This window comes from Pistacia vera, unplaced genomic scaffold (assembly GCF_008641045.1).
Source record: "Pistacia vera cultivar Batoury unplaced genomic scaffold, PisVer_v2 Contig435, whole genome shotgun sequence".
Taxonomy (NCBI): Eukaryota; Viridiplantae; Streptophyta; class Magnoliopsida; order Sapindales; family Anacardiaceae; genus Pistacia; species Pistacia vera.
Genome location: NW_022196263.1, coordinates 1 through 68,377, shown reverse-complemented (window position 1 = coordinate 68,377; position 68,377 = coordinate 1). Strand labels below are relative to the sequence as shown.

Sequence of the window (68,377 nt, the reverse complement as noted above, 5' to 3'; positions counted from 1 at the left end):
AAAAGAGAACAAAGGATAAGTGTGCAGTACCAAGAGAGATAACTTACAGCAAATAGGGTAAGAATGTAAGCTCCTGCTGTAACCCCCATACACATCACTGCACCAAGTCTAGAAGAAGAAAAAAAGAGATACATCAGTTGGCTTCCAATTAATTATTTCCAAAAGAAAATGATCATCATACAGAAAAATAAACTTATAGCCTTTTAAATATGTAGGTGTCTCGATTTACATCATTTTGGCTTTACTAGACATTTAAGACAATAATGAAATCATAAAAAATCTGGAGCAAATGAGAGGTTATTAAAGAAAATTTCCTTTCAGCAAACAACTAATAAGGAATGAACAAAAATTATGTCATAATATAATTACCCAAAATAGTTGAGAACTTCAGCAATCTGGTCAGCCAATTCATCAACCGAAAGTACACGCTCATCAGGGCTAATTGCAACTGCTCCCAACTGCAATAGCTCTTGAAGAAAATGCCTAGTAAGAGACAACAAAACTATAGCATTTCAACATACAAATAATAAACAATTGAGCACATATGGGAAACAAGCAGATCCACGATATGCAGTCAAGCTATCAAATTACAGACCTCATGCCCAGGAGGACTTATATGATATATGCAAAAGTTGTGGAGGAGCAAGGAACATGCTTCTGGACAAAAGAATAATCCTTGAAAACAGGACATATCTGCTTAAGACATATGTGAGGACATAAGTTAAAGATCAGCAGTGTGAACTGAAAGGAAAAGTAAGAGAAATAATATAACAGAGCAACAATGTAATAAAGAAAGATACAAACTATACATATGATCCAATCACTCAAATGATAATGTCAATATAGATCTCAATTTTGAAAAGGCAAGAAGAAAGAAATAATTAAATAAAAAGACATTAAGCAAAGACAGAAAACAAACTAACCCCAATTTAATCAGTATACTATTGGAAATCCAGATATTTCTTTGTTTAAAACATATGATGTCTCACAAATATTCAACACTTTGGTTTACTTCTCTACACATACCAAAAAACAACTTTACCAAAACTCATATGACTTAAAACAGTTTCTATACAAAAAAGCTTCATGTCTAAGTAATGCAGTGTCAAGTATACTTACAGTTTAGAGCTAAATCAGGATAAGTAACGAGAGCTGGCTTGTCCTGGTCTCCATACACGGTAACAGAAACTAAACCATGGGAAGTTTTAACAAGGTTCTCCTGCAAATAGTATTTAGAATGCGTTGTATTCAAAATCTATAACACTTGGGAAATCAAATTGAGATTTATCAGAAACTGTATAACCAAGTGGCAACAAGGCCTATTTTATGAAAACAATATACAACAATCAACACTGTGAATAAGGCATATTGCATTGCAGACCATGTACTTCAGCCAACCTAATGAATATTGAAGACTGATTCTCATTCATTTATGATATATAAGAACATTTCAAACATAGCCAAGCTAAGTATATACTGCAAGACTGCAACAAAGGCAAATTTGCATGTGCACTAGAACCTTATCAAGACTCAAGAGTATATTGGATTTGGCATTATGTTCCTTAACCCCAAGGACAAGAAATTGGCAACACAATTAATATTTACTCTGACATAAAATATCACATTCCAAAATAAGAATACTAATGGCATACAAAAAGAATCATTACATATTGTCGTTAACCAAATACCCAGATATTCCAAGAATCTAGTAATCTGCATTTCATTTGTTCGAATGCCTGTATTTTAATCCATTCACGAAAAAGCTGAACACAAAAATCCAAAAAAGAAAAAAGGAAGGGTAACACCAACAAGTAACATAATAAAGGTGCAGCTTAATCATTTAAAAGCAAAAAAGCATACCAAACGTTATAATTTTTTTAATTTTCCCACATTTTCTCAGCAACCAAACAAGTTTGAAGAAATCAAAGAGCAAATACAGAAAATGTAGGTACCTTTCCAGTAGGAGAAGGAGTCTCCATATCAATAGATACAGAATCGCTAGACGAATCTGCCATTTTTTTCTCTCTATCTCTCCCTCTGAATTTGAAGACTGACTTAGAGGAGGAGTTTGCAGGGATGTACAATATATATATATATATATCCTTAATCTCCCTCCCTTCTCTCCCCTTCAGATTAAAAAAATTCAAAAATTCGTTTCTCTCGCTCTATCTATTAAACTTGTCCAACTCGTGGTTAACTCTCACCGAGTCACCGACGCTTCTTTGCCACTGATATCTCTCACGTGCGATCCGTCTCACAATCCCTAACCTCAGACTCTGGTTCATTTAACTCTGGTCAGATAGGCCGACAGTTTTCTAAATTACTATTGTGCCCCTATTTTCCAATTCCCATCGTTTTTAGTTTGGCTATATTTAAACACAGTTTAGAAAAAAACCCAGTTCTCATTTTCCCATTGTTAGTTAGTAACTACGCTGGTCAACCAAATTCCATAACTTGTTAACGGCTGTTATTGTTACCGTTTCGCTGAGACTAATTCCGTAATTCTCCAACAGAAAATTAAATAATTTAGAAATCGTTCAATGATTTTATTATGATTAATAGTATAATTATTAAATAAGCCTTCCAAAGTTGTATTTATTATTTGAATTTTGGAAGTATTGTCTGATCTATTATTTTAAAAAATGGAGGGATGAGTGAATTTAAGTTTTTATTAATTAAACTAAGTGCAAAGACGGTGAAGCCCTTCAAAATGTGAAGATATAAGATGCGACGTCGCATTTTAGCCACAGGATTATGTAGTTGAAAGATGGTGTGGTTAGATTAAAAAGGGTGTCCAGAGTTTGGTTGATGACATGTGAGTGACGTCAGTCTGAAATATAAGTTGGTAAGTGTCATTACCATTCACCAGACAGCAACCCGGATGTCTCAGTCGCCGCCGCTTTCAAGTCCTTGTTGTAAAACGTGTCTTCGTTTACTAATATGAGTTTCCAGTTATACCCCAGCTACAAAATGGTCATTCTCCATTATTTCACTGATTTTGATTTGAAAATAAATTTTAAAAGTGGTGATATAAATATATACGTAGTTAAAACAGTTTCTTTTAAATTTTTAATTCTTCATCAAAAATTATTATCCATTAAATATTAAATTACTTAAACTTGTGTTTCAAATATTCTAATACAAGATGATGTTTAAATTAAGCAAGATGAGATAAAAACAAAATAAAAGAGACGGTATTAACAATTTAACATTGAAAATTTGAGACCACGTTCTGCTTATGATTATGATTTAAACTCCAAATCTTTGACTAAGAATTAGTTTTGATACAACATTAGTTATAATGTCTCTCATGATTAACCCACCAGCCAATTTGACAATAAAGAATCAATCATTAATATATACTGTACTTAATTTACCATTTCCTATTTTAACAAACATGCCAACTTATACTTACTTTCTTTGTTTCATTAATTAAATCAGTAAAATCTTATTTTATAATGTTTATTTGGAAGAAAAAAAATTAAAATTATGGAGCATTTATTAAGTGATAGACGCAAAATGTGCGGTGGACCATATCAGTGTTTTCTAATCCATTGAAATTGTGAAAAGTAAGCTCTAAGATTTTCTGGAGGAAACTAAAATAAGTAATATATAATTTTAAATATTATTCTATTCTATATACTGGTGGCCGGTGGGGTGGCAACGTTGACTGTCTGTCTGCACGTAGCACCGACACAACCCTCTTCAACTCTTATCAGAAAACGTCGCCGTTTTTGTGAGTTTCTGCTATAGGACAAAAGACAAATAGTGCATAAAATTAGAAAACAAAATATGAAGTAAAGAGCAAGAAGAAGAGGCAATATGAGCACTGAGTAGCTGACATGGCATGTCCACATAAGCAAAAAAGTTAGATAAACATTTCGTGAAATTAAAGTTGTCGTGGCCTGCACGTCAAAGTAATTGGCTTCACGAGAGCCTGGCTACGTGACATTTGGCACTTAATTTAAAGCTTGCTTTTGTTGGGGAGAAATATTTGGTTGGTCGTAAAATAAATATAAGATATTGCAATGCATGAACTTTCCTTTTACATAAATGGAGTAGTGATTTTAGAACATGGTGGAGCTCCCAATCATTCAATTTCATTGGAATTTACACCATATATTACACGTGACAACTTCAGTGTTCACACAACAACAAAGTCCAACATTATCAAAACCCATTTTAAGTAATATTTTTTTTTTTTTTTTGTTGTAACTATAATTACTAAACTTATTTGTTATCCCTGTCGGTCAACTGTATTATCTCAGCCATTGATTTTTCAATTCTAGTGGGTGATTAAATTATATTATTCCATTAAAGCCATTAAACAGCCTTTTCAAGAAAACCCCTTCAAACCATAGTATTATCTAAGCCCAAAACATTTTTGAAAACCATTTTCTAATTTTTTAAAACGTGGTATTTAAATTGAAATGATTAAAAAAGAAAAGAAACATACACATAAATAAAATATATTTTTGTGATGGGCCGCTTGACTGAGACGGCCCAACCCGGTTTCCTCAAGCAAATATTCAGCACCTCAGAAAGGGGTTTATTAAGTAATTTTATTAATTTCAGTTTGGGATGGAGGATGATCATTTTCTCCAATTTTCATTCTTCTTTGCAAGCCTAAATACATATACAATATTAAACCATCACTGGTGGGTTGATAGTAAAAAGAAAAAAAGGGTTTATAAGCTCTTAAATTCAAGTCGATTAATAAAGGTGATCATTGCGCTCTTAGTCTTACTAGTCGGCAGTTTCAGACCAAAGAGATTAATTAGTTACGCGAAATGATCTAGGACACCCCTCAGATTAAAATAAAAAAACTTTACAATATTAAAAGATACATAGCTTATACTTAGTGATGATCTGATCCCTTTCATTTTATAAAATTAAAATTTTTACATATAACCATTGAACGTGTAATAGCTATAGCTTTAGATTTATTGTCAAACTTTATATGATGCTATTGATTTGATGTATATATTCAAATTACGGCCCAATTCAGGGCAGTTTATTAAAACAACATTTCAAGTTAAATTTAATTAAAGGCTATCAAGTTTTAAAGTTTTACTAGATAGCCATATATTGATTAAGGGTAATTAAACTTGATTAGTGCTTAATTAGGATTAATGAAGTATTAGCAATCTTTTAAAATAATACTATATTCCCAAAAACCCGAATTCTTGCAAACAAACCAAACACCTTCTTTTTCCTCCCGCCATTACGCATTCCACCTTGGTTGGTTTCTTTAGCTTCGTCTACATTCTTCCTCTTTGTTTGCATCTTCTTCTTCATCTACATCTTTTCTTCTCCTTCCTCTACATCTTCTTCTTCCTCATTCTATATATTCTTGTTCCTCCGCCATTAACACTTTCTTCTTCTTCCGCCATTAACAATTTCTTCTTCCTCCACCATTAAATCTTCTCCACCAAAGATCCCCCTCTCTCCTCCTGACATTTCGTGTAAATATGTGTATCTCCTCTTACATTTTTTATTTAGATTACAAAGATTTAATAATGGATGGGGTTTGGGTTATGATTTTGATTTAGTTGTTTAGGTTGTTAGGTTGTGTTTGATGTAATGCAAGCTGAAATGGTGAAATTTGTTGAAAATTTGATGGGTATGTGTTTTGGGTATGATGGCAGATTGTAGGTGGAGATGGTTGAAATGTGTTTGGATCTTATGGATCGCTTAAGCGATCTGGTATATGACAGAAGATCGCTTAGGATCTGGTATAAGTCTGGATATGGTACCAGATCGCTTAAGCGACTAGTATAAGTCTGGTATATGGCAGTACGCTTAAGCGATCAGACTTATTGTACTAGATCACTTAAGCGATATACTGGATTGCTTAAGCGATGTAGTAAGCAATATACTTCGGTGAGAATTATATTCCATAATGTTTATTTATATTTAGTCTTTTTTATTAATTACTTTTTCATTTCAATAGAATGTGAAAAGAACATTTCGGTCTTTGTCAATCAGCACCATAACATAAAACTGAAAATCTATTGTTATTCTATTATTTTTTGTAGTTCTTGGCAAGAAAGTAATATAAAAAAATATAATATTGATATAAAATTGAATTTTGCAACCATCTGCTCTGCACTCTGTAGACCAAGGCTAATAGACGAGATCGCTTAAGCGATTAAGGGTAATTTACTTCATATTATTTTCCAGTTTATGGACATATGTTTAATAGACGTAAAAGAACTAATTTAATTAAAATATAATAACGGTCATGGTCCACTGAATGAATCGTACACCTGAATGTTTAATATAGACGTAAACATTCTATATCATAATGTTTAATATAGCCGTAAAGAAAACTAATTTATTAAAATATATAACGGTCATGGTTCACTGAACAAACCGTACACCTGATATGTTTAATATAGATGTAAATATTCTACACCATATATGTTTAATATAGCCATAAAAGAACTAATTTAATTAAAATATAATAACGGTCATGGTCCACTGAATGAATCGTACACCTGATATGTTTAATATAGATGTAAACATTCTATATTATATATGTTTAATATAATAGTAAAGAACTAATTTAATTAAAATATAATAACGTCATGGTCTACTGAACCAACCGACACCTGATATGTTTAATATAGACTAAAACTTCTATACCATATATGTTTAATATAGCCGTAAAAGAACTAATTAATTAAATATAATAACGGTCATGGTCTACTGAACGAATCGTATATCTGATATGTTTAATATAGACATAAACATTATACACTATATATGTTTAATATAGCCGTAAAATAACTAATTTAATTAAAATATAATATTGGTTAGGTTCACTGAATGAATCATACACTTGATATGTTTAATATAGACATAAACATTCTACACCATATTGTTAATATAGTCGTAAAAGAATAATTTAATTAAAATATAACGGTCATAGTCCATTGAACGAATCGTACATCTGATATGTTTAATTAGACGTAAACATTCTACACATATGTATTTAATATAACCGTAAAAGAACTAATTTAATTAAAATATAATAACAGTCATGGTCCACTGAACGAATCGTACACCTGATATGTTTAATATAGATGTAAACATTCTAAACCATATATGTTAATATAGCCGTAAAAGAACTAATTTAATTAAAATAAATAACGGTCATGGTCCACTGAACGAATCGTACACCTGATATGTTTAATATAGACGTAAATTTTACACCATATATGTTTAATATAGCCATAAAAGAACTAATTTAATTAAAATATAATAACGGTCGGTCTGGTCCACTGAAAGAATCATACACCTGATATGTTTAATATAGATGTAATATTATATACATAAATGTTTAATATAACAGTAAAAGAACTAATTAATTAAATATATAATAGTCATGGTCCACTGAATGAATCGTACACCTTATATGTCTAAGATAGCGTTAATCGCTTAATCAATCTAGTGAAATACAATAAAAATAATCCAAATACACTGAATCGCTTAAGAGATTTCATTTCTCGCTTACGCGATCCTGTGTATTTAGACTTAGTCGCTTAAGAGATCTAGTTATATTTATATTATCGCTTAAGCGATTCTATGTTTTTACACTTGGTCGCTTAAGCGATCACGAACAAGACAGAATCAATAAGTGCCCTGATACACAATTGCTTAAGCGATTTATTCTATCGCTTAAGCGATCCTTTGCTTTTAACCTTGGTCGCTTAAGCGATTACAAATCGCTTAAGCGATCATGTCCGAGGCAGAAGTTTATTCTGCCTAGATGCACAATCGCTCAAGCGATTAAGTATATCGCTTAAGCGATTCTTCGCTTTTACTATTGGTCGCTTAAACGATTATGAACAAGACAATAAATAAGTGTCCAGACGCAGGATTGCTTAAGTATCGCTTAAGCGATTCTTCGTTTTTATTGTCGGTCGCTTAAGCGATCATGAACAAGACAATAAATAAGTGCCCAAACGCATGATCGCTTAAGCGATCCTTTGCTTTTAACGTTGGTTGCTTTAAGCGATCGTATCCGAGGCAGAATCAACTTCTGCCCAGATGCATGATCGCTTATACCAGATCGCTTAAGCTATCTTCTGTCATATACCAGATCGCTTAAGCGATCATTTGCTTTTAATCTTAGTCGTTTAAGCGATTTTAGATCGCTTAAGCGATCCTTTGCTTTAATCTTGGCCGCTTAAGCGATCATGTCCGACGCTTGGAATTTGCGTCGGCATCCTCCTCTTCAATTTCAATTTCAACTCTTGCCCTCCCTTGTTTCGCCAATAGAATGTCTTCCGTCGACGCCGTCTCCTCTCTTAGTGGAGCAACTTTAGTCATCGGAAGTTACTCCACTACAACTTCTTCTTCTTCATTTTTGGTAGACCCAATCGTGCCTATAATTTGGGGAGTATATGAGTTTTTTTCTGTTTCTTTAAGGACTCAGCCATTATAACTTAATCGGGAATAGCAAGGAATGAAAAAAATGCAAAGAGCAAAGAAATTGAAAAATTACAGAAAATTGAAAGAAAAAACGAGAGAGAGAAAGAACCTGAGAGAAATGTGTTATGCCTTTCAAATTTTAAATCAACTTCTCTTTATTATACTCTAACCCACAAATGTTTAAATCTTTTCACCCTAATCCTTTTTGCTGCTTTAATTACACTTAAGTATGTCACGTCATATTTTTTAACCAAAAAAAAAATCAAAAAGATTTTCATGGCCATTTTGTTAAATGGGAACTTGGGATGGCCGGACAGCTAAATTTCCTCCCCATTTCAAGCTCAACTACTCCTCAGGACAGATGAAAACTGAAGAAAGAAATTCTCTACTTGCTCATAGGTAGGATGATTTAGGAAACAGATGAATAGATGCTTAAGAGAGACTTTATAAGCTATAACATAAACATTTCATACATCCGAGATGACAATCATCTAGGTACAGGTACTCATACTATACGTGTCTGATAACCGGAAGAAGATGGGCTAGTCGTCCTTTTCGTTAGATCTATTTGAGCTACAAAGTAAACATGTTCCACACACAACTTGATTTCTTAAGTCTTTATCTCCTGATTGTACCAGAGAGGAGGATAGCATAACCCGTAACCTGTAAGGCTGCACTGATGAAAATTCCTTCCCGGTTCTTTACCAGTAGATAGTAGAGATCCACCACAGTATAACTAGTCCTTATTAATAGAAGGAGGTATGTCTGAATTCTGATGTCTCCAGAAAAATGGTTTGCCTGTCCAGAGTCAACAAATTGTGTCAGCTTTAATGCTTCATGTCTTCCATATCTTCGTCCGAGATTGGATTATCAACTTCACTTCCGCTACTCACCCCATCTTCGTTTCCCAAAGGAGAAAACTTCTCACTCACAGAATTATCATGAAAATTATACTTGACAAACTTAACTGGTATTTCACCTTCAATGTTTCTCCCTTCTTTGCGTTTCCTTGTACTATCAGTTGTTGATTTCATCATGCAAGGATCAGCCAAGAACTCAGTATCCACAAAATCTACCATCTCCAGGTCACTGTCATCTTTATCTTGCCATCTCCTCTCATTATCAGTGTTCAAGAAGAGACTTCCAAACAAACTCTTGTCATTGGGCATAATTACTGGGCGATCATACTCTACAGTTGACTTGAAAATTACGGTTTTGGCATAAATCTTGGTGATGTCAAAATCAAATACTCCTATCCCTTGCTCCTCAACAACTAGCAGCCACTCTGGAAACAGCAAAAAAATAAATAAATAAATAAATTATTTGATACTATTCTTGAAGAACAGCAAAGAATAACAATTAGGTGACTTGTCCAATTTTTTATGTTATCTAACTACATTCAAATAGCAGCAACAGCTTGACAAGTAAGCATATGGATGCTTCTTAAGTAATTTACACGCTCCTCATCAATGATAATCTGATTAACACCACTTATGTTTACATGGTGTGATGACAATCAAAAGCCAAGAAGACATTGTAAAGTCGTTCTGAAACCCTGCCAAATACAGTAAATGACCTCACAGTAAAGATAACAGAGTAACTCACTGATAAGATTGACAGGAGTGGAAAGATTTGGTTTGCTGGTTTTTTCCCCCATGCCAATTTGATTAGTAACCCACTTGATCAATTGAGAGAGCAGGTAAGACTCGGAGAAAGCGTTTATATAAGAAATGACTTTGGCCTGGTCACCATTTTCCCTGTCGCCAATTAGATATTTATCAGATGAGATGGTCTAAGATGCAACGGTCGCATAGCAGCCACAATCTTCAGATTCTCATACCTCACAGACCGTAATGCATTGTCAACAACAAACAACCATCTCATAGCAAGAATTTTAAGGTTTCTGCAAGGTAACTGAATCCCTCTTTGAGAAATGAGGAATGAATACTCTGCAGTTACAACAACATCGTACAGAACATGATGCAAAAGAACTTCATCTTCTGAAACCTGGGCCAACAAAAGATACTAGAGTGGGCGAAATGATAATTTTTTAATATCAAATGCGTATTGTATGGCTTAATTGGTGGCAAGCAATAGATTGTCCACTAAATAATACTTTGCAACTGACAGCTAAAAGGACCAGGAGGGGGTTGACAGCAATCAAATTCTTCAGACTGCTCAGCAGATAAAAAACTAATAGACTATTGATGAGAAAAAAACTACTTCACTATGTAATAATGCAACAGAAAATATACTGGGTGAGGCTTATTTCAACTACTTAGGGAGACTAAATGAATCCTGATTCCTTATGAACAATATAAAGTGGAAACAAGGCTGAATAGAACCACTTTGAGACAAGTGATCTGAGAAGTAAAATAACAACATGTCAGATATATATATATATATATGACTTGACTTTACTCTCGCTACCAAACAGGGATTTTTTCTCTATGCAAAGCCACCTGACCATCAAACAACAAGAGAGTTTAGCTCTTTTGAAGAGGTTAAGGGCTTGAAACTGACTACTGCCTTCCCGAGAGTACTTCGCCTACCCCGAAAGAACAGCAACAGGACTTTTCTATCTCTGATCCACCACTTAAGATCCCTGACTAGACTACTGCTTGCGTAGCCCAATGCTCTATCTACTGCCTTTCACTTTAAGGTTTTTACAAAAATACAGGAAATCCTGTTCGCTCTATGTGTTCCATGAAATACATTTTTGCCAGAGGGTCAGAGCAACAGACCGAGGTTGACTTGATCCCTGCCCATTCTCTTCACACAGGTGTAGAGACTGATCAAGTCACTGTCCCACAGACAGCATCTGGCCTGATCGGTTCTAGGGATCAAACTCACGCTATATATATATACCCAAACTTATGATGCATACAGTATCACCCCATTAATGTCACCTAATGTATACAGTATGCATTTTGAACCATAACCATCATATACCCAAACTTATGATGCATTACAAAGTGTACACCAGCAAGTGTGCAATTACATCTTACATAAGGCTTATATCGTCTAAGAAGGCAAACTGTTTTTTATTTTATTTATAATTCTAGTATTAGTTTCTAATATCCATTGTACTCTCTACCACTTCTGTTCTCGGAGGACTGAAAGATTTAACTCAGCCTAATTATTTTATATAACAAGTAAACTTTGAAGAAAGTAAATTAAAGCAAGAGGGTGCATACTAACCAGCAGGGAGGTGACAGGCAGAACTGGCTCCAGCAGCATCCCGAGAAGGATATCTGACACACACCCAGAATAATTTATTAACGAAAAACATCAGTAAAATCAAATGAACAAATAACAACAACAAAGGCATTAATCTAACTAGCATTATTTGAAAGAAACTATAACTTCAGAAAATACCGGTCATCCCAAATATGTGCTTTTAGAGGTTACTTCAAAATTAATTTGTGATAAAGTCCGTAATAAATACAAGGTTTAAGTAGTAAAGTTTACTTCAAACTTCAATGACTAAGAATAAATTTTAGAATTTCCAATTAACCCGAAACAAATAAATAGGAAGTTAAGAAAAAAAAAATAGCTCAAAAATCTGCTCACCAAAAAAGCAGAAACTTCGAAACCCAGTTATCATTTGTAGGGCACAATCACGCAAGTCTTTCTCCCATTCATCCCTCGAGGTTGTCACTCCAAACTTCAAGCATAACCTTAACAAAAAGGCTTCACACATCACAATCCCAGCCAAGTACCCAACCCTACAGCCCACACCAACACCATCACGAACTTTATTGCCCACAATTGGTAAAAAGACCTTCAAGTCCCCAAACTCACAATTCTCTCCAACTCGATCAACAACCCACACATGTACCAAATCCAGAAAACAAGAATTCAAGTTCAAACACTCCATTCTATCATCTTGCTCGGACTCGGTGCCACAACAAATACTAATGTAACTAGCTATTCCTTCTAACAAACTCTCAACATCTCTCTTCGAATCTTTTTTATCAGTCACTGAGTGGTACAACTCGTAAATAACTGGACCTAGAATCGCAACTCTTTTAACTACATTACATGAACTGGAACAAGAAACTAGCAACTGAAACAAGTCTTTGGCAGCTAAAACGTGTTTTGAAGAGGGCATAGCTGTAAATTTGGTGGTGTAGAAAGTTAGTGCAGAGTAAAACCAAACATATTCGAGTGAGGGATCGGGTAAATTTTGAAGTAAACGAGAGAAAATCATGGTAAAATTAGAAAAATCGGTGACGCCTTTGCGGTATTCGTATAAAAATCGATCGACTGATTCTTTTAACATGGATTGAAAATGATCAGATGATTTTGAAGTGGTGTTATAGTTCATTTCGAGAGCTTACGATGAAATGTAAAATCAGGAGAAATTGTGGGGTTTTGAATTTTGATTGCAGAGTTTAAATGGTTATGGGAGTGAAACCCTAGTTATATGCTGAAGGTCTTGGAGATGGAAAAGGGGAGGGAAGGTTGGGGCAATTTGGTAACGGAACAATATTTTGAATTTGGAACCGGATTTTGAATTAATAAACATAATTGTAAAAAGGTAACGGTTAAAACTTGACCTACACTGTGATTTTTTTTTTCCTGTTGGACGGTGGTTGTGGTCTCAAGACTAAGAGACTTTAGAATACATGTTTTTTTTTATTTTATTTGACCATGTTGTTAAGCCAGTTTGCACGCATCTTAGCTCAGTATACAAATATTTATCACTAATTTTCTTTCACAAATGTAATATGTCAGATCGTAATTGGTCAGTTCACAATGGGTAACGTCTATTCAACAATGAGTCTCACCTAATCAAATGTAAGATAGCTGTCACTTCACGTTTGTGAGTGAAGTTAGTGAAAAGTCTTTGTTAGCTTATTTTTATTCATCAACTAATCCCCCGGAGCCTTAGACCCTGAAGTTGACAGCCAAATAAATTCTCTCAGTGATCACCCTTATGAGCAATCTTAGTGGGTTGAACTCTTGAATAATAAACCCAAAAGTTTCGGTTGAATGTTGAGCCACTCAGTGATGGTTTTTTAAAATACATGTTCATATCTTCTTCTTGCTTCTTTTTCTTTTTAATAAAATATAATTATTGATATTTCTTGAATTGTGGGGATTAATGAATAAACTTTCAACTTTGACATTTTGGACTTTCTTGGGGTTTATTGAAGCATTTTATTAGTTGGATCACTGTTAAGAAATTAACAATATGCTCACTCGAATAACTGTTGAAGATGTTGTAGCCTCTAATTTGAGGTGTACTATTACCATGATGAAAATGATAATGATAATGTACGGTTATCATATGGTTCTAAATTCTAATACAAGATGTTACATCAACGTGTTATTAATAGCATCATAGCTTGACTAATAAATGTATCTTGATTTAAATGTTTTGTTGGTGGGGATTGATTGTCATCTTCCAGAAAATATGTGACATTTAAAGCTTGATCTTTTTTATTGACTCAGATCCTTTGGACCAAGTAATTATTACCATTACAACAACTCACCACCTGATTTACANGAATAAACTTTCAACTTTGACATTTTGGACTTTCTTGGGGTTTATTGAAGCATTTTATTAGTTGGATCACTGTTAAGAAATTAACAATAGGCTCACTCGAATAAATGTTGAAGATATTGTAGCCTTTAATTTGAGGTGTACTATTACCATGATGAAAATGATAATGATAATGATAATGTACGGTTATCATATGGTTCTAAATTCTAATACAAGATGTTACATCAACGTGTTATTAATAGCATCATAGCTTGACTAATAAATGCATCTTAAGTTAAATGTTTTGTTGGTGGGGATTGATTGTCATCTTCCAGAAAATATGTGACATTTAAAGCTTGATCTTTTTTATTGACTCAGATCCTTTGGACCAAGAAATTATTACCATTACAACAACTCACCACCTGATTTACAATTATTTACAATTTAAATCACTTAAAATGTAATAATAAAAACATAACTAACAATAGATCAACCGAATAATGAACGTTTGGGGTCAAGTGGTTTGTTCTTATGTGGTTTTATATTCAAATTATAATAACGATTGTTAATATTATTGATCACGAACTTTATAGTTTACCTTGTTTAGAAGTTTTATTCGAGATCGAGAGAATAATTAAGGTATATATAAGTTAGTCTAAATATCACCGATTACAAAAAATAATAATAATAATAATAATATTGTTACTATAAAATGAAAATCCTTTATATAGAATTAGAATGAGAGATAATAAGTGACAATATTTGGAGTTAGAGTCAAAAGTATGAGAAGATCATTGTAATCTACGCCAAAGGCTGACCTCAATCTCATCCGTAAAAACAAAAACATTTCATGTCCTTTTCAACTAATAAGCATCACCTTCGTATTTCTTTCTAAATTTATTAATTTACATTTTTACCTCTACCTCTCTTTGTCGTTTTTGGCTTAAGGTACTCTCATTTAATGGCATTAAATTAAATCCGGTTTGTTTATCATTTTATATTATGTGTAAAATTAGAAAGTAAATGAGTGAAAATAAATAATATTAAGTATACGATCCAATCTTATAACTTTCTCTTATAAACCCTAATATAACAATTGAGTTAATAATTATCATGTCAACTCCCAACACAACATACCTAAGACACTTAATAACTTTGACTAAACACAAATGGTCGTTTCTTAGGGATAAATAATTGTCATTTCATAAGGAAGGGTAATACTGCACTCACAATCAAATCTCATAAATTTTTTCTAATAATCCCAATGTAGTAGCTCACAATGGATTTGTGAGCTATCGCATCGGGATTATAAGAAAAAGTTTGTAAGATTGAATTGTGAACCAATCTTCATTGCATAAGGAATGACTATTCATTCTGAAAGAATAACAGTTCATTCATAAGAAATTATTGTTTCTTCATAAGGAACGGTTTTTTATGAATGAACAATCGTTCGTTTATAAGAAACAATTGTTCATTATTTAAGGAATGATCGTTCATATTTAGTTAAAGTGGTCAGTTGACTTGGTAGTGTCAACTCTACTGTTATGTTAGGATTATAAGAGAAAATTGTAAGATCAATCTGTATTTTTTAAGTGAAATTTTTGAGTGATAATACAAGCACTTTCTTTCATATTTGGTTAAAAATCATTTTTAATATTATTAAAATCCTTTCAAATACATTTTTAAAAACTTTGTTAAATAAAAAAATCAAATTCGTATAAATTGTCATACGTCTTCTCTTCACTTATAAGAGAACTCAGAGAAATATTATAATTTAGTCTAATCTTAACCAAATTATAATAATTTTTTTTTTTAAAAGATTAAAATCTTGACTTTTATTTTAGTAAAAAGGATTTTGAGAATATAATGAAAAAAAAAAAAAAAGGATAAAAAAGAAAAGGAGAGAGAGCCAATAATCAGCCAAAAAGCTACGTACTCTTATTCTTTCCTGCTCCGTCATTATCTTCCAATCTCCAAAATTTTCCATCTCTTAAATAAAGGAAAAAAGAAAAAGAAAAAGAAATTACTATCAGAGAGAAAGAAAGAATAAGAGTGTATGTGAAAATCTCAATCGACGTTCAATCCTTGTCTGCTCTTTCCCGTATCTGTGTAGAATCTCATCCATTTTTTTCATTTCCTGGAGAGAGAAATTGAAATCTCATTGATTTTTTTTTTTTGGAGAGAGAAACTAGAGAGAGTGTGTGCACACGAGTGTGTCAAATCAATCTGCCTTATCTTCACTTGATGTTATTACGATTGATTAATCGTCAATCGATACCTTGCTTTCTTCAATGGAGATTGATTTAAATCGCTGATGCGATTTTCCTAGTGTCAGATCGATTCTGTCGATGTATTAAATTGTGTTTTGTAATTTTATTTTATTTTTGTCAGTTTGGTAAAAATAAAAAATGAACAACGGTGGCGTTTCAGAAGGCTTGTCTCCGCCGCTTGAGTGGAAATTTTCTCAGGTTTTTGGGGAACGGACTGCAGGAGAGGAAGTACAGGAAGGTACAAACTTTGATTTCTCATGCTGCTCTTTGTATCTATTGTTGTTTAGTTATTTTGACGATTCGCTATTTCAGATACGTATTGAGAGATCTATTGTATGAGGATTGGATTTGGTAGTTACTTTGGCTTTTAAAGTGATGGTAAATTTGAGTCTACATTCTTTAATATTGTGAGAGTCGATCAGCTCCTAGCTCTTCCAAGTGTCATTTAATATCGTGGGAGAATTATAGCTGAAGTTAGTAGTTGAACTGTATTTATGTTTGTTTATTTTTTTTTTTTTTATTTTTTTTTTTTTTAACTATAACAAATCACCTCGCGAATGTTTCATTTTAAGATTACTAGCAGCACAATTCTGATGTTTTTATAACTTATACATGGGTTGTCTGTATGAGACCTTAAGTTTTATTTTTGGCTCTGTCGGCTACTTTTGCATATTTGGTTGTTCAACAAGCTTGTTGAAGGATTGGTAATTGTGACACTTGCTGTCCAAATTGTTATGGCAAACAAGGGATAAGAGATGAATTTTATATCCATAGTGGAGGATCAAATGATGCATGTTTAGATACACTGTTACTTAGAAAATCTCACTGCCTTGCAAGTAGAAATGATCGTGGCTTTCATTAGTGCACGGACAATTAATTCCTTTGAGTTTGTGAATGTGGATAGTTAGGATTGATTCTGCTATGTTTTGATTTTGTTATGCCATACAAGAGGGGTCTTGAGTACATTAAAACAAAGTTATTGCCCTTACATAAGACATCAAACCATTTGAGGTTAATCCACCAAGTCAGTAGCAACTAGTTAGAGCATAAACTTGGTAGAGCACAAATTTGGTTTGGTATTTTGCCATCTTGTTGATCCCAAGTTGTTGAAAACTCAAATAATTCGAGCAATAAAAGGAGTCACATTGGGTTGAGTCTAGAGCCTTAAACGAACTGATCAAATTGTCAAACAGACTGGTCATGGTAACATGGTAGCCATGTTTTATATATTTTGGAGAACGGGGTTCGGGGAGTGGGAATGGAGGGATTTCTGTACTACTAGTTGTAAATTAGGTTTTCTGCATGTTTCTCCCATTCATATGTTTTTTCCTCTGCTGCTGGATTTTATATTTGCAGTTGATATCATATCCGCTATTGAGTTTGATGGAACTGGTGACCATCTTGCTACTGGAGATCGTGGGGGCCGAGTGGTTTTATTTGAAAGAACTGACACACGGGATGTAAGTCTGTTGATTGCTGACTTTTTATGTCATTTATGCTGTTTCGTTTTTCACATTTCCCATAACGTTTAGTTGCCAAACTGTTTTTTAATCTGATTTTATGTTGTAAACTCAGCATGGTGGGAATCGGAAGGATCTAGAGATGATGGATTATTCAATCAGTAGACATCCTGAGTTCCGGTATAAAACAGAGTTCCAAAGCCATGAACCTGAGGTAGTTTTCTTAGTTAGCATTATGAATTCTTGTTAGATTTGTTGAGTTTAGTTATTGGCTAGTTGTTGGAGTGTATTGTTTTTAAATTAACTTGCTTTTTTTTAATCTCCTTGATTCAGTTTGACTATCTAAAAAGTTTGGAAATTGAGGAGAAAATCAACAAAATTAGATGGTGCCAGTCAGCCAACAGTGCCCTGTATCTTCTGTCTACTAATGACAAGACCATTAAATTATGGAAGGTAGGGAAATTCATGGAAATGGACCTTTTCTAGCTCTCAAGCTTTCAATCTCTATGAATGTAATGGAACAACTTGGAACTCAGCTTCTAGAATTTATACATTACAGTAAATGAACATGTATCTTGTGTCAGTAGCCTTTTTTCTTTACATTGTAATGACTAGGGAGTATTGGAGTATTTTAGGCATGGAAACTATTTACGGTTTTTTAATATATAAATGAAAACTCTTTAAGCCAGCTGGTGTTATTGATGTGTCTGCTTTTATTCTTGGACAGGTCCAAGAAAAGAAAGTCAAGAAAGTATGTGATTTGAATGTATACCCTGACAAAGCTTCAGGAAATGGTCCAATGGTAGGTTCAAGTACATCAGCAGTCCCCAAACCTTATATTGCAAATGGTGGATACAGAGAGAGACCCTTTGGTAGTTCGGGCAATGACTTTTTATTTCCACCTGGGGGTGTTTCATCTCTGCACCTGCCTGTGGTAGTTGTACTCTATCTATCTAATTATTTTCTGGCATCAATTTAATGTTAGAAATCATTATTTTCTGAAGCTACCAAGTATGTTATTCTTGTCTGGCTTATGAACTAGCATGATGAATGATTTGACAACTTGGTATGATATTGCTTATTTGTAGCTCTAACAGGTTGTTAAATTTGCTATTTAGGTTACCAATCAGGAGACAAGCCTTGTGGCTGGATGTCGAAGAATATATGCCCATGCCCATGACTATCATATTAACTCTATTTCAAATAACAGGTGAAGTCACTTTCCTTTGTGCTTGTAGGCTCTACCTTTTTGTTTTGCTATCACGTTTTTGAATTTTACTAATTATTGACTGTTACTTTTGCTTTGGTTTTGTAGTGATGGTGAAACTTTTATATCAGCCGATGACCTGCGAATAAATCTCTGGAACTTGGAAATTAGCAACCAAAGTTTTAATATTGTAGATGTGAAACCTGTGAACATGGAAGATCTAACTGGTGGGACTCTCAGCAATTTGAATAGCAAAATAGACTTGTAATTTTATCGCTATGATATATTAATATGTTTGAATTCATATTCTCAGAGGTGATAACTTCTGCGGAGTTTCATCCCACCCATTGTAATATGTTAGCGTATAGTAGTTCAAAGGGTTCAATTCGTCTTATTGATATGCGACAGTCAGCTTTATGTGATACTCATAGCAAATTGTAAGTGACTATTTCTCATTAGTGCTCATGATCCAATTACTTTTGTGACTGTCAGTATAGCTTTCGATACTTATTTGATTTGCTTTCATTTCAATATCTTCTTTAAACTTTATTGTTCTAAATTCTAATAAGCTTTTTGGTAAGCAGGTTTGAGGAACAGGAAGCTCCTGGTTCAAGATCTTTTTTCACGGAGATAATAGCCTCAATCTCAGATATTAAGTTTGCTAAGGATGGAAAACATATACTAAGTCGTGACTATATGACTCTTAAGGTTTATGTGTGATGTCAATTAAAGTATCTGTTCCAATGAAACCTTTTGTGGTCGCATTGTATCTAGAAGTAATTTTGTGTTTTCAATATGAAGGATAGACTTGTATTTGTGGTTGGGGGTGGGAACACCTACTTTGGAAGAACAATAGTGCATTTAGATGACACCATACATATTATTTACCTACATGTTTAGAGGCAGTTTGGTTATGATATATTTCTTTGTATATTGTGATTATTGCATTCTCTAACGATTTTTTAGCTACATGGTTGACAGTTGTGGGATATAACTATGGATTCTGGTCCTGTTGCGACTTTCCCGGTTCATGAATATCTAAGACCTAAGGTGAGATTTTCTTTCAACAAGCTACTTGTGGCTTTTGATAGCGTTTTCAGTGTGCTTGGATTGAGAGAACTGAGTAGAGAAGTGACGCTAAGAAGAGTTGTTTGGATACCTAAATTAAAAAAAAGTGAAATGAAGGGAAGAAAAGTGACTTCTCTGGCCTCACTTTTCCAATCTCTACCTTTCACAAGATTTGAAATGGAACAAAATCAACCATTGTGTTCTTTAGTTTTCAGATGTATTCCTTAAAATATGAATAGCAATGGGGAACACATCTTATCATCATCATTCTCTTAATTTATCTGGATGTTTGAACTTTCAAAGATAGATTAAACTTCACTTCTCCACTTCTCTTTCATCACTTCCTCACTTGTAAATTGCCATGTATATTTTTGATGGATTGTACTACATTTTGTGAACTTTTTTTCTTTTTTCTGGGACCTTGTGCAGCTCTGTGATTTATATGAAAATGACTCTATCTTCGACAAATTCGAGTGTTGTCTAAGCGGAGATGGACTTCGAGTGGCTACTGGTTCCTACAGGTCTGCTTTAAATAATTGAATTGTCTTTGTTATGATCGCATTCCTTCATCATAATGCTTGCACCCGGATGTGTAATGCCATTCTTTCATGTGATTCCAGCAACCTGTTTCGTGTGTTTGGTTGTTCTGAAGGCAGCACAGAAACAGCAACTTTGGAAGCCAGCAAAAATCCCATGAGGTATGCTCAATGAAAATATAGAAGGCTACTGGTTGTGTTTTTACTAAATGTGTGATGTGGAAGTGGATTTCTTGATACTTTCTCTAGTTTATTAAGTTTTGTCACAGTGAAAAGGGTCATGTTGATTGTGAGAAATAGTTGTATTGACTATATTGCTTCCATTCGAATGTAATTTATTTATGTTATGTATTTCCAGGAAACAAGTTCAAACTCCATCAAGGCCTACTAGACCTCTGGCTTCTCTTTCTGGTGTTGTCAGGAGGGGTATGTTTGCTCACAATTGACTTCTTATGTGCCTTGTAATTCGAAGTCTCAAAATTTTTATCTGTTGGGTGAATTTTGTTTTCTCTAATTTTCTTATCTGAAATTTGTGTTTTATCTACAAGTTTCAGTTCAATATTATTTTGAATATTTAGGATTTGGTAATAATAACTTAACTAGTTGAGTCTGTATGGTATCAGTCCATGATTTACTCGTGATATTTTCTGGTTAACCAGTTAATTTTGAGTTCACTTTCTTCTCATAAAATCAATACTTGATTATTATGCGATAAACATTCTGGTTTGAACAATTCTGGGCCCAGGAAAGTGATCTATTATTTTCTGTTAGTTTGCATGGTTTAATACACGTATTTAACTTGTGTGTTTGCATGTTTCCTCTTGTCATAGTAAAAGGTGTGGATAACTCTGGAGTTGATGCAAGTGGAAATGCTTATGATTTCAACATGAAGTTGCTACACTTAGCTTGGCATCCATCTGAAAACTCAATTGCCTGTGCCGCTTCGAACAGCCTTTACATGTATTATGCATAAGGTTGGTCTGGGAAGATGATGATGGCAAAGGCTTTTGTGTTTGCTTCTGGTGAAGCTGCTTCACTTCTTTCCTGAACCAGTGATGTGGAAGTTGCACACTCTTATCAGACTTCTGGCTTCTGGCAATATATTATAATTTAAATGATATCATCCAACACCAGAGAATGAATTAAAAGAGAAAAGTTAAAAAACTTCTACTTGCAGGAACGCTATACCCACTGATTATATTCTTTTGTAAGGAAAGGTAGAAGAATTGTCCTTAAAATGTGTTTTATTTAGGTCAAAGAAAATGTGATGGTATTGGTAGCTTCTTCCCACAAGGAAACAGAGCCATTATAAAATACTGCTACGGTGCTGCTAGGTCTTAACCTGGAACTCGGGAAAAGGAGTTGTTATTGTGCGTCAATTCTCATTGATATCATGGCCTTCAATCTTGTATCATTTGAACTCAGAAATTCTAGGCTTGTGAAATTTTATCATCATTATTGTTATTTAAATTCTAACCATTTTTTTTTTCCTCTTGCACATATTTTGGTGGTTAACTTTGTTCTTTGGTTACCTTGGCAGGCCGATTTTATATCTTTTCAACCCAATTGTTAGAGATATTAGATTCATGTAAAAGTAAAAACTCCCAAGATATTGCGAACAATCTTACATCATAAAAATCATTTTGAATATTTTTTCTCAATAATTCTATATGTTAAATAAGATGATAATTTTGGAATATATATTTGATATGTAATTTTTTTATTGATGACGCGAAGGTGTTTGGATTAGCTTACAGAGTATCTCAATTAATCAATCCTCAACTAACCTAGGATCTTGGAACTCTTGGTCAGGTAATAAGAGTTTTAGTGAACATTCTTATTAATAATCAAAGAAAGATTTAAATTAAGTATATTTTTAATAATATGCTTAAAAGTTTTTATCGTATCACTCATGATTTAGGCTTGAATATGTAATATTAATCATTCTTACGTTGAATTCAATGGCGAAAGAGAAACCCATGAAATGGGAAATGGAGATGAATCTTTTAAATGCTTTTTTTTTTTTTTTTGGGTTGGACATATTTAGTATTTACTTAGTATTACCCCTCGGTTCTCAAGTATTAGTGACTTCGCATTAAATTGCTCCCAACAGTCTCTTTATTAACGGAGAGCAACTGCCCGCCTCCTCAAATCTGTTCAGGCGCCGAATTCCTCTCTCTTTCTCAACAGAATCAACCATGGCTATGATCTCCAGAAACACCGCCACCCGCCTCCCTTACCTCCTCTCTCAACGCGCCGCTTCTCTCCACACCACTCTCCCCTCTCTTTCACCTTCCCCCTCACCCGCCTCGTACTCTCATCCTTCACCTCTCTCGCCCTCGCCCTCTGCCCAGCCCCCTGCCTTATCCAAGACGGCCGAATACGTCATCTCTAAAGTTGATGATGTCATCAACTATGTGCGCCGTGGCTCTATCTGGCCCATGACCTTCGGGCTCGCCTGCTGCGCCGTGGAGATGATGCACACAGGAGCCGCTCGTTATGATCTGGACCGTTTCGGTGTCATTTTCAGGCCCAGCCCTCGACAGTCCGATTGTATGATCGTCGCTGGCACTCTCACCAATAAGATGGCCCCTGCTCTTCGCAAGTATTTATCTTTCCCCTCTCTTCTTAGGGTTTCTTGTTAATAATTGGTCGAAATGTCAGATTTCTCTTGTCTGTGTTTTCGCTTTATAAAATTTTGGAAGATTAGTACATAAGATGCTTTAATTTATTCCTATTGTTGTTTTAGAATCGTGGAGATGAATTTTAAATCTCAAGTTTTTTGTTGTTTCATATCTTTTGCTTTTGGACGGACTTAGATTGATATTAGTAGAATTTTGTAGTGTGTTATTGTTAGGGTTAGTGGCTGATGAAACTTGTTTTTATTTAGCTGAGGTAAGGGGGTGGGGTTCAGCTTTAATGTGGATGCTGGGCTCTGGTTGCAAAAGGCATTAAATCTTTCATGGGTAATGGTTGTTTGTAAGATTGAATATATGAAGCTGTTCGATTTTGTATGTGAGGCTCCCGTGTTCCTAATTTTTTTCTTGGAGATGTAGACAAAGATGTTGGTAGTACAGTAGTACTTACGTATAAGCAACCGAGTATTGTAGACGTTAGATTACATGTTTCAGAATTACAAGAAGAACACATGGGGTCAACTGGTTTTTATGAGTCTCTGAAGAGAGCTTTATTGACTGGTGAATTAGTTTTGAGTGTTTGATTACACTAGAAGCTAAAGCTGTTCATAGGAACATTTTTCAGTTTATTACTGAGAATTTTAGTTTATGATGCATAATTACAATTCCCTGTTTGTTTGGCAAACCTTGAGAAATCAAGTTGGGTTTGCACAGTGGCAGACCCAAAAAATTATGCGGGAGGGGGCAACATTAAAATTTAATACTTAAATAGCATTGCATATGACTTGATTCATTCTTATCAATGCTATCAAAACACCTTATTAAAGAATTTATGCTAAAAAACTCAAATTCTTCAATTTTTTTTTTCACTAGTAACTTTTGAGATTGCAATAACTAATATCAGGTAAGGGTGGGTTCATTAAAACTATTTTACTAGAATTATTTATATTATCATAGTAGTTTAATAAAATAAACTAATGAATGTATAATATAAAAAGAAGTTATTGAAGTTAAGAATATATTTTTTATTAAAATGTGTGGAAAAAACTAGTAAGGGAGGGAATTAGTTTTTTAAGGGAGGCACAATGCAAGTATGTAGCAATTTTAAGGGGCTTTTAATGCATTTTCAAATTTTAGGGGGTCGGTCCGTTTGCACAAGCTCATGTAGAATACAGGCTTTGGGCTATATTTGATTTGCATGGTTGTTGATAGCAGGGATATGGTGAAGAAGCTTAAATGTGGATTTCTGAGGAATTTTATTATAAAAAATGAAAGAAGGGGAGAAATGGCATACTTAAGAGTTGGGCTGTGGAGAAACCATGTGCAAAGTGGTTTGCTATTTGGGTGTTCCATCAATCACTAATATGTATCAGTTTTTCTGTATCCAGTAGTGCAAACAAACACACTTACACACTTGTGCCGTTATCCACGCTTCTTGTCGATTATATGACTGACTATAGCGTGTGTCGACTTTTCTTTAATAGTTTTTTCATATATTGTCTTGCTGGTGGTGACAATCTTTTCTGCAACATATTTTTATTTTGGTGTCTGTTACTTTAGGATGATGTGTTAGATTCTTAGTACTTATTTTTGTTGAAATTTTTTTTTCCACTGAATTTGAAACCTTCTCCAAAATGCACGTAGTAAAGATCCAAGCTTTTTGTATATTAACTTTCTCAATGTTGTGAACATATATAGTTAAAGATGGCTAAGTTCATTTGAATTTCTTGCAGGGTCTATGACCAAATGCCGGAACCTAGGTGGGTCATCTCAATGGGAAGCTGTGCAAATGGTGGTGGGTACTACCATTACTCTTACTCTGTTGTTAGGGGTTGTGATAGGATTGTCCCTGTGGACATTTACGTTCCAGGTTGCCCTCCCACTGCTGAGGCACTACTCTATGGCATTCTCCAGCTGCAGAAGAAGATCAACCGACGCAAGGATTTTTACCATTGGTGGACCAAATGAGGATATCTGAAGTTGCTTCTTGGTAGTTTTGCTACTACACTTAATGGAATAATAAATCCAACTATTTTATCTGTGCACTGGTGCAATGTCATGTGAAGGGAGAGATATGTTTAGCTGTTTTTGAATATACATCAATCATCCAGGAAGACCTTTTGTGGTATTACACCAATAATTAATGAGTTGGACCTTTTGTTGTATGCAGTGGCTTCAGTCTCTGTAAAAATTATTTGACAGGCTTCAAATTTCCTTTGTTTGTTATTTATTTATTTGGGGCGTTTAGACCATATGATGTTTTATTATAGGAGAATATTTGATTCGAATAAATTAGTGAATAATATGTTTGGTTGGAAGGATGAACGGGCGAATATCTTATATAAATTACTAAATTGTCTTTCTTTTTAAATATCAATATAATACTATCTTTTATTATTATTTTTTGAATAATTTTTTTAACCCCCTACATTTAAAATTTTGCGAAAACAACCTAATCATATAAAATTTTAATTTATAGCAAAATCATCCCCACCCATACCAAGTCACTGTCGCTAGCCAGCCATAACTGTCGGCCACCATCGACAATCAACGAAATGGCGCACGATTGGTCGTATATGGCCAATCGTGCTCTGGCAAAGCCGGAAATGGCTATGGATCACAAATCCATAGCCAAAAAGCAGCCAGTGGCGGATTCATGATTTTTGTTGAGGGGGGGCTTCCGCGGCTTGGCCATTATTTGCCAAATAATTAGTGAAAACTTTAAAAAATCACCAAATCTTAATAAAAAAAATAATACAATATTAAGAACCTGAGAAAAAAGAATATACATTAACACAATATTTTCTTACTTGAATAAATCTATAAGAAGCAAAATTTTGAGTAAAAGTGTTGAGTAAACCTTGAACAAAACCTTCTTTTAATATTTTTATTTTTGGCTTTCAAATATTATAATATAAATTTTTATAGCATAGATCAAACCGAGCCTAATTAAGTTAAAGTTAACCAAAACTTAAATCAAGTCAACGTTACGTTGACTTTTAATATGAATGAATAAAAGAGGGGAATTTTTTTTAGAATAAACATAGATAATAACTTAAATTTCTTTAATAATTTTGAATAACTGAACGGTGACGTTTAAAATGTAGGAAAGTGGTGGGTGAAGGGTGAAGAATAACGTCCTTTAAAATATAGTTAAAGTTTTAATTTGAGAAAGTAGGTACATTCTTAGACAGAAAATACAAAATAAACTCACAAGACTGATATCCTTTTCTCTCAAACTAGAATAAAAAACCTCAAAAAGAAAAAAAATGATTCAATCCTTAAATAAATTAAATTGAAATGAACAATATACATACCTAAAATCTATAAAACAGAAAACGGAGCTAATTATGACACCTTGAGTAGTGAAAATTTAACAATTTTAGTCTTCAATATTTTTAAGAGAGAATAACTTGAGAAAGAGAGAGAGACAGTAAAGAATTTGTGGATAAAATCATAAAAAACAGATAAAGCTATGTAGAAAAACACTGGAAAGAGTTTTAAACTTTTAATCTGATGTGGGCTTGGAATATATACATATTAATAACAAGTTTTTTTTGTAGACCTAGATATACAGTATGTATAATAGTTCTTATTTTTTAAAAATCTAAAAGTGGATTTGGGTATATATGTTAATTACCAATTTTTTATGGCCTGTATATTAATAATTTTTTTTTTCAAATATGAGGGTAGGCCTGGGGCTGAATCCGCCCCTGAAAGCAGCCAAATCTATGGCCATTTCACAGCCAAAGATTTGGCCGTGAAATGTCATGGCCATAGAAGCTGGATTCATGGCCGGAAAAAGCCTTACCGGTGCACAACTGGCTAAATCCTGCCGGTCGTGCACCATTACTGTGATTGACGTCGGCGGTGGTCTTGGATAGTTGGGGGTATTTTGTTAACTTTTAAACATTTTTGTGGCTGTGGTGCTTTAGCTAATTTCTCAAATGTAGGGAGACTGGGTAATTGTTATTTGACAGACATTGAGGGCAATTGTGTTCGAAATGGTTTGTAATTAAGGGTAAAATGGGTAGAAAAATTAGATTACCCCGGTAATGTTTTAATAACATCTCCTAGCAAGGTAATAAGATTACCTTCCACATTACTAACAGTAAACACTATTTATAATAAAAGATTACCGTAATATTTTATTATTTGCAAACCAAACATCATAATCTTGCAAAATAAACGAAAATTATCTTCTTTATCTTATATACCCCCTATCCAAACGAACCCTTTATGTAATTGTTAGAAGATGCTTATGGTTTTGGTTTAACTTGATGCAATAAGATTGAGTGTCTGTGTAACTGTACTTATAGTTAATGCAAATAGTTTTTCAGTATTCGCTGGTTTTGATTTTTAGTTCTAGGACAGCGATATATGTAACTGGCGCATAACTTGTAGACTTCACCGCTCTTTGGTGGAGTCTGAGGCTGGATTTTTATCTAATTAGAGCAGTGAAATTACTTTCTTTGTTCCTTGGTTAATAACGAAAAAGGGAGAAAAGAGCTTGCTGGAAAACTCTTTTTCAGGTCTTGATTTCATTGTAGACGTTTTATAAATTTTTACAGTTTTCTGAGCTCTATGCTAATGCTACGTCCCTGAATACCAAATGGCAGTTTACGGTTTTACTAACAGGGGAAACGATTTACACATACCCAAGGTTTGACAAAACGATGATTGATACCTAAAAGGTTTAAAAATGACAAACAGATACCTTCCTTCATGTGCCGTTAGTGATTTCCGTTTGCTGATGATGAAAAGACTAGAATGCCCTTGAAAGTTTGATATTTTAGTTTTTTAAAAACCCCTCTAGGTTTGCTAATTTAACTAAACACCCGAATATATAAAATTTTTGTAAAATGACAAAACACCCTCACCACCCGCATTGACAGATTCCAGCCACTATCGTCAGAATTTGGCCGGAAAATTGCATTACGACACAGACCCGTTGGATCTATGTCGTAACGCGTCGATCTGACATTTTTCGGCCAGATCTGGCCGTCGACGGCTGCAACACTCCATCTTTGGCCGTCAGCGACGACCAAAGATTTGGTCGTCGTTGACAGTCAACGACGGCCATCTCTTTGACCGTCACTTTTCGACCATATCTGGCCTTTTTCGGTCAGATCCATTGCGGATCTGGTCAGAAAATGTCATATCGGTAAATTACTGACAATTTTCGGTGGTGCTGTAGATCGTTGTGACAGATTCTGGCTACCACCGATAGTGGCTGCAGGAATCTGATAAGTATGGGTGGATAGGGGTATTTTTGTTAATTTTTAAACTTTTTTTTAGAGGTATTTAATGAATTTAATAAACTTAAAGGGTCTAAAAGTAATTAAAAAATAGACTAATATTTTCCCAAAAGCATTCTAATCTTTTCACCATTAGCAAATAAAAATTACTAATATGACAAAATATACTTATTTGTTATTTTCAAACTTTTTGAGTATCACTCGTGGTTTTGCCAAACCTTGGGTAGGTGTAACCCGTTCGGCCTCACTAATAAATTATAATCATATTTTCTCGAACCTTTCCAACTTTCAAAAAAGATAAAAAAAAAAAAAAAATTGCTTAGCTGTCTACCAAAACTGTAGACCGCTCTTCCCGTACAGAATCGGGAAAACTATCTTGTACTATCATATAAGGTGAGTCCAATAAAAATATCACGAAGCTATCTATTCACTCTATATAAAAACGAGGGTTATTATATCGCACGCATCTAAACACTCAATTCTCTAGGGTTTCTCTTCTCTTCACTCAGTTACTAACGATGGCAGACGAACCTCAATACTCATCAGACACAACGCCCAATAAACGCAAGTACGACGACCAAACGACGCCGCCTTCATCCGGTGCGCGTAGGCCCACAGGCTTTTCCTCTGGACCTCCGATACCAGCTCCGGATTCTGCAGCGCCTGCATCCTACAACAACGTGCCGCCTCCTGTAGATGATTTCCAGGCGGCTAAGCGGCGCGCTGAGCAGATCGCAGCTAGACTCCTCAACTCTGCTCCCGCAGATGCCAAACGCCCTCGCGTGGAGAACGGCTCTGGCGCCTTCGATTCGGCCGATAAGGGCTTCAGCTCCCCTCCCAGCGGTATACAAACATTCTTTCACTCTTTACTTTAAATCTTTTACTTTGTTTTATATTCTTTGATATTTTTCTTTATTATAGTTTTCTTAACACCTTATAGATGCGGCTCTTTCTGGCTGCTGCTCACCAGTTTGGATTTAGGTTTGCTTAGGGTTTTTGTTAGTCTTGTGCGTTGTGATGAGAGGCTGCCTTTAATTTTGGGTTTAAGGGATTGTTTTAGGGTTTCTTTTTGTTATGCCTTTTTCAAAACGTATATGATTTATGTGCTTTAATTTTTGATCGGGAACTTGAACTTCTGAATGTTATGTCCATTTCTTTCTTGCTGATATGAAGACTTTGTTTGTGGATCTTTATTTGAAAATATACGAAACTAGATGTCAAGCCAAGTCCAGTGCCTTCAGCCATACCCGTTTCGTATGGTGGCTTCCAGGGTGGAATCGGAACAAGTAAAAAGATCGAGATACCAAATATCAGGGTTGGTGTAATCATTGGCAAAGGTGGAGAGACAATCAAATACCTTCAACTTCAGTCGGGAGCAAAGATTCAAGTAACTCGAGACACAGAGGCAGACCTCAATTCTCCATGTAGGATGGTGGAGCTTATGGGTACTCCAGAACAAATTGCTAAGGCAGAACAGCTTATTAATGATGTTCTTGCTGAGGTAGGACCAACATTCTTGCTTTAATCATCCACCCTCTGCTTTTGTTATTGGTGCTTCTACTTAAGGCATTTTTCAATTGCATCTTTAAAATTTATTTGTAGATCATGTATGTCTTTACAGTTGCATTATTCTAGATTGGGAATGATAGAGAATGTAGTGTCTTTTGTATAGGTTTTGTATATATTATCCCTGAGTACTGCTATGCAATGTTCTGAAACCTGGACTGGACCGGCCAGTTCAACCGGTCGAATCGGGAACCAGAGCTTTTACTGGTCTGAATCAAATATAAACCCGCCTTGGACAGTTAACCCGGCTTAAACAGCAATCGGACTGGATAAACAGTAGCAAACCGGCGGTCCGATCAGTTTGTGGCCCCAACCGGGTCAATGAAATTGAAAAATATCAGCTCGATTTTTCGATTCCTAAAGCCTAATTCAGTCGTTCTAGGGTCAATAAATGCAATCTACATTCAATTGTCTTTGCTCATTGCCGTCCTTCGATCGAGAGGTGGCCTTTCTTAGCAAAAATTTCAAAAGGCTTCTTAACAAATTTTATCATTCCAAATAAAGAAATGAAGTTGAAATCATATATATATATATATAATTTTATATTTAACTAACAAATTAAGCAATCTCCTGGGAACCGGTTTTCGGAACATTGCTGCTATGTGATGTCATTCATCTTTCAATTACTCCATTCTGATGTCTTAAGTTTGGAACAGGCTGAAACAGGGGGATCTGGTATAGTTGCTCGGAGGCTGACTGGACAGGCTGGATCGGACAGTTTTGTGATGAGAATTCCAAACAACAAGGTAATCAGAAGTTTGTGTTTGTTAGCTTGTTTTACCGATATGAGATTTTTGCCAATGGTGTACCTGATTGCAGGTTGGCCTAGTAATTGGTAAAGGAGGTGAAACTATCAAAAATATGCAAGCCAGGACTGGGGCTCGTATTCAGGTCTGTTCTCAAATGATAATTGTTGTCTTACTATACTGTTTATCTTGTGCTTGGGGTGAAACAATTACGAATAAAATAATTTTATATTTCATTTGTTTTTTATTTTCTGGCAGGTGATACCTCTGCATCTGCCCCCTGGCGATACATCAACAGAAAGGACGGTACAGATAGATGGGTCTAGTGAACAGATTGAAAGTGCAAAACAATTGGTTAATGAAGTCATCAGTGAGGTATGCTATGTGGTTGTGTTAATTTGCAGATTAAGGCTCTTTTACTCTATTGCATGCATGGTGTCTGCACCTGGTTAGTTCCTGCCAACAAAAAAAATGAGATGCATTATGAATTGAATATATCAATTTATTTTGTTGTGTGTGGATCCTGTTAATTGTTGGGAAGCTTGGTATTTTTACTTGTGACTCATTTCTTTTGTTGTCCTCTCCTACGTGCTATATTTGAGTCTTGTAGTTCTATTTGCTATTTATTTGATTCAACCTTTGAATTGTAAGATTAGTGTTAGTAGTTCCACCAAAGGTGTTCTCTAATGAATGAAATTATTGCTTTGTGGTGCACTTTATTACATAGTTATTTGAAAGGGATTCATGTGCAAATGTTCTGTTTGTATCACAACTTTTTGTCAGTGCAGGTTACACTGTTTCTTACTGTCCAGTTTAAAGTATGGGTTGGAACTGTTTCTGGATTTTCTGTCTTAGTTTATTAATTGATCTCTCTCTCTCTCTCTCTCTCTCTCTCTATATATATATATATATATATATAAAATTCTTATTGGGGTCAAGATTCTGCTACACTTCTTTTTCCTAAAATATTTTTTTATTGTATTAATTTTTTTCTTTGTTGTCCATTTGTTACTTCTGTCAATGTTAGCCTTATCTTTTCCATAGTAATTTTCTGTTATCTTTGTTCAGCAGTTGGTTCTCTCAGTCACTGTACCGGTTCACTATTTCTTTCATGTGATAAAGAAGTAGATTATATGTCTCATTCATTGACTAGACTTAGCTATTAGTTTATATAAAGGGAAAGAAGATTAGTTTTCTGATTCTCATATCTTTAACCTGCTTATTAATGGATTGGATCTATCTGTATCATCTTCACTACTTCTTCCTTGTATTGGTCTTGGAAATTTCCTGAAAACTGCAGAATTATTTTAATGCTGATTCTGTTGGCACGAATAGTTAGCTGGTTAAGAATGATGTTTATATAGTGTCAAAAATTCCGTTGATGGTTAAGTTGTAAAAGTTCTGGGTGTCATCTAATTTTTCTTGATGTTTAGCTTTGAATTAGGAGTTTGATAGCATTATAAATTCCGGCCATTTACATATATTTGGATACTGCTTCAGTTAAAGTTGTGATTTTGGATATGTGAAATTGAGTATTGGACAGAGATGAATTCAATAGTTTTAACTGCCAAATTATTTTGTGAAGATTTACTGTTATTGTCATTAGTTCTCTTAAGGTGTGATGCTGATTATTGGATGTTAAGATGGTGAGACAGGTTTTAAACTTATTTTCTGTTTAGGTTCTTGTGGCTATTTGAAAGATTACTTGGTTTATTAGTGTCATATTTGAGTCCAATATTACTATAGTTGTATTCCGGAGTAAATGGAATTTTGGGATTATAACTTATTTTGCCACCAAATATGCTTATTAATCATGTATAATATGACTGATATTGTTATTGAGAACTATTGTAGGGTTAGTTTATAGTGGACTTTTGGTCACACCAACATGGATCTCTTTGTGTTGGTGTTCCCTCAGCATTGCTCTGGTATGGCTCTAAATCCCATTTCCTGATTTATATTGTGGAGGGAAGTTGCAAGTTTACTATTGATGGAGGTACAAGGTTATTGGAATGGATTTTTGATATTGGAATATGAGCTTCAGGATAATATCTTTTGTAGTGTCTGTTTATGTAAGAATTTTTCTTTCTATATTTTCCCTCAGTTTTTTTGCTTTTAACAGTCGCAGGGTTTAGAAATGATGTGGAAAACTTAAATAATATTCAGGTCTTTATTTTAATGAAATTATATTTTGGTGGTTAATCAAAGTTATTTTGAACTTAATTTATATTCCTCCTTATGATTGTTCTTAATGTGCTTCATCATTGTGGAGGGGGTTTTTAGGTTATTAATTGAAGATTATGTGCCATATGCTGCTTTGTTCCTGAACACCAAATTACCAGAAGCTTTAAGGATTTTGTAAACTTTTGGACATTATCTTATTGTCAGAAGAGTTGAGATCATCAATCTTCATCTTTTTATTCTTGCACACTATCATGTGCGTTATAATTATCACTCTCATCTTTTGGTAAAGGTTGCAACTTGTTATCTCTGTCAATTAAGCATCTCTTACTTGATATGAGCCCTTTTCAGTTGTATTTAAAGTTTAATCTCAGTCCGTACATAAATAATATATCTTAAACAAATTTGTCAAATAACATCCCTACTGTCGTGTATAAGTAGATTGGTTGTGTGCGTGGTTGAGTTAATATTTATATCAGTCCCTGTACAACCACTTCTCTTATATAGGAATATGTGTATAGTATCTTGCTTAGATGCAATCAGAATTGTTTACATTTACATCATTGCTGTAGTGCATCTACACATTTACTAGTGCTTAAGTTTGGTATGTTGTGTTTCTATTAATTTAGACACTTATTGGGTTTGTTTCTATTAATGATGGGGCTATTATTAATCCTGTCTTCTTTGTCTAATACATATTGATCTTTTAGGATGCTTTTATGCTTAGATTGATGCTTCTGTTAAATACAATGCATCAATTGAATATTTTGGCTAGATATTGTATAGTATGAAATTCTTGTGAACTCTTTGCCTGTCAGTGGCAATGGGTTTATGTCTCTGTTTGCTTTTATGTAAAAGCTTGCATAGTACTCGTGGTTCTTTTTTTTTTCCCATTCACTTCGAATAGAGAGAGGATGGGCTTCTGCTGGAGTAACTCAATAACCCCATCAACCAGTACGGTATGTAGGTATTTATATTTATGCCCATTCCCAATATACTTTGAACTCGGTTAGTCCCTATATGGTTGTATTTGTTTTTCTGTGTTTCCTTATGCTTATTTTAAGATGCTTTATATTTAGTTGTTTATGTTTATCACATACATTATATGTTCTACTACATTGTTAATCTGTTTCAGCATTGTTGAAATGTCCAGTCTGGTTATTTGAAAAACAATTTTGTGCAGAATCGTCTTAGAAATCCAGCAATGGCTGGAGGATATTCTCAGCAAGGTTATCAAGCACGACCACCTACAAACTGGGGCACACCTGGGGCTCCTCCAATGCAACAACCTGGGTATGGTTACATGCAGCCTGGATCATATCCTGGTCCATCACCCCAGTATAACATGTCTCAGCCTCCATATGCTGGCTATCCTTCCCAATCAACATCTGGTGGATATTCTACCAATTGGGACCAGTCCTCTGTACCACCGTCCCAGCAAACTACCCAGGGGAGTGGTTATGATTACTATAGTCAACAACTGTCTTCTCAGCAACCAGCAGCCCCTGGTGGTACAGCAGCTCCAGCAGATAACTCTGGTTACAATTACAATCAGCAAGCAGCATCTGGCTATAACCAACAGGGACAAGGTTATTCTCAAGATGGCTATGGTGGATACCATGCGCCTCAGTCAGGGTATGGGCAGCCTGCATCATATGACCAGCAACAAGGTTACAACTCTGCATCTGGCTATGGTAATGTGACCAATTCAACTCAAGAGGGGCATACTCCCTCGTATGGAACAGGTGATTCAACACAGGCACCTCCACCTGCGCAGGCCTATGGTACCAGTCAACAGCCTAGCCCAAACCCTGCCAGCTATCCCCCTCAAGGAGCTGCTCAGCCAGGTTATGGAGTGCCTCCAACTTCTCAGGGTGGCTATGGGAATCTAGCACCAGCTCAATCTGGGTATCCCAGCTATGGGCCACCCCAAGGACAGAAACCCAATCCCCCTGCTTATGGACAGACCCAACAGTCACCTACTGCTGCAGGAGGGTATGGGCAGCCAGCACCTGTTCAGCCTGGATATCCCCATTCACAGCCACCAGCATCTGGCTATTCTCAACCAGATTCAGGTTCTCAACGTGCCCCACCATCCAGTTATGGTGCAGCTGCTCAGCAAGGGTATGGATATGGTGCACCACCAGTTAGTCAACCAGGTTATGGTCAGGGGCCACCATCTTACAACTCTTATGCTGCTGGGTATGCACAGTATTCTGCTGATGGCAGTGCAGCACCAGCTTCTCAGCCTGTTCAACAGAGTGGAGTATCCAAGTCACCCCAAAGTTAGGCAGGCATATGTGGCAACTTGGTATTCAACTGTCAGTTTTTGTTGCGTGTATGTTTGATGACGGTTTATTGTATTCCAGTGGTTTAGGTCTAGTTAGATTTAGTTGTATGTTTAAGACTTCATCTAGTTCTGTGGTATTGTTGAATATTGAGGATGATGATTATATTTCCTTGTCCAATCTTTTTAGTTTTTACTCACTGTTTAAAGCATGTTCGTGCTTCCATTTCCTTGCTGTGGTTGTTAAAGTATATTTGATTTGAAGAACTATGCAATTAATTGGCCGACTTTTTGAATTCGAATATTTATGGTGTTTTGAAATAATCTCAACTATACGCAACTGCAGGTTTCTTCTAGGCGTACTTGGTCATGGTAAATTGTTATAATTAAGGGTTTTTATTTAAAAGTAACGTTTTTGTTTGGTTGAGAGGGATAAGAATAAGCCCACGTTAATGTAAATTTCTGGGTTTGAGCATTTGGTGATCAGCAGCATCCAACTAAACGCACGCAAACATATGTGATCATGGCTGAATTTTCAACAAAATCAAATTTTCCTTTGTTAAATATTTTTAAATATAAAGAAAGAGTAGAAGGTTGACAATTAAAGTAGAAACTAGAAAGTTCATGTTCATCAACTTAAACCACCATACATTTATATTACATGCATATCTTGAGAAAGTAAATAATTATTTGAATGAAGATTGAATCAGAACTTTGTACTACAGTAACTAGTACTACTGAATATAAGAATATTACAATAATTTTATCTCCAAGAATTTTAAGATAAATGATGATTTTCCTATTGATTGACATGGCGAGATTTTATTAGTCGCTGGCACTGCAGTGCAGTGGAAACCGTTCACTGCAGAGAAAGGGAAACCGACCCAGCCCCACCCCAGAAACTAAGATTTACTCTTTAGACAAGCATAAATAAAAAAGAAAACCCAACTACGTTCTCTTCCAAATCGCAAAAAGGTAATTGAATATGCCGTCTTTTATATAATAATGCATTTGTATTTTGATTTTTGATATATACTAGTCATAATGTATAATCAACAAAATGCTTATGTTTTCACGATGATGTCTTCTTAGATAATTGATTAGGGTTTCGACTTAGTTAACTCCGTTTACCAGATTGATAAATTTCAATTATACTTAGCTCCATAGCTTGAAACGTAAATGCAAATTTTGTTCCTCTATTCGCGGTTGTTGATTAATACACCTATCTGTGGCTCCTTAAAGTTCGATTCATTTGAATTTGCTTCCATTTTACGCTTTGGGATTTCATTTGTCTTTATATAGCCAATGTTGCCACTTCTTTTTGCTGGATTAGATTTTTATTTTTTTACACATTTCTTGGTTGATGAATAGTTGGGGTAATTAATGGCAACCAAGCTAGTGCAGTTGCAATCCAAAGCTACTGAGGCCTCAAAGCTTGTAGCCAATCACGGAACTGGATACTACAGGCAGTTATTAGAAAAGAACAGACAATACATCCAGGAGCCACCAACTGTTGAGAAATGTGATCTCCTTGCTAAGCAATTGTTCTACACTCGCCTCAGCAGGTTTCTCACTTTAGCCTGTTTCTGGTCTTCTATGTTCCACATATATTGATATTATTGTCAAACCTCACTGATTTTGACTTCATCTTTAAGTTTGTTTCCATTGTGTCAATTTGTCTGGTGTCTTTCAGCCTCTGCTCCATCCATTCTTTACTGGTTTAAACTGGATATATTTTCTCTGTTACTTCATTCAAACATGTACTGAATGCCTGTTGTTTTTTCATTATTGGACAGATGCTTTTTTATATACTTTTCCTCTGCTTCTTTCTGTCTATTTATATGCACATTCTTGCTGATGATGATTTATAATTCAGATTCTCTGTTTATGTCACCAGTATGTCTATTTTGTTTTGTGATATAGTATTCCTGGCCGTTGTGAAGCATTTTGGAAAGAGCTTGATTTTGCCAAGCACTTATTGAAAAATAGGCGAGAACTGAAGATAGAGGATGCGGGTATTGCAGCTTTGTTTGGGCTGGAGTGTTTCGCCTGGTTCTGTGCCGGTGAGATCATAGGCCGTGGCTTTACAATAACTGGTTACTATGTTTGACTGCTGCACCGAGATGAATAGCTTCAGAAGTTGAACCGATTACACTTATCTTAATTTTTGCCTTCTCTGATTGTTGTCATCGTGAGTCGTGACATAACATACATACTATAATCTAATTCTGTGACAAAAAAGAAAATGAAGAGAACTCGGAACAACTCATTTATTTCAATAAACTTTCTTTCTGATCCCAGAATAAGATGCACGGCTTGTTCATTCTGTTACTACTGCCATTTTGATAGTGTCTGATATTTGTATATTCTTCTTACTACTTGGCTATTTTCATTCAGTTTGGTTGAAGAGTTTGCTGGCACTACCTGGTGGGATGGAGCATTGTCTCTGTTCCACATGGGGATTGGTTTTGAGTTTTGATCTTGAGATGTTTACATCATTTAAAATCAGATATTTGAAACACCATTTAAAATGTTGTGTTACTTCGAAAATGAAAATGTAATCTCTATTACTAAGAAGCTAATCTGAAAAATCATCGATCCTGTTAATCTTAAATGTTCTGAAATGGGTTCAAATGAATATTTTTAGCTTTCTCGAAATGATGTCCAGACTCCCCAGGATGCTATGAAGGAAATTTATCTATACTGTTAAATGAGAGAGATTAATCCACATTAGGGGGCAAAATCACTTGATCAGTCAGCTCCGCTGGTTGATTGGCAGTCGCAAATAAAATCTAAGTAGACATATCAACACTGCAATAAAAATACAAAATTGTAATAAAAATACAAGGTAAAAAGGATAAGCACAAATATCTATATCTATTATCAATACATAACGAGAGAACATCAAACAGAAAACCATAAGAACTTTACTGATCACTGATCAGATCTATTCCCTAATTACAACAAAAAAACCAATACCACCTTTCCTGTATAATAATAGAGAGAGGATGGGCTTCTGCTGGAGTAACTCAATAACCCCATCAACCAGTACGGTATGTAGGTATTTATATTTATGCCCATTCCCAATATACTTTGAACTCGGTTAGTCCCTATATGGTTGTATTTGTTTTTCTGTGTTTCCTTATGCTTATTTTAAGATGCTTTATATTTAGTTGTTTATGTTTATCACATACATTATATGTTCTACTACATTGTTAATCTGTTTCAGCATTGTTGAAATGTCCAGTCTGGTTATTTGAAAAACAATTTTGTGCAGAATCGTCTTAGAAATCCAGCAATGGCTGGAGGATATTCTCAGCAAGGTTATCAAGCACGACCACCTACAAACTGGGGCACACCTGGGGCTCCTCCAATGCAACAACCTGGGTATGGTTACATGCAGCCTGGAGCATATCCTGGTCCATCACCCCAGTATAACATGTCTCAGCCTCCATATGCTGGCTATCCTTCCCAATCAACATCTGGTGGATATTCTACCAATTGGGACCAGTCCTCTGTACCACCGTCCCAGCAAACTACCCAGGGGAGTGGTTATGATTACTATAGTCAACAACTGTCTTCTCAGCAACCAGCAGCCCCTGGTGGTACAGCAGCTCCAGCAGATAACTCTGGTTACAATTACAATCAGCAAGCAGCATCTGGCTATAACCAACAGGGACAAGGTTATTCTCAAGATGGCTATGGTGGATACCATGCGCCTCAGTCAGGGTATGGGCAGCCTGCATCATATGACCAGCAACAAGGTTACAACTCTGCATCTGGCTATGGTAATGTGACCAATTCAACTCAAGAGGGGCATACTCCCTCGTATGGAACAGGTGATTCAACACAGGCACCTCCACCTGCGCAGGCCTATGGTACCAGTCAACAGCCTAGCCCAAACCCTGCCAGCTATCCACCTCAAGGAGCTGCTCAGCCAGGTTATGGAGTGCCTCCAACTTCTCAGGGTGGCTATGGGAATCAAGCACCAGCTCAATCTGGGTATCCCAGCTATGGGCCACCCCAAGGACAGAAACCCAATCCCCCTGCTTATGGACAGACCCAACAGTCACCTACTGCTGCAGGAGGCTATGGGCAGCCAGCACCTGTTCAGCCTGGATATCCCCATTCACAGCCACCAGCATCTGGCTATTCTCAACCAGATTCAGGTTCTCAACGTGCCCCACCATCCAGTTATGGTGCAGCTGCTCAGCAAGGGTATGGATATGGTGCACCACCAGTTAGTCAACCAGGTTATGGTCAGGGGCCACCATCTTACAACTCTTATGCTGCTGGGTACTCACAGTATTCTGCTGATGGCAGTGCAGCACCAGCTTCTCAGCCTGTTCAACAGAGTGGAGTATCCAAGTCACCCCAAAGTTAGGCAGGCATATGTGGCAACTTGGTATTCAACTGTCAGTTTTTGTTGCTTGTATGTTTGATGACGGTTTATTGTATTCCAGTGGTTTAGGTCTAGTTAGATTTAGTTGTATGTTTAAGACTTCATCTAGTTCTGTGGTATTGTTGAATATTGAGGATGATGATTATATTTCCTTGTCCAATCTTTTTAGTTTTTACTCACTGTTTAAAGCATGTTCGTGCTTCCATTTCCTTGCTGTGGTTGTTAAAGTATATTTGATTTGAAGAACTATGCAATTAATTGGCCGACTTTTTGAATTCGATTATTTATGGTGTTTTGAAATAATCTCAACTATACGCAACTGCAGGTTTCTTCTAGGCGTACTTGGTCATGGTAAATTGTTATAATTAAGGGTTTTTATTTAAAAGTAACGTTTTTGTTTGGTTGAGAGGGATAAGAATAAGCCCACGTTAATGTAAATTTCTGGGTTTGAGCATTTGGTGATCAGCAGCATCCAACTAAACGCACGCAAACATATGTGATCATGGCTGAATTTTCAACAAAATCAAATTTTCCTTTGTTAAATATTTTTAAATATAAAGAAAGAGTAGAAGGTTGACAATTAAAGTAGAAACTAGAAAGTTCATGTTCATCAACTTAAACCACCATACATTTATATTACATGCATATCTTGAGAAAGTAAATAATTATTTGAATGAAGATTGAATCAGAACTTTGTACTACAGTAACTAGTACTACTGAATATAAGAATATTACAATAATTTTATCTCCAAGAATTTTAAGATAAATGATGATTTTCCTATTGATTGACATGGCGAGATTTTATTAGTCGCTGGCACTGCAGTGCAGTGGAAACCGTTCACTGCAGAGAAAGGGAAACCGACCCAGCCCCACCCCAGAAACTAAGATTTACTCTTTAGACAAGCATAAATAAAAAAGAAAACCCAACTACGTTCTCTTCCAAATCGCAAAAAGGTAATTGAATATGCCGTCTTTTATATAATAATGCATTTGTATTTTGATTTTTGATATATACTAGTCATAATGTATAATCAACAAAATGCTTATGTTTTCACGATGATGTCTTCTTAGATAATTGATTAGGGTTTCGACTTAGTTAACTCCGTTTACCAGATTGATAAATTTCAATTATACTTAGCTCCATAGCTTGAAACGTAAATGCAAATTTTGTTCCTCTATTCGCGGTTGTTGATTAATACACCTATCTGTGGCTCCTTAAAGTTCGATTCATTTGAATTTGCTTCCATTTTACGCTTTGGGATTTCATTTGTCTTTATATAGCCAATGTTGCCACTTCTTTTTGCTGGATTAGATTTTTATTTTTTTACACATTTCTTGGTTGATGAATAGTTGGGGTAATTAATGGCAACCAAGCTAGTGCAGTTGCAATCCAAAGCTACTGAGGCCTCAAAGCTTGTAGCCAATCACGGAACTGGATACTACAGGCAGTTATTAGAAAAGAACAGACAATACATCCAGGAGCCACCAACTGTTGAGAAATGTGATCTCCTTGCTAAGCAATTGTTCTACACTCGCCTCAGCAGGTTTCTCACTTTAGCCTGTTTCTGGTCTTCTATGTTCCACATATGTTGATATTATTGTCAAACCTCACTGATTTTGACTTCCATCTTTAAGTTTGTTTCCATTGTGTCAATTTGTCTGGTGTCTTTCAGCCTCTGCTCCATCCATTCTTTACTGGTTTAAACTGGACATATTTGCTCTGTTACTTCATTCAAACATGTACTGAATGCCTGTTGTTTTTTCATTATTGGACAGATGCTTTTTTATAGACTTTTCCTCTGCTTCTTTCTGTCTATTTATATGCACATTCTTGCTGATGATGATTTATAATTCAGATTCTCTGTTTATGTCACCAGTATGTCTATTTTGTTTTGTGATATAGTATTCCTGGCCGTTGTGAAGCATTTTGGAAAGAGCTTGATTTTGCCAAGCACTTATTGAAAAATAGGCGAGAACTGAAGATAGAGGATGCGGGTATTGCAGCTTTGTTTGGGCTGGAGTGTTTCGCCTGGTTCTGTGCCGGTGAGATCATAGGCCGGGGCTTTACAATAACTGGTTACTATGTTTGACTGCTGCACCGAGATGAATAGCTTCAGAAGTTGAACCGATTACACTTATCTTAATTTTTGCCTTCTCTGATTGTTGTCATCGTGAGTCGTGACATAACATACATACTATAATCTAATTCTGTGACAAAAAAGAAAATGAAGAGAACTCGGAACAACTCATTTATTTCAATAAACTTTCTTTCTGATCCCAGAATAAGATGCACGGCTTGTTCATTCTGTTACTACTGCCATTTTGATAGTGTCTGATATTTGTATATTCTTCTTACTACTTGGCTATTTTCATTCAGTTTGGTTGAAGAGTTTGCTGGCACTACCTGGTGGGATGGAGCATTGTCTCTGTTCCACATGGGGATTGGTTTTGAGTTTTGATCTTGAGATGTTTACATCATTTAAAATCAGATATTTGAAACACCATTTAAAATGTTGTGTTACTTCGAAAATGAAAATGTAATCTCTATTACTAAGAAGCTAATCTGAAAAATCATCGATCCTGTTAATCTTAAATGTTCTGAAATGGGTTCAAATGAATATTTTTAGCTTTCTCGAAATGATGTCCAGACTCCCCAGGATGCTATGAAGGAAATTTATCTATACTGTTAAATGAGAGAGATTAATCCACATTAGGGGGCAAAATCACTTGATCAGTCAGCTCCGCTGGTTGATTGGCAGTCGCAAATAAAATCTAAGTAGACATATCAACACTGCAATAAAAATACAAAATTGTAATAAAAATACAAGGTAAAAAGGATAAGCACAAATATCTATATCTATTATCAATACATAACGAGAGAACATCAAACAGAAAACCATAAGAACTTTACTGATCACTGATCAGATCTATTCCCTAATTACAACAAAAAAACCAATACCACCTTTCCTGTATAATAAACAAAATTCTTGGTCGATCTTAGTAATTAAAACCCTATACCAGGACACGCCCGCCCACCCCCCCAAAAAAAAAAAAAAAAACCGGTTACCATGTTTAAACTTTTAGTCTTTAAATGGGCAGCTTATACGAAACTCAGCTGTAATACTCCTTTTTAAAATATTTGCTCTCTTACAACTCTTTTTTCACCTTCAAAGGAGATGATTCCTGAATTCTAGTACCATTTTTGGGGAAAAGAGCCAACACAAATGCTAAGATTGAACCGAAGAACACTTTGATAGCATATTCCATAGGGTCGCGCTCATCTTCGTCAGAGATATTCCTTGAGTTAGACATAGCCATAGCTGAAGGTAGGGCGTCTATTACTGCATCTGCTAGATCGCTGATGAAGGAAGAGGTGCAGTTCAGGGCAGGGACACGTCCCCAATTTTCAATGCCAGATTCAAGGGCCAAGTGCTTGTACTCCATGTCGATCTCTTCAAGAGTTTCTATGTGCTCACTTACAAAGCTGAAATTGTAACGAGTACAATTAATTAAACTGTCGACTACCAATTTGAAGCACATATCAAAATTACACAACCAATAAATTAATATTTCAGTTACTAGTCATGTACCTTACTGGAACAGCTAGGAGATTCTTCACACCTTTCTTGCCAAGCTCAACAAGAACTTCATCAGTGTAGGGCTTCAACCATTGTACAGGCCCAACTCGACTCTAACCAAAAGAAAGAAGGGGAAACAAGTAAAAAATGGAAAGCTGAAGCAACTAAACATTTTCGTTCTCCAACTTAATAATAGGGAGAAGATGAAAAACCAGTAATAAAGAAAGTGGGACAGCAGCAGCAGCTGGTGCTCATTATTAAGAGAAGGCTATAAAATGGAAACGAAAACTTATGAAATGGGTTTTACAATCAAACCTGGTATGCCAAAGTATGATAGTTATCAATTCCTCTATCTTTCAAGTTCTGCATGATTAGGTAGATGCACTCTTCCATCTGTTCTTTGTATGGATCACCGGCATCCTCAACATAACTGACAGGTACCCCATGGGCACTGAAGAATATCATGACCTATAGTTCCACATATCGAGAGAATCTCATCATATGACCACAAACAAGATATTTCAAATTTTAAAATATACCAGTTTTGTATTCAAGATAACCATATAGAAGAGCAAGTATTAAAACGCACCTCGTCAGGCCTTGAGAAATTCTCTAACTCTTTCTGAATCAAGTCAGCCATGGAATTAATATAACCTTCTCGCTGATACCAGGACCGAATAATAGAAACAGGCAACTTTGACAGATATGCATCTTCCCTGAAATATCATTCTCGCTCAGACTTGGTTTATGACTCAGGACAAATTTATTTACCACAGCAAGAAATTAGAGAATAGAAACTGAAACAGAAACAAAACCTGAATATTCCCTGGAGTACGCGGATGCTTGACCCAGTTGTAGAGATAGAGAATTGTGGATAAAGTGGCAGCACAACAAGCCTTGTAATTCTGTCTCTCTTAATCTGTATCATGTAACACAATGTTTTAAATAAATTGACTCTTATAAATTATAAAATGGATGCGATATTTTTTATTTTAACTTAGCTGTTAAAGCATAATATCCAATATGCAATTGAAGACTAGAATTCCATGGTAGTTTAACAAACTAGGCATCTCAAGGAAAGACACATGAAAAAAAGGTGACTCTATCTCTCTTTAACTTTTAAGAAATTTTAAAAACTTAACCATAAAACCCCTGACATCAACCAGCAGCAGTTAAATACAAAAAAAATTAATTATGTGGATCATCTCCAGGCCAAAAAGTATCCCATAAATGGGAGACCATTACTGAAAGGGGTAAAACATACCTGCTGAACTGCCTCTTCTGTGAATGGGTACCAATACCGCATTCCAACATAGACATTTACAGGTAAGTTCTTTTTTTCTAGAGCCATTTTAAGTGCATGTGCCTGCAACAAGTTTTTAAAACCATAAAAATGGAATTATCAAGCAAACAAGAAAAAAATATTAAATACAGATTGGAGAAAGAAAAAGAGCATAGGTTAAAAAATATAGTTGACTTTGCATAAGAAGTAAACCAAATACACCGACAAAAACACATAAAACACAAAAAGAATGCCATGATAAGGGGACATGTTGCACCTGCTCGTCAGTTATTTTCCGCAGAGGTGAGCCACCTCCTATTGCAGCATATCCTTCTTTACTTTTTGGAGCTCGTAGCACAGAAATTAATTTTGCCAAGGGCCATTGAAGAAACCGAAACAGCCTAGGGAGACGTATGATGTCCTGTATTAAAATACAAATGTTGAAAAGGCATGATAACAATGAAGGAAATGATAGAAGAACTGAAAAAGAGAGATTTGACATACAGGATCAGCAAATAAATTGAACAAAAACGGTTGAACATCATGAAGTGTCTCTGGCCCTCCAAGATTCAGAAGAAGCACCCCGACCTTATCTTCTGCGGCATGTAAATGAGGTTGATATTCTGCAACATTTTCTCCATATGTGCTTACTCCCACAGCACAAAATGTTTTCCCCACTACACTTCTCTTTTGAGCAGGACCATAAACATACGGCCCCCCAACATTGCCAGTTCGTTTAATAGTTGAATCAATACTTAGATAAGTGCGTGCTTGAGATGAAGATCCACTGAGAGACGTGGTCTGAGAGCATGACCTGCTAATAAAAGAATATCAAGTTAATTATACCCCAAAACAAACTTCAATATTTATAATATCAATATTCATTGGCCATTACTCTGTATGGTCCAGCGTTTAATTAGGTTCTAAAAATCACCCGGTTTAACAATCATAACATGCAGAAAATTTGGCAGCCATCTCGAAAACATTCCTTCCAAACAATAAAAAAATGAAAGAAAAAGCATAATAGAAATACTGATACTGAACACCACAGAAACACGGGTTTATAAACAAATGACTCACAATTTTCTGAACAACTATATATTTTCACCACACAAGTAACATAAAATAAAACGAAAAATAACAAATATAACTAATTAATGTGCAATTTCTCGATATGATTTTGCAAATCACATAGTCGCAGATACTACATCTCAACAATTGATAATATTGATTGTTTAAGAAAATAAGAAATGGGTTATATTTTAAGCAGAAAAACGAACAAACGGAGGACTTAGCACATTCTTTAGTTGCAGAAAAAATAAATATAAGCTTATGATACTAAAGAAAATGCGACAAATAAAATAAAACTTCTTTGAAGCAAGAAATTCAAATAGATGATCAAAATATTTGGTGATCACATTAGAATCAGCCGAGTCAATACTACTCAAAGGATCGCATATAGGCTATAGCAGCTAAAGAAAATATATCAATTGATAAAATTCAGTATAATTGTCTGTTTGGTGAGGTTGATACCTTGAGAATTTACGATAGAGTTTATGGGGATGGGAAGCAGTGAACTTCGTTTGGAACAGAAGTTCAGAGCAAGATGTTGCAACCATAGTGTAGATTCACAAGCCTTATCCCAGTTAGAAATAATAAAAAAACAAGAAAATCAACGAGATTTACAATGAGAAAAACGAAACGAGATTTGGGTGTGTAGGGTTTTACTTTTCTTATTATTCGAAGAAATTTAATTTCGGTTTTCAAAGGGTTAGTTGAGAAAAGAAGATTTAATTGATGAGTCAAAGAAAGCCTACTGGACTCTCTCTAGTTATAATTAGGTCTTCTCTCTTTGACCGTGCTTACGCGTTTAAAGGAGGAGACCTGAGCGTGGCCTCTCGTTAGCTCCTAGCAAAACTTTCATCTTCCCAAGTCCCAGCGCAGAAACTTCCGGAGTCGGTTATGCCGTTATGGTCTGTGCTCCGACGTCGTTTAATCTCCAAAGAGGTTGTCCGCTCTTCGCATAATCAAATATATATTTTTTAATTTTTATAAATTTACAAATTAAATATATTTAATTTTAATAAAATGATGACCTTTTGGGCTAAACATGGACAGCCCGTTAAGCGATCATTGGGTTTTGGGCTCAACATCGTGTATAAAATTGATCAAATAGGCTTTTGTCAATCCAGCACTGGAAATTAAAAAACGAAGTAACAAAAGTTACTTTATTGACCCTCAAGAAGTGCTGATATCTTCGTCAATTTCAGTAATTTTATCGTCACAGCGAATTAGGGTTTGAGGAAACCACTATAAATTTACATTCATGGGTTGCTTTTAAATGGCTACAACATCTGCAACACTCACCGTGTCGATTAGGGCAGCCAAATGTCTTCTAAAAGAGCAATTTGTGTTTCAGTTTCGACTCTGGTCATATTGGCGTTCGGAGTGAATACGAATCTGTCTTATAGAACAACTTTGGTAATCAAATCTCTACGTTTTCTTTTGCGTCGTTTATTTCTGGGTATCGTCTATGTGTAACAATAAATCGGCTTTATTTATGTGTCAGCTGCAATGTGGAGTTGAAGAATAGAGTTAATCCACTTGGTGGCTCATTTCATTTGCTTAATTTAATTGGGCAGAGCTGTTTTGCTCAGGTAACTGGGAAAATCTATTGTGTCTTTTGTCTGGTTTACGAAAATAATATATAACATTGAACAAACATATGATTTGAATGTGGCTCCACATCTGAGTCAGCAGCAGGAGCCTTACTCATGGCTACCCGTCTGCCGCTTGGAGCCCATATAAATTTACCGGAAGAAGATCCATGAAACTCATCTCATTGTTGTTTCATGATACAATTACCTGGTTACAATTTTTCCTTTAAAAAAACCCTCTAAGTGAGTAATGGCATTCAGTCAGACACGGGTGTTTGTTTATCAATCTAAAACAAGCAACCTTTTGCATGGTGCCTAAATTTAGCTTCTAACACGATTGGAGGGAGCCTCTCATACATGGTTTCCTTCAAATTTAAAGGAGCTAAATTGTTTACTCTTTGCAACCATTTCAACATTTGAAAAATAGAACAAATTGTTTCTATTGAAAAATTTATTTCTTTCCCAGCTGCAGCAGCTTGGGCTGTCGTCTGTGCCGTCCGGGTACAAGAGTGCTTGCACCCCAAGGTTTATCGAAAGTGCAATCTAAAACAAAACACATTGATTTTCAAAACAACATTGCCACGGAGTTTAAATCATAGTTCATGAAATCCAGGATCGATAGAAATGGATTCATCTAAGATTGGATATTCATGAGGTTATAAACTCCATTTTTCCAGATAATGAAATATTTTCCAGAAACAAAGGATAATATATGAACAAATATTAAATATCCATTACAAATGATTTCTGGACAGTTTATTTTTTTTTTCTGGAAAATCTTTTAAGGGAGTTTGTAATTCCATGGTATTGGAGATTGAAGATCGAGAACATAATTAGGAACTGTTTAGGGATCTTTCGATTTCATTTACTATGATTTAAATGAATTATTTTTTGATTTGGTTTGAAAATAAACTTGTTTTTGTTGTAATTTTAGGGGTGTAAGTCTAATAAAATAAACTGCAAAAGACTGTAAAGTAGAGCTGGTCAAGGACCAATCCCAAGCAGGTCTAGGCCTAGGCCCGTTTGGGACTGGTCTTTTGAGATTGTTCCCAAATGGAACTAATCGCTCATGGGCCTGGGATTGGTCCCAAGCCCAAGAAAAATGAGAACCTAGACTGGTCTCTAGGACTGGTCTTGTGGGCCCAGGATCGGTCCAATGGGCTTGAATAATTTCTTTACCTCTTATTTTTTTTTTTATATTTTAGGGGTGAAATAACATTTTATAAGGGGTTTTTAGTATTTTTCAGGAGTAGATTAGTAAGTTTCTAAAAATTTAATTAATTTTAAAAAATAATAAATAAATTAATAGTTAATTTTAATTTTTAACATAAATTCACATTTCATACATTCACGATTTATAAATAAACAATTAAATAATTTTTTTAATTAAATTATTCATTTTCATTGTCAACAGTATTTACATCATTCTAGAGGTGCGCATTTGGGACTGGGTTCAAAAACCTAGCCTCAAAACCTGATCTTAGGACCGGTCCTAGGAGTCCTGGTCCCAAAACGGGATTAGGCCTCCACTGGGCCTTCCTCTAAGGCTCAGGCTTAGGCTCAAATTTTTTAGTTTAGTCCCTTGCACAATTACATAAAACTTTTTATAAATTTTAAAATAAATATAAATTATAAGGGTTAAAATGAAATTTTATAAAATTTATAAATAAATAAATAAATAAAAATTTACTAACCGTTGGTAGATAATTTTTTTTTTAACTATTGGTTGGCAACCAACGGTCACTGCCAATCAACGGTTATAATTTATATTATAACTTCTTTTTTTTCATTCCCTCCCCCCCTCAATTACACTATAAATAATCTTAAAATCTTTCATTTTTTTTTTCACACCAATCAATCTCTCTACTCTAAATCTCCAATCAAAATTTTATTCAATTTATTTGTTTTCGAGACCCAAATAAATAAATGAGAGAGATTGATTAGTGTGAAAAAAATGAAAAATTTTAAGGTTATTTATAGTGTAGTTGTTTTGGGGGGGGAAGGGGGGGTGGGGGATGAAAAAAAAAAGGTTATAATATAAATTATAACCGTTGGCTGGCAGTGACTATTGGCTGTTAGCGAACGGTTAAAAAAAGAACCATTAGCATCAGCCAATGGTTTGTAAAATATTTTTTTTTTATAAATTTTGTAAAATTTCATTTTGATCATTATAATTTATGTTTATTTTAAAATTTATAAGGAGTTTTATGCAATTATGTAGGGGACTAAACTAAAAAAATTCAAAAAATTTTTGACTCGGGCCTTAGAGGAGGGCCCAGTCCCTCCTTCGGGACCAGGTTTCTTAGGACTGATCCTAAGATCGGGTTTTGGGGTTAGGTTTTTGGACTTAATCCCAAATGTTCACCTCTACTGTAAAGTGAGAAAGTAGACTTAAGGGGGTTAGAATGAGAATCTTTGAATAAATTTTGTGTTTAGAATGAAAGGGAGGGGAGGTACAATTACCCTTTTTTGTAAAGTTATCCCTTATTTGAAAATTGGTGAGTTGCATTCTTTACAATACTCTCGTTTTGAATTTTGTAAATGGTGGACCTCCAAAAAATGTCAAGTGGGGGCAATTTGACAAGTTGGGGGATGCAAGTGGGAGTTATGGCTTCAGTTAAAACACACAAAAGCTTGAGAGATCTAAAATAAATTTAAGAAAGTTTTTTGTGCGTTTTAGGATGAAGAAGGGAGGTATTTGTAGTTGCCACTTTCCCACACTTGTACCTTTTAGAGGTGAGAATTTGGGATTGGACCCAAAAAACTGATCCTAGAAGGTTTGGTCCTAAAACCGGATCAGGGCCATGGAGGAATCCCAGGGCCCAAACCATTTTCTCCTTTTTCAAAAACAACCTTGAAAAATATTAAAAAAAAACCTTTATTTTTTTAAATAGACAATAAAAATGGGGGTTAAAATGATATTTTATCAAAAACTTTAATTGATATGATCGTTGGTTGCTTAACGGTGACCATTGGTTGCTAGTTTTTTTTTTTTCTCTTTCCCCCCAAACCTCAACTATAAATTAACCCCATGTAAAAGAAAGAATAGGTTGGAAAAATATTTTGCATTTCTTGTGTCTTGCTTGAATTATAATATCAATATATATAGAGAATTTACATGAGAAGATAAGTAGCAGTTGTACAAGATAATAACAAGATAAGAAACCCAAAGAAGATAAAGATAAGCAGTTGCTGAGATTTGAATGAAGGTATAGATAAGGCTTAACAGCCCTCCTCAAGCTGTCGATTCTACAGGCAGAAGTCACAGTTTGTCTCGGTGTCGTTCAAAGAGTCTGCATCCTAGTGGCTTGGTAAAGATGTCAACGAGCTGGTCATATCTTGCCTTGAGCAATCAGTTCGTAAATAAAATGATAGTCTAATTCAATGTGCTTTGTACGAGCATGAAATATAGGATTAGAAGTTAAGTAAATTGCTCTAATATTATCACATCATAAAGTTGTTGGAGAGGAACACAAGAAACCAAGCTCACTTAGTAAGGAGCAGAGCCAAACCAATTCGGTTGATGCATTTGCCAAAGCCCGATATTCACTTTCGGTAGATGATATAGCAATAGTGGATTGTTTCTTTGTAGTCCAAGAGATTAAATTATTATCCAAATACACAACGTAGCCATTTGTAGAGCGTCTGTCATCGGGGCAAAACACCGCCCCCCCCCCCCCCCCCCCCCAAATCAGCAAAACTCTGTAATTGCATATTTGAATCCTTGGAGAGGAACAAGCCGACTAAAGTAGTATGGCGAAGATACCGCAACAACCTTTTGAGAGCTTTCCAATGATCTTCATTAGGACAATGCATAAACTAACATAATTTGTTAACATATTACAAAAATATCATCGACATAGACCAAAATAAATAATTTTGATTTGTCAGTATTTAAAATAAATAATAAGGCATCTTGTAAAACCCCTCCCTAGCTGGGTATTTTCTAAGTATCCCTTGGTAATTGAAAACCTAGAAAAGACACGCCTAGGAAATGAGTTTGTTTCAAAACCTATACTTTTGTTTGTTTTGTCTTTGTTTTTTTATTTTTAAAGCATGATATTAAACATCTCATATCCATAAAATGATTTAAGAAATTTAGCTTCGTAGGAAATTAATATCATAAGTATATAATATCATTTACTAATATCATTCATTTGATAAGGAAATGGTCATATCAGGTTTATTAAAACAAATTTACTTTAACATCCATAAACCAAAAGCTATTTGATGTTATTTTACAATAAAAATTCAAAATATAGCACAAGCATTTTTTCATGTACATGTCATTCCCCAGTAGCCTCTCTCAGCTTCAAGGTTCAATCCTTACTTGCAAAACATTTAAAAAAAAATTTCGTGGGGTGAGCGCTAATCGCTCAATAAGGGAATATGGCCATTTATAAACCATTAAGGTTAATTACACAAGCATATTACTCAAGATTTTACCTACCTACAAGACATGACCTTCATTCATTGACATTATCAAGTTCATAAAACATATCATACACTTTAGACTTTCCTCATAAACATAAGTCATAAAATAACCATACATAATATAACATAGAACATATATGACTTATGTAATATTCATAAACATGACATGCCTATTTCTTTTGTCTTTGTACTTGATGTTTTCATTGGTCTTTATTATCTGATCGGATTCATTTGAATCATTACCTTGTTCTTGGTTGTCACCTCAAACGACTCATGGTTTCCACAAAGGTTTCGTTCCTCTAATCTTGGTTTATACCTTAAGAGACTCATGGAATTCATTCTTTAACATTTCATAAATTTTTCATAAGTCAACTAAATAAGCTATATGCATTACCATTATGAATGCAAACATATAGGATAACATCTCTCATGCTCAATCATACTATTTATTCATTTAACATGTACCATGTATCAATTGCACAATTCATTAATCAATTTAACAAAACTCTATGACATGAATATTTTCCTATTAAATTCACTAAATTAATTCATTCGATTTCTCATACAACATAAGTAATTTCAACAGTAAAATTATTCAGTGGTTTATTAGAAATTAAAAAAAAAAAGGGAATTTTTATTAAGGAGGTGGATGCTATACAGTTTGTCATTTTTCAAACAATTTTTTTCCTCATCTTCCAATTCGAATTGATTTTTCGTTAAAACATAAAAGTTTTAAGTCTATTTCTCAACTTTTTAATACTTCAAGAATCAGCTCAATCAGACTTTCATAACTTTAGTTATAACTGATTCAACAAAGCATGTACAGTATAAGTCTTAAAAAGCCAAATTCGAATTCTATTCATTTTTAACCATGTCATATTCATTTGCATATTCATAGTATTAGCCATATCATTTTAAGTATAAAATGTCATAAAAACCTCTTTTTTTACAAAACCAAAAAGTTTGAAAATATAGTCCAACTACAATTCTCTTAATTGGCATAATCATCCTCCGTATGCACATATACACCAATTAACACACCCATTTAAACAATCAATAACCAAAACATAGCATCATACTCAAATTAACATAAATAGATGTAAGTTTCATCAATCCTAGGTGTTATCAATTGTAGCCATAAGGGAGATTTTTTTCCTTACCTTAGTATTCAAAGCATAAAGACACTCATTCTTAGCTCTAAAGGTTCATCCTTTCTACCTTACACACAAACCACTTATGAATTTCTTTTATAACTAAAAATAACAACAAACTAAGGTTTTAAAACTCACCTTAAACCCTAAAATTGAAGTTCTTTAAGTGTGGATGGTGATCTCCTTCGAAATTCAACTTGAAATCCTATGAAAATTTTGAGAGAAGGAGCTTGAATTAAAGCCTTTAATGGAAGAAAATAAGACTTGAAGAAATGAGTTTGGTGTTCCAAGAGTGTTGGCCGACTTAACCAAGAAAATATCTTATAAATATTTTATTTTTTTAATTCTCAAATGGGATTGGCCATTAAAAGTTAGAGATATGGGTCATTTGGTATAAATTTTGCATATAAGAGCATTTTAGTCGTTTCCACTATAACATAATTATTACACTCCTTTAATGCCATTTGACTTATCTTTTTTACTTGGTGACCAAGTAAATCCATAAGATAATTAACTAATTTACCCATAATACACTTTTATGGATACTTGATTCCTATAAATTATTGTGAAAAGACCATTATACCCGTTGGGATCCGTTTATGTTGTTTAACCCTACTAACCTCCTTCATGACCCTTTAACCATATTTCTTATCAGTATCATCAATTCCTAATACTTTACGACATTCACGTCTCATAATGCATACAAAATGACCATTTTACCCTTTTATTGATAAAAATCTTTTTAAGGGTAGAATTACATACATAATAGCATGGGAACGCTCTGCACGTGAAGCCACAAAACCAATTTGTAGTAGGAATTCAGCAAGGCGAGGGAACCAAGCACGAGAGGCTTGTTTTAGGCCATGAAGAAATTTATTCAACCGACACACAAGGTCTAATTGGACATGATCAACAAATCCAGTTGGTTGTTCCATGAATATTTCTTTAGCTAGATAACCATGAAGAAAAGAATTTGATATGTCCAGTTGTCGTGTTTGCCAACCAAGAGAAGTAGATAAGGCCAAGATTGTGCGGATTATGGTTGTTTTTACCATCAGACTAAAAGTTTTAGTGTAGTCGAGCCCACTCTATTGTTCGAATCCGTTGGCAACCAAGCGTGCCTTATAACACGACTTTCTTTTAATCTGAAACACCCATTTACTGTCTATGATATTTTTGTTGAGGGGTCTAGGTACTAAATCCCATGTTTTGTTGGCAATGAGAGCATTGATTTCTGCTTGCATAGCCTCACGCCGTTCAACATATGGTCGAGCTTGAGTGTAAGAGGAAGGTTCAGTTTGAAGAAAATCAGGTTTGAGTGAAGGGGTTGTTGCTGTGAGAGTTGTACGTCTTTGCATGGTGCTTGGTCTAAGAAGCATAGCATCGGTACGTGATAAAGTAGGTGAAGGCAATGACGTGGGGTTGGATGGTGGGGAAGGATTTGTTGGCAGTGAAATAGTATCAAATGGTGGGTCATGTGGGGCAGAATTAGAAGGGGATAGTGTTTGAGTGAAATTAGAATTAGTAAGAGAGTGAGGAGATAAAGGAGTTGGATTGATACCTGGAAGTCTTGGTGGAACCGAGTGAGAGTCTTTATGCCTTTCTAATTCAAGTCACACTGAAGTTGTTGGCTGTATAGGAGTGGAAGTAATAGGCTGTGTAATAAAAGGAATGAATTTTTCATTAAATTTAACATGATGAGCAAGATAAACACAATGATTTTCCAAATCAAGACAACAATATGCATGATGAGAGGGAGAGTTACCAACGTAAACACAAAATTTTGTTCTATATGAAAATTTATGGCTGTTGTAAGGTTGTAAAAATGGGAAAATTGCACAGCCAAAAGGCTTCATGGCCAAGTAATTCAGGGTGGCTTTAAAAAGAACCGAATGTGGAGATTTATTTTCTTTTATTGGAGTAGGCAAAACATTAATGGACATAGCAGCAACATCAAAGGCATAATGCCAATATTTAAAGGGAACATGACTATGAGCAAGTAATGTCAAGCCAATATCCACTAAATGTCTTATTTTGCATTCGACAATGCCATTATGTTCATGTGTATATGGACAAGCAATACGATGAATTATGCCGATAGATTAGAAGTATTTATTTAATTTTTGATAACATGTAAAAGAAAGAATAGGCTAGACAAATATTTTGTATTTCTTGTGTCTTGCTTGAATTACAATATCAACATATATAGAAAATTTACATGAGAGGATAAGTAGCAGATGTACAAGATAATAACAAGAATGAGATAACAAGATAATAAACCCAAAGAAGATAGAGATAAGCAGTTGCTGAGATTTGAATGAAGATAGATAAAGATGTTGTGATTTGAATAAAGATATAGATAAGGCTTAACACCCCAAACCTTTATTTTCTTCACAACTCAAACTCTTAATCTCTCGTTCTCTCAATTCTCAAATTCTTTTTAATTTAATTTATATTTATATTTACATTTATTTATATTGTTCAATTTCTTCAATTTTTTCAATTTCATCTATTGTTCATATTTTTTTTCATTTTAATTATTTATTATTTTTTCATAAATTCATAATGGATTCCTAAAATTATCCATTCGGAGGATCATTCCCAAATAAGTTTTATGTTCCATCCACCGAAGAAATGGAAGGGTTTGATCCATTTTCACCCTTTCCAAAGGCAACAACTGCAATTCCACAACCACAAACGGTCGGGACTGGGTCCAACCAAATAAAAGTGAGCTGCGACTCCACAGTTTGACTGTCAAAGAGGGTCGTGTCTGGGGTATGACAATTCTTCACCAAATCAAAACGTCCAAAGCCAAATGGGTTGGCTAAATTTTGCTATGCACTCTCGTCCTCTGACTGCATTGTATTGTCTTGTTGAGAGAGTTAAGGATTGTGGATTAAAATTAAGTTGGGTTTGAATTTGCTTACCGAGTCCGGTTGAAGTTGAATCGAATTGGTAGGACTACCACATATATTGGGGTGCTTTTTTTCCAGTTGTCGTCGTATCATCGAAGTCTTGTTCTCAGCGCCGGTAATGGTTAGACAAAAATTACATTCCTCACACGTCTCTTCCTCTAACCCATTTGGCTTTAGCTGTTTTGATTTGGTGAAGAATTGTCATACCCCGGACATGGCCCTCTTTGACGGTCAGGCTGTGGAGTTGCAGCTCGCTTGTATTTGGTTGGACCCAGTCCCAATCGTTTGTGGTTGTGAAATTGCAGTTGTTGCCTCTGGAAATGGTGAAAATAGATCGAACCCTTCCGTTTCTTCAGTGAATGGAATGTAAAACTCATTTGAGAATGATCCTCCAAATGCATAATTTCAAGAATTCATTATGAATTTATGAAAAAATAGTAAATAATTAAAATGAAAGAAATTGAATAATAGATGAAATTGAAAAATATAAGAAATTGAATGATATGAATAAATGTAAATATAAATTGAAGAGAAGAGAATTGGAATAGAGAGATTGAGAGTTGAGTTGTGAAAGAAAATGACGGTTTGGTGGTTAATTTATAGTTGAGGTTTAGGGGGAAAGTGAAAAAAAAAAAAAATCCCCCCCCCCCCAATTGGCCGCTCAACGATCAACTGGCCGTTGAGCAGCCAACAGTCGAATCAATTAATTTTTTTTTTGGTAAAATATCATTTTAACTCCAATTTTTATTGTCTATTTAAAAAAAAAAAAAAGACAGAGTTTTTTTTTTTTCTAAGGGTTTTTTTAAGAAGGGGAAAAAGGTTTGAGATCGGTCCTAAGCTCAGGGCCTTGGAGGAGGGACCGAACCATGGCTCGAGCCCTCCTCCATGGTCCTGGTCGGTTTTGGGATCGGACCTTCTAGGATGACGGTTTTTGGGTCGGTCCCAAATTCCCACCTCTATTAAAAACATCTTAAATCTATAACTAATTAAGAATTAAGTATTAACGTTTAAAAATTCATTTATATTAATTAATTAATTAAAAAATTTTTAGGCCCATGGGACTGGTCCCAAGAACCTGTCCAGGCCCTGAAAGTTTTCATGGGCCTGCGATCAATCCCAAGCCCGGGGTGGGGGGGAATGAAAATTTTTAGGCCCATGGGACTGGTCCCAAGAACCTGTCCAGGCCCTGAAAGTTTTCATGGGCCTGCGATCAATCCCAAGCCCGGGGTGGGGGGGAATGAAAATTTTTAGGCCCATGGGACTGGTCCCAAGAACCTGTCCAGGCCCTGAAAGTTTTCATGGGCCTGCGATCAATCCCAAGCCCATTTGAGATTGGTCCCAAATGGGACCAATCCCATTGGGATCGAGCCCAGACCTGAGCTCGGTTGGGTCTGGTCCCTGCTCACCTCTAATACCCTCCAGCTTATCAAGTTGCCCCCTTCACTTGACAATCGGTGACAATTGGTGGAGAGCCATCATTTACAATAGTTTTGTCTAGATCTATGTTCAGATTGCGAATGTGGATTGATTGTTTTTTTTTTTTTTTTGGTGACTAGAAGTGTTCGGGCCAAGTTGTGTGTATTTCAACTAATCTCCTGGGTTTTAAAGTGAAAGATCGAGTAAATCTTCTCAGTGGTCATCTCTATTAATGCTTGGGAAGACTTGAACTCAAGAATCTATATTAAATCTCTTTGCTCTTTTACCATTATGTCACTCAATGGTGCTTATGTTCTTATGTCGGTTGATTATTGATGTTTGATGGGTTGTTTCAGTAGATTTAAGTGTGGCAGTGCTGCCGGCAGCATGGCTGCCTAATAATTTCCGGAGAATATTTTTCTCTTATGCTTTTAAGTTCAATTTTATAAAAAAAAATTGTTGGATAATGATAAAGGTTTAGGTAGATATAATTATTTAATGAATTCTTTAGGAAGACTTGACAGTTACTCCAACTTTGCTTCTTATAGAATTGGAGCCTGGAGTCCTGGACAACAAAGGGGTACGGATTTTTTTATTTTCTATCTTGGGCCATTCGCCATTATTAAGCCTCATATTCCATCTATTTCCCTTCTTGACTTCTGACATCCGTTTTTGTTTTGCAGATTGATATGATGACTGACAACCATGGGGGAAAGCTCTTGCTCCATAACTTTAATTTGCTGAACTAGGCTCTTCTGTTTTATATGTTCAGTCTAGACAAGGATCATAGAAGTAAAATGAGATAATTTGTTTGTGATGCCACACCTACATCGTCTTATGTAAAAGAAATATATTTTCTAGTTCCAAGCTTATTCTTTGATCAAAGGTAAACACTCTATGATGAAGACAAATCACCAAAGATACAAAGGATTAAAATTTTGGATTAATGAAATTCTTTTCACAAGCTAACTATCATGCATGTTGTCTATTTGGTGGAGTCTAGTTGGCTAAATGGGCGACAGAATTGACTATATAAAGCCTTTGTTTAAAAATATTGAGAGAATTGCTAATAAGATTTTGTTGCATTTGATTCTTTAATTTGTTTATTCACTTTGTATTTGTAGTTTAATTTTTTTTATAATTTAAATGAATCACTTTATTATTTAATTTTTCAAAGTGTTTTTACATATATCAAACGAAATGGATTATATATTACACAAAATATAAGTCACATGTTTATGCATGCAGGACAGGCACATGTTACCTTATGGAAAGTGTTTCATAACACATCCCCACATAAAATTGCGTTTGGCTTTAAAAACCCGAATGGGATGATTCAAAACCATGTTGTTGTTAAAAAATCTATTGAAGTAACACATTGTTCCATGCCCTTCTACATTCAAAAATGTACTCTTAGATGAGATCAAAGTAAGTTTGATTGAATGAATTAGTTGTTCACAGTATATATTTCTGAAATGATGTCACATTATTTAGTTACCAACTTGAAATGTTTAGGGTGCGTTTGTTTTAGTATTTTGGATAGTATTTTGCAATGTTTTAAAAACCGACTCGAGACAAAACCTGGCAAGGTGGCCGGGTCCCGGGTCGATCTGTTTAACCGGTTGAACTAATTGGTTCAACCGATGACATCATCATGCTGACGTCAACAAATTTACTGTTTACAGATTGCAAATTTCCAGAATTTGGCTCCAAATCATAAACTCCGGAATAAAAAATCATTAGCAAAGCATCATCAAACATCATTACATCAATAATACGATAAATTACAAATCAAAATAACAAAATGAGGGAAGAAAAATGACATAATAGGCTTCGTTTGTTTCGCTTTTGGGAATACTATTATTAGTATTCTCAAAAAAGTTAAACAGTAAAATGTCATTATTCCCAAAATATTATTCTATATTTTTCAATTTCTTTTAAACCTCCTAAATTTATTAATTTAACTAAACACTCCTAAATATTTTTTTTAGAAATTACAAAAACACTCCAGCCACCCTCCGACGGTGATGGTCGGCTGTCAGTATTTAATGGGTGGGTTAGAGGTGTTTTTGTTAACTTTTAATATTTTATTATAGGAGTGTTTAGTAAATAAACAAACATAAGATATATTTTTATTAATTTCTAAATCCTACATTGTAATACCCGCCCAATTTAACTTTTTTCAAAAGATTATTTTAAAAACTATTAGAATAATGAACCAAACAGAGCCATAATTGTTTCAACTTTCAAGTCAACACTTCAACATTCTAACAAAAAATGATCTTCATCCAATGGTCTTCAATCCATCATTTCATCCTCAATTAAAATTTACAATTCACATACCACCTAACAGATGATCATCATTATTATTAACCTCGGCGACATCATCTACAATCGACGACATCATCTACAAAAAAATTATAGATGATGTCGCCGATGTTAACGTGTATATATGCCTGTGTTTCATTTTCTCCAGAACCCATTAGACATATTAATGTTTTAGTGTATAAAATGAGGTGATTAGTCACTGTTTGAAATTATTAGTAAATTCTGATACCAAATGGTAAGGATGAAACATAGGCATCAATATCATGTAAGCATAATATGGGAGACCCACCACTTCCAATAATACTGAGAAATGGACCAATTTATCTTGTTTACATGACACATGTTAACATGGACCATCTTAAACCATCATTACATATGACATCTGTCAACAACCCCAATTCCTCTCTATCAACTTACGATGGATCGATTTCTGGCTTTTAGATCTATTTCAATTGATAAGTTGACATCGTATTTTTATGTTTCAAGACTATGGGAAAATTTATATAATACTGAATCATTCATTCCATTCAATTCAAACAGGAAGCAAAAAAAAAAGTTTGAATTAATAAGAGCTCATGTAATTACAGAAAATGAAAGCGATTCAGAAACTCAAAGAATATACACAAATGGAGCCTTCTAGAGTCGAAAAGAAATTAGAGAAACTAACAAACATAAAGTTACATTAAGCGGCGGGCTGCAGTGAAGGAGGAGGAGGAGGATACAAAGGGAAGACTGCGGAGGATGAGAAAATGAACCGGCATCGGAAAAGGAGCATCGTGAAACAAATGCTCAAGCACTCTTGCTAGAAGCACCGTGTACTCTTCCATTAACTCTGCTACAATAGCCACCAGAATCATGTTGATGTCGATCTCCTCTCTATTTGTGGTTTCTAATATTTTGCCCAGGAACTGTCGGGAAGAGGCGACAGTTCCTAGGCAAGAAGAAGACTAGATCGATTGTGCAGCTTCGAGAAGATTGACGACGACGGATGAACAGCGTAGATCAATGGTGAAGAAGAGTGTGTGAGGACAAAAAAGATCACGAAATGGGAGGAGATTCGCAGTACCCCAGCTAATGACGAAGTAAGCAATTGACGGTGAAGGCTGCAGCGACGAGATTCGATGGTGAAGGGGAGACTCCGACGGTTATTTTCAGACTTTCAGACCAAAGGGTGGGAAATGCCGTGAAAATGGGAGGAAAATGTTGATATTTGCTTTGGATAAGGGGCTTTTACTGTTCAGTTCAATATATAATTTATTATTTTTATATAATTATAATTTTATAAATTAGTTGACTCGGATTTTTTAAAAATAACGGTTGGACTAGCGGGTGCTACCGTGCATTGGTCCAACCACGGGTGTAAATGGGTAGACTGATATAAGCGATTTTGAGCCTCACCTAGCCCGACTCACCAGCCGAGTCCCGGTTCAACCGGTTCAACCAACAAAGCTAGACCAGGTTTTAAAACATTGGTATTTATATTTTTAGAGTTCGGTAGGAATAACGAGATAAGATTTAAAAATTAACAAAAACATCCCCTAAGTTTGTTAATTTACTAAACACCTCTGTAATAAAAACATTAAAAATTACAAAAAACACCCCCACCCACCCATTAAATATCGGCCACCACCCCCAAAGCCTGACCGGGGTCGCCATATCAATGCATGACTGACTAGATCTGGCCGATCATGCGCCGAGATGGCCTTTTTCATCCAAACCACCGTGGATCTGGACGAAAAAGGTCAGTTTTGGCCATGTTTTATCATCAATGGTCAGATCTTTGACTGTTAATTTGGCCTTTTCCGACTAGATACATAATGAATCTAGCTAGAAAATGATAGATCGACGCACTACTGGCCAGATCCAACTAGTAGTGCGCTATTATACCAGATTCCGGCCACCTTCCGATGGTAGTGGCCAGAATCTGGCAAATGTGGGTAGGTGGGGGTGTTTTTGTCAATTTCTAAACTTTTTTTTTGGGGGGTGTTTAGTCAAATTAATAAACTTAAGGGGTTTACAATAATTAAATATAATATAATAGTATTTTCATAATAGGGAAACAAACTGGTATTTTGGAAATAGTATGAATAGGATAGTGAAAAATATTAAACCCAACAGACCCTAAATATTATTTTTCAGTTTCAAACCCAAAATTTCATACGCTCGTTAGTTATTCATATAATGAGGCCATCAGCAATGGACATGGAAAATTGCCATTTGGTCAACAAAATTGAAGAACCCTGTATGCCATAAAACCACAATAAGAGTCCAAAAAGTTAGCTAAATCTGTGATGCCAAGCGTAAGTTCGGGGCAAAAGATATTTTGACAATTTTTTCCTAACATGGAATGTGGGACTTGAATCAATAGTAGCTTTGGAAGTGATGACAATGGTAACTTACATTCTGCTTGAGCAATGTCACAATGAGATGACAGGGAAAGGACCAAAAGAAGATTACTACTTAAATATTTGGAACGTGAGACTTGAATGGACAATCTAAATCGAATGTATTATTAAAACCTCCTATGAGCATTAACTTGTTCCAAACTCTAAGCTATAACTCAACTAAGGCAACCTAAAGAGAAGTGAAAAGATAAAATCATGTGATAGCAGGTAATGACTAGCACTACATTCCTACACATTGTTCATTACTATAAAAACCCATATGAGCAAAAACTGCAATTCTACTATCTCCATGATCAACTTAATAGAATAGCATACACAACACAGAGCAAATTGATGCATCCTGCAACTCAAAACCACACTGATGGTGAATTAATAAAGGAAAACCAATTAACCTACATAAAGATCCATCTAATTGATTAATAGATATAAAAACCAGATGACCAGCATAAAGATCCATCTAATCACAAACTCCTGCATGAAAAGATCTTACTCAGGACTGAGAAATTCTTTAGTATTACACTTGATTTCTATGTCTACTGATTTACTGTAACTTACAGAGTTATTCACACCCAAATGCACCAAAATCCTCTTCAACACTTTCAATAATACATACTCTATGTCTAACAACTTCATTATCAAAAATGGGGGAAATTAACACTGATGAATCATATTTAATTTGTAGTCTACATTTGACAAATGAAAAATCGCAAAAGAGAACAACAAAAATGAGAACATACCCATCTGCAAGTACCACTAAAAGCAACAGGAACAATCAAATGGACAAAGCGGAGTGTTTCCAGCATCAGAATTATTGATACCCAACTCCTCTTCAGTGTAGATAGTAAACCCATCTTCAGTTTTCTTCTTAGGCCGAGAAGGAGCATCTGCGAAACCACCCTCTGCAACTCCTTTACTCTTATTTTCTTTCTTCCTTTTCACCAATTTTGTTTCACCAGATTCATCTTTATTTGACTTCTGGGATTTTTTTTCTTCAGGTTTCTTCCTTTTTTTACCAGCGAAAATTTCATCAATCTCATGACTGACTTTTTTAGACTTCGAAGAAGGCTTTTCATCAATCTCTTTACTTCCTTTTTTTGACTTCGAAGAAGGCTTTTCATCTTCTACAGGAGCAATTTCTTGCGTTTTTTCAAGTACCTTGCCAGATTTAGATTTTCTAGGCATTGAGCTCAGATTTAAGCTGCAAACCCATCAAAAAAATGCGGAAATTATTAGATAAAACCATTAAAACTGAATTTGATTGCTGACAAAATGCAATATAGACGTCAAGGAGGGAAATTTAAGCATCAAACGAACAAGCACTTTCATTGCAAAGCTTATAAACAAAACAAATTAAATGAGAAACACATCGCCCATTGAAAATAATAAATTAGAGTTCAGAACATTTTGTGATAACTCAAAAGGAATTCAGAAATCAACTCTAAAAAAAAAACATTAACTGAGAACTTCCTTAAATAGAAAAAAAAATTACCTTAAATATTAAAGAATGAATTGTGAGATTCAACCACTGAAGCAGAGAATTTCGAAACGGAAAGAAATCCAGAGAGAAGAGGGTGGCTTAAACCTTAAACCCTAGCTTTACTGGGAAGGGAGGCAGTCTTGTCAGATAGAAGATGAGGGCGATTGAGTGGGCTATAATGAAACTAAATCTTTTATATGGGCCAGATGTTAAGCCCAGTCTCAATCACGCACTAAATCAGTCTGCTTATGTTTTCAGCTAACTCCGTGAGGACTCTTGAGTGCATCAGGGTCCTGCGGCTGCTATCATCTTCAACGCCTCCGCGCGGAGGTTCAGTAGCACAATCTCCCGTTCGTGGTTATGCCATCTGTCCTTTTGCCGCTTATACGTCATTTTTGGGCTTTAATATGAATCAAGCCAGTGCCAATTCGGTAACAGTATCTTAGCTGATTACTTTGTTGTCGGAAATTGTACAAATTTAACCTTAAGGGTGCGTTTGGTTAAGAAAATATCATATTATTGGGAATATTAGATCACTACAATGTTAGATTATCTTTAAGATTATTGAGAATCTTTAAGAAAATGTGTTTAGTTAGTGAGAATAAATTCGTGGGTATAAAACATCCCCTCTCATATAAAACTTTAATTTATAACAAAATCACCCCCACCATCCGAAGCCACTGTCTGCTATTGTAGGAAGTCACTGTAAGTTACCTAGAGTAGCCGTGAGTAGCCCACCGTAATTAAAAGGCTCCAATATGGCCATTTTTGGCCATATTGATGGCTGAAAAAGCCATATCGGAGCAGATACCGCCGTTAACGGCAAGATCTCATTTAGATATATGAAGGCCATGGATCTAGTCGTTAACAGCTAGATCTGCTCTGATATAGCCTTTTTGGCCATCAATATGGCTAGAAACGACGATATCAGAGTCCCAGTTACGGTGGGCTACTCACGGCGACTCCAAGTGACTTTCGACGACGACCAGCGATGGTTTGGTTGGCGGCAGGTGGGTGGGGATGGTGGCTTGGGTGGGCTGTAATTTGTTTTGAATTCAAAGGTAATTTTATCTAAAAAGTTAATTAATTGGGGTGAAATAATTAAAAGTCAATTCATGTAAATTAATTTAAAAATAAGTGTATTATTGTCCTAAAATTTTATTAATAAGGGATAAAATTGTAACAAAAATAAGATTACCTTGGTAATCTTAGAATACCTAAGAAAATAGAGGTTATCAGATTATCTCCAATATTATCACTAGTAACCACTATTGGTATTTGAAGATTACCAGAATCTTATATTACTTGACAACCAAATATGATAATCAAGTAATATAAAATGACTTAACCCTAATAATTTTATATAATCCCCAATCAAACACATTTCAGAGATTAGTCGTGATGCATAAACTAACCTGGATAGCATGGTCATAAAAAAAAAATATATATATATATATATATATATTATAAAATAAAACCGCTCTATTGTGAAAAAGTTCTTTTGTTATATTCTCTGGTTCCAAGCCTTTGAACATTAGTTTTGACCCAACAAACATGTGGGTTAAGGCTAGATGTGACATTTTCGCGCCTCGGAATTAATAAAGTTACGCATAGACTCCCTGGACCCTGGTCATATAAAAAAAAATTTGTACAAATTATATTAATATAGAAATATGTTAATTACTAAGATTCCTCAATCATCTAAAATTGTATAAATATAAATTTGATTTTAAAATAAGTCAATTGTTGGTACCACTTATATTCCATACAATATCGCCCGAGTGACTTTGGAATTGTTCATCCATCTAATTTTTATACAATACTGACCTTATTATTAGTCCAGTCCAGTTACAAAAAATTAAACTTGTTTGTTATATATGGTCGTGATGAAGCCATGGCAGGTGAATTAGTAGAGTAGAATTTAAAAAGGGTACAATACGCATTGCTCTGAATTTGTTGTACCAAAGAATTAAAAAGACGCAAGTTAAAATCTCTCTATGCTTAGCGGTAACATAAACTATAAAGCATTAACAAATTAATTAGTAAAAAGATCAAAATTTGGCCACACCATTCAAAAACTTTTAAATGTAATCTTTCGCTATTATAAATATTTCTCCAACACTACAGAAGCCTTTATTCCCTCTTGTTCTTATGAGAAAATATCAAAAGATTGTAACCTGTTTATACTCCAGGAATAGGAAACTGGGTTGTGAAAGCTTCAACCCTACCACGAAGATCTGATACCTTATTCATCAACGAGAAATCCGATGATGTTACGAATTTCATGAAATCTTGGAGCTTTGATCCTTTAACCAATTTTTTAGCTTCAAGTGTTATTTGCACACCCTCGTGAATAAAGTCAGCAACCGCTACGAATTCTTTCTCTGTAAATCCTCTGGTAGTCATTGCAGGGGATCCTATGCGAATGCCACCGGGGACTAGGGCACTCTTATCACCTTTACAATTTAACAATAGCTGGAGTGAGTACCATGACAGCAAAATAGAAGGAAAAACACTCGGGACTTTATAAAAGATAAATGATTAGGACCAGCAAAGCAAGGCATACCTGGCACTGAATTTTTGTTGAGGGTGATTGAGGCCATGTCAAGAATTTTCTCCGCACGAGCCCCATCAATACCCTGTCAATAACAAAGCAAATACTTTTTTACATCCAATAATTCAATGGTATAAAATATCATTTGCAAATATGTTCCTTCACATTATGCATGGTCAAGTGAAATAATTTGAGACATTGCAATTTCACAAAACTGAAGAATTCAGTCTGATATTATAACATTAAAAACAGCACTTCAATAAACAATTTAAAATTGTACACAAAATTACAGTATATGTCATGTTGTACCATATGGTAAGCTAACGCATCAGTTTCTAACATTAACTTCCTATTAAGACTAAAATCATCACTTTGCAAAAAGAATACAAATATTTCAGGACCCCTAACTGTTGGCAAAAAAATAAGGAGTGAGAAACTTGCATTAAATACGAAAACTCAAAAATCATATCAAGAACCCAAAAAACTCACCATCGGCCTCAGATCTACAAGAACCAGGTGATTGTCACTTCCACCTGAAACCAACTTGTAGCCTAATTCAATCAATCGGCCTGCAAGAGCTCTGCAATTAGAGACCACCTACATGAAAGAATTAACTAAATTCAGTCCACTGAGTTGGGATACTCCATAGAAAATATCTTAATCATGGAAGTATGATAACCTTGTCCTGGTAAGCTTTGAACTGTGGAGACTGTGCATGCTTCAAGCAAACTGCAAGGCCCCCAATTGTATGGTTATGAGGACCACCCTGTACATATAAGTGTTCATTATGGCCCACAGAGAGTATTATAACTAAAGAAGATAGAAGCAAATTCCAATGTAGACCAAAAACAAACTATCATTCAGGCGCATGGTAAGAAAGCAAAAGAGACAAGTTCAACTAACCTGTAAACCTGGAAAAACAGCATTATTGATGGCAGACTCTAGATCCACTCCAAGGATGGGATCCTTTCTGAAGAAAATCATACCACCTCTTGGACCCCTCAGGGACTGGATGGAAGTATAGAAATTTATCATGTCATGATAGTAAAAAAAAAAAAAAATAATAATAATAATAAGATAAAAAATTATGAAACATTTTATAGAAAACTAAATTCAGAAATATTTAGCACAACAAGACTATTTCAAGCATTCAAACCAAACCTTGTGTGTTGTTGTTGTCACAATATCACAATACTCAAAGGGGTCAGCCACGACAGAAGCAGCAACAAGCCCACTTATATGAGCCATATCCATCATAAGAAAAGCTCCAACTGCATCAGCAATCTTCCAATGCCAAGTGGTTAGCCACTAAGGAATACACAAACACAGAGCAGAAACCTTTTGTGCCATTATCTAACCGATATTAACGCAGAAGTGGTAATAAATCCTTACCTTCCTCATGCGAGGATAGTCAAAATCTCGTGGATATGCACTAGCACCAGCAATTATGAGTTTTGGTCGAAAGAGAATAGCTGTTTTCTCAAGCATATCATAATCAACAAGTCCTGTTTCAAATACAACAAAAAATTAATCAACCACTAAGCCATATTGTCAATCATTATATCCTAGGCAACTTTGAGAATTAACCAGCTTCACCTGTAGACTCGTCAAGTCGATAAGGCATGGATTCAAAATAAATTGAGGTGCCAGAAACCCGCCTTTTAGGAGTCATGAACCCATGAGACAAATGTCCACCATGAGGTAAGTCCAAACCCTAAATAAGTTACAACAATATATTATGGATTCAACATTTCTAGTAGGACAATAATCATAATTAGAAATTGAGAAAAAAAAAAAAAGTATATAGAGCAACTAACCATTATTCGATCATGTGGATTCATAATAGCAGTGTAAACCTCAAAATTCGCTGGAGAACCTGACAATGGTTGGACATTCACACCCCACTTCTTTTCATCCAAGTGAAATGCTGCCAAAGCCCTTTTCTGACAAAGGGTTTCAAGCTCATCGATGTGCTCATTACCACCATAATATCTGCAGTACATAAAAGGATGTTTTGTTCACGTAAGATACAATATAAAAAATAAAACAAATAAACTTGAATACACATTTCCTTGAAATGGAAAAGGGTTTACCTTTTACCAGGCAATCCTTCAGAATATTTGTTTGTCAAACATGAACCAACTGCTTCCATCACCGCCCGGGATGTAAAATTCTCTGAAGCAATAAGCTCAAGGCTCTTGAACTGCCTCTCTTTCTCTTTATTGATAATTTCACGCACCTGAGGATCTGCTTCACTAAGTTCATAGTCTACAAAGCTACTTCCATTACCTGACATTGGACTTTATAATTCAAGGAACAGCCAGATTTGAAATACAATTTCTAAAACCAGAGAGCAAAACTACAAGTACCTCCAATTTCAGGTACAGATACAGAAGATGGTGGCCTCCCAGTAACCAAACTTCCTTCAATGTAAGAGGATTTGCATGGCTTCATGGAATTTAATTTAATCTGATTTGGGAATCCGCTCATACCAGACCCTTTCGAAGGAAATCGCAAACTCTTGGCCCAAATGACCTGTTGCAAAGAACCATTCACAGCAGCACCACTACACGCCTGCATCTTGGTTTTTATCAATGCCACACAAATATCCTACACATTGAAAATAAAATAAA

The 68,377-nt window shown here is 35.1% G+C and overlaps 11 protein-coding genes and 1 long non-coding RNA gene across 14 annotated transcripts in view; 6 read left to right on the top strand and 6 right to left on the bottom strand.

Annotated features, from left to right (window-relative positions):
- Positions 1-2,208, bottom strand: part of LOC116143941 (protein NDL2) — a 3,725-nt gene extending 1,517 nt beyond the window's left edge. The window contains exons 1-5 of the mRNA XM_031429384.1: positions 1,953-2,208; positions 1,120-1,219; positions 596-693; positions 370-458; positions 48-108 (exon numbers count right to left, since the gene is read on the bottom strand). Of these exons, the coding sequence (XP_031285244.1) occupies positions 48-108; positions 370-458; positions 596-693; positions 1,120-1,219; positions 1,953-2,015 (411 nt within the window). The 5' untranslated portion in view covers positions 2,016-2,208. The remainder of the gene's footprint in view (positions 1-47; positions 109-369; positions 459-595; positions 694-1,119; positions 1,220-1,952) is intronic.
- A 6,680-nt stretch (positions 2,209-8,888) lies between these two features.
- LOC116143950 lies at positions 8,889-12,912 on the bottom strand. Its single transcript, XM_031429396.1, has 5 exons — positions 12,013-12,912; positions 11,641-11,693; positions 10,280-10,446; positions 10,045-10,196; positions 8,889-9,724 (listed from the first exon to the last, which is right to left on the bottom strand). The coding sequence occupies exons 1-5, from the start codon at positions 12,767-12,769 to the stop codon at positions 9,267-9,269; spliced, it is 1,587 nt and encodes a 528-aa protein (XP_031285256.1). The 5' UTR covers positions 12,770-12,912; the 3' UTR covers positions 8,889-9,266.
- Positions 12,913-15,879: 2,967 nt separating this feature from the next.
- On the top strand, positions 15,880-21,969 carry LOC116143972 (serine/threonine protein phosphatase 2A 55 kDa regulatory subunit B beta isoform-like). The gene is given in 14 exon segments (XM_031429421.1): positions 15,880-16,438; positions 17,557-17,660; positions 17,776-17,874; positions 17,994-18,113; positions 18,388-18,600; positions 18,758-18,870; positions 18,976-19,094; positions 19,181-19,304; positions 19,452-19,575; positions 19,849-19,917; positions 20,365-20,456; positions 20,556-20,633; positions 20,830-20,897; positions 21,302-21,969. Coding segments are annotated over 14 exon segments (1,566 nt in total). The 5' UTR covers positions 15,880-16,338; the 3' UTR covers positions 21,445-21,969.
- Positions 21,970-22,600: 631 nt separating this feature from the next.
- Positions 22,601-25,305, top strand: LOC116143968 (NADH dehydrogenase [ubiquinone] iron-sulfur protein 7, mitochondrial). Its single transcript, XM_031429418.1, has 2 exons — positions 22,601-23,076; positions 24,841-25,305. The coding sequence occupies exons 1-2, from the start codon at positions 22,670-22,672 to the stop codon at positions 25,073-25,075; spliced, it is 642 nt and encodes a 213-aa protein (XP_031285278.1). The 5' UTR covers positions 22,601-22,669; the 3' UTR covers positions 25,076-25,305.
- Positions 25,306-28,782: 3,477 nt separating this feature from the next.
- LOC116143965 (far upstream element-binding protein 2-like) lies at positions 28,783-35,446 on the top strand. Its single transcript, XM_031429414.1, has 6 exons — positions 28,783-29,208; positions 29,580-29,866; positions 30,588-30,677; positions 30,751-30,822; positions 30,936-31,052; positions 34,042-35,446. The coding sequence occupies exons 1-6, from the start codon at positions 28,884-28,886 to the stop codon at positions 35,146-35,148; spliced, it is 1,998 nt and encodes a 665-aa protein (XP_031285274.1). The 5' UTR covers positions 28,783-28,883; the 3' UTR covers positions 35,149-35,446.
- LOC116143967 (calcium-binding protein P-like) lies at positions 33,449-39,830 on the top strand. 2 transcript variants are annotated; one of them, XM_031429417.1, is made up of 3 exons: positions 33,449-33,771; positions 38,153-38,198; positions 38,423-39,830. In XM_031429417.1, exons 2-3 carry the CDS (start codon positions 38,154-38,156, stop codon positions 39,527-39,529), a joined length of 1,152 nt encoding a protein of 383 aa, XP_031285277.1. In that variant the 5' UTR covers positions 33,449-33,771; position 38,153; the 3' UTR covers positions 39,530-39,830. The 2 variants fall into 2 exon arrangements, 1 of the variants encoding a protein (XP_031285277.1); XR_004130198.1 differs by lacking the exon at positions 33,449-33,771 and having other exon boundaries at positions 38,147-38,206; positions 38,423-38,539.
- LOC116143969 lies at positions 36,016-37,334 on the top strand. Its single transcript, XM_031429419.1, has 3 exons — positions 36,016-36,120; positions 36,517-36,710; positions 37,069-37,334. The coding sequence occupies exons 2-3, from the start codon at positions 36,529-36,531 to the stop codon at positions 37,253-37,255; spliced, it is 369 nt and encodes a 122-aa protein (XP_031285279.1). The 5' UTR covers positions 36,016-36,120; positions 36,517-36,528; the 3' UTR covers positions 37,256-37,334.
- Positions 37,916-42,568, bottom strand: LOC116143973. Its single transcript, XR_004130199.1, has 2 exons — positions 42,510-42,568; positions 37,916-38,127 (listed from the first exon to the last, which is right to left on the bottom strand). It is a non-coding gene; the product is annotated as an uncharacterized LOC116143973 (long non-coding RNA).
- LOC116143970 lies at positions 40,397-41,735 on the top strand. The gene is made up of 3 exons (XM_031429420.1): positions 40,397-40,501; positions 40,898-41,091; positions 41,451-41,735. Exons 2-3 carry the CDS (start codon positions 40,910-40,912, stop codon positions 41,635-41,637), a joined length of 369 nt encoding a protein of 122 aa, XP_031285280.1. The 5' UTR covers positions 40,397-40,501; positions 40,898-40,909; the 3' UTR covers positions 41,638-41,735.
- A 13-nt stretch (positions 42,569-42,581) lies between the features above and the next one.
- Positions 42,582-46,261, bottom strand: LOC116143966 (ferrochelatase-2, chloroplastic-like). Of its 2 annotated transcripts, none has more exons than XM_031429416.1 (9): positions 45,941-46,261; positions 44,912-45,221; positions 44,685-44,828; positions 44,390-44,491; positions 43,941-44,044; positions 43,715-43,841; positions 43,441-43,593; positions 43,138-43,238; positions 42,582-43,031 (listed from the first exon to the last, which is right to left on the bottom strand). In XM_031429416.1, the coding sequence occupies exons 1-9, from the start codon at positions 46,024-46,026 to the stop codon at positions 42,695-42,697; spliced, it is 1,464 nt and encodes a 487-aa protein (XP_031285276.1). In that variant the 5' UTR covers positions 46,027-46,261; the 3' UTR covers positions 42,582-42,694. The 2 variants fall into 2 exon arrangements, with proteins under 2 accessions (XP_031285276.1, XP_031285275.1); XM_031429415.1 differs by having other exon boundaries at positions 42,583-43,031; positions 44,912-45,224.
- Positions 46,262-62,443: 16,182 nt separating this feature from the next.
- On the bottom strand, positions 62,444-63,411 carry LOC116143979 (uncharacterized protein C6G9.01c). The gene is made up of 2 exons (XM_031429430.1): positions 63,203-63,411; positions 62,444-62,911 (listed from the first exon to the last, which is right to left on the bottom strand). Exon 2 carries the CDS (start codon positions 62,893-62,895, stop codon positions 62,467-62,469), a length of 429 nt encoding a protein of 142 aa, XP_031285290.1. The 5' UTR covers positions 62,896-62,911; positions 63,203-63,411; the 3' UTR covers positions 62,444-62,466.
- Positions 63,412-65,233: 1,822 nt separating this feature from the next.
- LOC116143940 (serine hydroxymethyltransferase 3, chloroplastic-like) lies at positions 65,234-68,350 on the bottom strand. The gene is made up of 11 exons (XM_031429383.1): positions 68,114-68,350; positions 67,838-68,033; positions 67,562-67,736; positions 67,341-67,458; positions 67,137-67,249; positions 66,906-67,028; positions 66,648-66,752; positions 66,424-66,510; positions 66,234-66,341; positions 65,757-65,829; positions 65,234-65,646 (listed from the first exon to the last, which is right to left on the bottom strand). Exons 1-11 carry the CDS (start codon positions 68,322-68,324, stop codon positions 65,372-65,374), a joined length of 1,584 nt encoding a protein of 527 aa, XP_031285243.1. The 5' UTR covers positions 68,325-68,350; the 3' UTR covers positions 65,234-65,371.
- Positions 68,351-68,377: the final 27 nt, after the last annotated feature.

What these genes read in the sequence shown, in the direction of transcription:
- LOC116143950 (XM_031429396.1), bottom strand. Translation starts at nt 12,769, where the DNA reads ATGAACTATAACACCACTTCAAAATCATCTGATCATTTTCAATCCATG. An exon ending in TGCCTGTCACCTCCCTGCTG is followed by an intron (nt 10,447 to 11,640) that starts GTTAGTATGCAC and finishes TTGTTGGCCCAG; the next exon opens with GTTTCAGAAGATGAAGTTCT. An exon ending in AATGCATTACGGTCTGTGAG is followed by an intron (nt 10,197 to 10,279) that starts GTATGAGAATCT and finishes AATTGGCGACAG; the next exon opens with GGAAAATGGTGACCAGGCCA.
- LOC116143968 (XM_031429418.1), top strand. Translation starts at nt 22,670, where the DNA reads ATGGCTATGATCTCCAGAAACACCGCCACCCGCCTCCCTTACCTCCTC. An exon ending in ATGGCCCCTGCTCTTCGCAA is followed by an intron (nt 23,077 to 24,840) that starts GTATTTATCTTT and finishes AATTTCTTGCAG; the next exon opens with GGTCTATGACCAAATGCCGG.
- LOC116143965 (XM_031429414.1), top strand. Translation starts at nt 28,884, where the DNA reads ATGGCAGACGAACCTCAATACTCATCAGACACAACGCCCAATAAACGC. An exon ending in CTTCAGCTCCCCTCCCAGCG is followed by an intron (nt 29,209 to 29,579) that starts GTATACAAACAT and finishes ATACGAAACTAG; the next exon opens with ATGTCAAGCCAAGTCCAGTG. An exon ending in TTAATGAAGTCATCAGTGAG is followed by an intron (nt 31,053 to 34,041) that starts GTATGCTATGTG and finishes AATTTTGTGCAG; the next exon opens with AATCGTCTTAGAAATCCAGC.
- LOC116143969 (XM_031429419.1), top strand. Translation starts at nt 36,529, where the DNA reads ATGGCAACCAAGCTAGTGCAGTTGCAATCCAAAGCTACTGAGGCCTCA. An exon ending in TTCTACACTCGCCTCAGCAG is followed by an intron (nt 36,711 to 37,068) that starts GTTTCTCACTTT and finishes TTTGTGATATAG; the next exon opens with TATTCCTGGCCGTTGTGAAG.
- LOC116143967 (XM_031429417.1), top strand. Translation starts at nt 38,154, where the DNA reads ATGGGCTTCTGCTGGAGTAACTCAATAACCCCATCAACCAGTACG. An exon ending in TAACCCCATCAACCAGTACG is followed by an intron (nt 38,199 to 38,422) that starts GTATGTAGGTAT and finishes AATTTTGTGCAG; the next exon opens with AATCGTCTTAGAAATCCAGC.
- LOC116143970 (XM_031429420.1), top strand. Translation starts at nt 40,910, where the DNA reads ATGGCAACCAAGCTAGTGCAGTTGCAATCCAAAGCTACTGAGGCCTCA. An exon ending in TTCTACACTCGCCTCAGCAG is followed by an intron (nt 41,092 to 41,450) that starts GTTTCTCACTTT and finishes TTTGTGATATAG; the next exon opens with TATTCCTGGCCGTTGTGAAG.
- LOC116143966 (XM_031429415.1), bottom strand. Translation starts at nt 46,026, where the DNA reads ATGGTTGCAACATCTTGCTCTGAACTTCTGTTCCAAACGAAGTTCACT. An exon ending in CTCTATCGTAAATTCTCAAG is followed by an intron (nt 45,225 to 45,940) that starts GTATCAACCTCA and finishes TTCTTTTATTAG; the next exon opens with CAGGTCATGCTCTCAGACCA. An exon ending in ATTTCTCAAGGCCTGACGAG is followed by an intron (nt 43,594 to 43,714) that starts GTGCGTTTTAAT and finishes GTGGAACTATAG; the next exon opens with GTCATGATATTCTTCAGTGC.
- LOC116143979 (XM_031429430.1), bottom strand. Translation starts at nt 62,895, where the DNA reads ATGCCTAGAAAATCTAAATCTGGCAAGGTACTTGAAAAAACGCAAGAA.
- LOC116143940 (XM_031429383.1), bottom strand. Translation starts at nt 68,324, where the DNA reads ATGCAGGCGTGTAGTGGTGCTGCTGTGAATGGTTCTTTGCAACAGGTC. An exon ending in ACTATCCTCGCATGAGGAAG is followed by an intron (nt 67,029 to 67,136) that starts GTAAGGATTTAT and finishes TGGCATTGGAAG; the next exon opens with ATTGCTGATGCAGTTGGAGC. An exon ending in TGACAACAACAACACACAAG is followed by an intron (nt 66,753 to 66,905) that starts GTTTGGTTTGAA and finishes ACTTCCATCCAG; the next exon opens with TCCCTGAGGGGTCCAAGAGG.